Here is a 72,089-nt window from a genome sequence, read left to right on the forward strand (position 1 = left end):
CCCACATTGCCTGCATACTTTGTCCTTAACCCAGCAGTCCTTCTGATCATGGGTTGTTCTGCCGCAGCGATAGCACTTTTCTGCTCCATACGCCATTTCGTTAGCGCTGTATTCCTGTGGTTTCTGTTGTATTTCTGCAGCTCCCCGTGCTGCTGCTTCGTAGGATACTGCCACGCTGAAAGCCTGTTCTAGCGTCAGGCCCTTTTCCGAAAGTAGTCGTTTCTGGGTTCCTTCACTCTGGAGCCTACAGACAAACTTATCCCGCAAGGTGTCTGCCAGTCCTGCTCCGAACTGGCAGTGCTTCGATAACTTGCGTAGTTCCGTAAGATCATCAGCATTGCTCTCATCTTTGTGCTGGTTTCTTTTATGGAACTTGAATCTTTCTGCTATCAGCAGCGGTGTAGGGTTTAGGTGTTCCTGTAAGATATTAACAATCTGCTCAAAACTTTTCTCCATTGGTTTAGCTGGGGTAATTAAATTCCGCAATAGGCCGTACGTTCTCGCGCCCATCAAATTTAATAATACCGACGCCTTCTTTCCATCGGCCACCTCATTTGCCTCGCAGTACACTTCAATTCTTTCCACATACGTGGTCCAGTCTTCTACCTCGTTGTCGAAAGCAGTGATACTGCCACTTTTCGGCACCTTGGGTGATTTGAAATGGCGCCTCCCGCGCTTTTTCTTCTTCACCAATGAATTAAAATGGCGCCTCCCCTGCTTTTCCTTCTTCCCCAATGGAATAAAATGGCGCCTCCCGCGCTTTTCCTTCTTCCCCTTGCTGCCACGCTGCTCCTAGCATTCTACAGGGTAATTGCGGTGACCCGCGGCTTCGGCATGTCTCACTTTTCCTTCCCCACGTTCTATCCTCTCCACGCTGCCCTGTTCTTGAGCACCGACCGCGCCCTGTGCGCTCCACCCTCTTGCTCTCTCTTTTCCTCCCGACGACGCTGCACGGCCCCTTTGCAGAGCCGCTCGATCGAGCCCAAGCCCGCCGCAGTCCGGAAGGGTCAGCGCACTACCTGCTACCAGCACGACTTGCTGGAACACCTCGACTGGGGAGCCAGGCCCAGCTCTCCACAGCCTCCCCTGCAACTCTCCGATGGATCCCTGGGCGGTTGCCCGCGGTCGACGCCCGCCGTTCTGACTTCGACCTCCAAGAAGCTTCTCTTCAGGGAAAAGATCCCCGTGAGGTGATGCAGTACTGCAGGTGAGTTCAAACCTGCCCGTCGCCAGTGTAGTGTCCGAGGATCAATAATACTCAGACTGCAGGAGAACAATAAAACAGGTATTTACTGAACAGGGAGTAATTCAAGACTGAAATACAGAAGCCTGCTATGGCTTTATATACAGGGGTGGTCACTGCCGGTACTGCAGTATAAAATCAGTTCTTCTCTTAAAGGCACATACACAACAGTATCCAGGTTCTGCGGGTCATTGCTAAGGAATTGACCTCCTCTGCCACCTGTATCCACACGGCCTTGATCTGCTGGGGAGGTTTCTTCCTCCCTGTAGAAAGGAAGAGCACCTCCTTATGTGCTCTAGCTCCATCAACTAATGCCTGCAGGGCCACATCATCGAACCTGGGAGCAGACTTAGCTCTTCCGCTGCTCATGGTGCCTCCAGGTCCCTCCCACACCAAAGGCCAAAAGGTTGGCAGTCTGCCGAAGATGCAAGGCTTGTTGCAGACCTTAACTGCAGCAGCAATGATGATGTCATCGGAGGCGACTTTCAGACTGGAGAAACTCATTTGCCAAGGGTTCCCACACGTTGGAACTCAATTGGTCAATGAAGTTAAATTCGCATCAATCTCCCACCTTGATTTACATTCGTGTGGATAACACAAAATGCGGATTACACAACCCCAACCCACCCCTGAATTAAAATCCAGCCCGTGAGCTGTGATACACCAGGTGACAACACTACTCTATCTCACGAAGGTCCCACCGAGTTGTGAGCCTCTGCGCTGATGCTGGGTGCGCTGAATTCTGCTGATGCTGCGCCCTCAGAGGTTGCAGTTTCCTCTGAGGAGTCTGGAAGCTCAGGCTGTTCCTCCTGGACAGTGGGGACGTGGGCTCTCGATGGTCCTGTGGGGGAGTAAAGGAAAGAGTTAGAGGTGTGAGGTCAAGGTTGCATGCACATTGAATTGTGCAGATGATCATCAGTCAATCTGTTAGAGCATCAGAATCATTATCAGTGACTCATGCAATGTCAATGAGAGAGATGCCAAACTATTCTGTCACCAGCTTGCTGTGATGCGCCCGTCTGTCCGTCCCCCACTTGTGAATCTTCCTCGATCCCAGCGATTTCCAGGGCCGCTGTAATGATCAATAACATGTCATTCTATAGTGGACACTAGGTGGAGCCGTAGAGCTGTATATAGCGGTATGTATAAGACTACACTGCCCAGCTGTATGTATATTAAGACTACATTACCCATGAGGCACTAGGCTACCCACAAGGCAGCAGTCAAGCTGGAAGCTTCTACAGATACTGTACCTAGTCCACATGCGCTCAATAAAAGTGTCTAGCAAAAGCTAGCTGTGTTCATAATAAGAATGTCTATTTACTACTGAACATAAGAGGGGCCTCCTCCCAGGGGGTGAGCTGGGCTACTGAGGGTGGCCCTCCTCCTGTCCTCGCACTTTCCCTCTTCTTGTGGGCTCTCTTTTCCTGCAATGAGGGACACAAATGGAGTTTGAGTGAAAATGAAGGAGTGAGTGTAGAGAATCCATAGCATAGATGCTTAGAAGGAGACAAAGGGTCCTCCCTGTGTGTTGTAAGTTGTTGTCATTGCATCACAGTGATAGGGAGTGTGAGGGCTGCATGGTCAAATAGTTAAGTGAATGTGACCATAGAGAGAGAGGGAATGGGTAAGGGTGCAGGGATGTAAGTGTCAAGTGGGATGTGGTGGAAGAGGTTGGCAAAGCAGAGTGCTGGCGAGGAGAGGCGATGGGGATCAGGTTGAGGGTGATGGGACAGTCATACTCACTTTTCCTGTGCGGAGAAGATCATGAAACCTCTTCCTGCACTGCAGCCAGGTTCTGCGGCACATAGAGATTGAGTTGACCTCCTGGGACACTTGCAGCTTTAGTCTGCTGGGGTGGCTTTTTCCTCCCTGAGGAAAGGAAGAGCACCTCCTTATTTGATCTTGCTCCCTCCACCAGAGCTTGTAGGGAGGCCTCATCAAACCTTGGAGCACACTTTGGCCTACTGGTGGACATAGTTGCTGAATGACACGATCACAGCAAAGGGCATAAAGTTTAAAGTCTCCAGAAGAAGCAAGGCTGCTTGCAGGCCTTAAATCCAGCAGCATTGATGACGTCATCGGAGGTGTGAAAAGGCTCATTGGGCCAGGGGTTTCCACATGCTGGAAATCAAGTGCCCAATTAGGGCAAAATCGCACTTTTTTCCCACTTCACATCGGAGTCGGGGTCCTGACATGAAAACCACCTGACACGCCCCAGCCTGCCCCCAATGACAAAATCGAGCCCCAAAACTGTACACAATAGTCCAGGTGTGGTCTCACCAGGGCCCTATATAATTGCAGTAAGATGCAGAATTGCATGGGCATTCACTGGGATGAAGTTGGGCAAATAGCTCCACTCTCCGCCCACGGATGCCTTTTCCCGGGGATGCGGCGGAACTGTCAGGAGAAATCTTGACATCGCAAGTCGCGGGTTTTTGCGCATGTGCAGCGCATGTCTAAACCCGGAACTTGTGCGGCCTCTACGGGCGTGTGCGCATCTTGTATGCACCCGTAGGGGCCGCAAATTACGGCCCTTTGTGTCTGATAAAAACGCAAGTGCAAAACATTAATAATTAATGTATGTAAAAATCACACATCTGTTTTATCACTGCACCACTGCTAAAGTGTGTTGGTGCCACTGGCTGTGACAATATCATGTAATTCAACATCATGTAAATCACTCACTGCATTTTTTCTTAGCCCCCTCACCTCTCAGCTGCAGTGTGGTTTTTAGCTGTGTGCTACAAGGAGAAAATAGGGACAATATTTAAAGATCATTAGTCTTCCTGAAAATGTTTTGCCAAATCTTTGTAATGTTACGATTTAGTTCTCCCAGTGAAGATCTTTGCAAAATGAAGTTACACGTCTAGAATTCACCTGCAGAGCCAGTGTGCTTGTTTTGCAGTCAACACAACTTTCCAATCCGTAATTTCAACGGGCAGAAAGTTGTGCGAGGTGTGAATTGGAGAGACGTGCCTCACTCAAATTCTCAATATTGACTTCCATTGTGCAAAGCTCTACACTGGGAGTGCTAAATCATAAACTGACCATTGTCTCCCCAAACTAGGAAGGGGAGAACATTTCTTCTTAGGTGTCAGCCTTGGCTCAGTGGTAGCGCCCTTGCCTATGGGTCATAAAGTCATGAATTCGAACACCACTTTAGGACTTGAGCCCATTATCTAGGCTGACACTTTAATGCAATATTGAGGAAGTGCTTTCTTTTTGGATGAGATGTTAAACTGAGGCCCCATCTAAATGTACACAGTGAACAATCTAAATGTACACTCTCGGGAGCCGCAAGCCTACATTTCGTTGTACTGCACTTGTGCACTAACAATGATAATAAAAGTTGATTTGATTTGATTTGATCCTCTCAGGTGGGTGTGAGATCCCATGACAGTATTTGATGAAGAGCCGGGAAATTCTTTTGGTGTGCTGGCCAATATTTATCTCTCAAACAGATTATCTGATGATTCATCTCATTGTAGGACCTTTCTGTATACAAATTGACTGCCACGTTCCCCTGAATTACAACAATGGCTACACGTCAAAAGTATTCATTGACTGTAAAGCGCTTTGGGACATCCTGAGGATGTGAAAGGTGCTATATAAAATACAAGTTCATTCTTACTTTCTTTCTTATTTCTCCAAAGGCTCAGTTCTCTGTATTAAATGCCTATCCATGGCACAAGTAATTGTAAAACTTAGCAGCAGCCAATGGGACTCTGTTCTGAAAGTGTTGCCTTGCCCCTACCAGTTGCGGCAAAAAGAAATCAATGAATCAGCATATTCCTTTGCACCTTTTAAGCATCTTAATTCAATGAAAACAGCTGTTACTGGTGTAACAGAACAAAGGTTTGAATATGCAAATGCCAGGAGAGCATAGAAATAAATCATTATTGATAGGCAGAGCTTGGAAAACCTCAGCAGCTTACTGGAGGACGACCATAGCCACCTTGTACTCCTCCTGAAGGGGTTACACTCGAATGTGTTCCCCGAGTGATCCAAGCAGCAGGATCATTGTTTAAGATGTCAAAAACTACTCTTCAATCCCCAAGTTTTAGCATGGATTTCATTAAAGCACTCCTTTGTACTTTCGTTTCATCCTTTGTTTCTTAACCTGTCCCATTACCATCTCCTTTTGCCTTGAATATCTCTTAATGTCTCTTAACCTCTCCTGCCTTCCATCCTATCACAGACCTTCCCTTTTGTTCTTCATCCCCTCCCCCCTTTCCCAGCTCCTACACTTGCTTAAAAATCTGTTCCATTTCCTGCTTTTTACCAGTTCTGATGAAAGGTCATCGACCTGAAATGTTAACTCTGTTTCTCTCTTCACAGATGCTGCCTGACCTGCTGAGTATCTCCAGCATTTTCTGTTTTCACTCCTTTGTACTGTTGGAAACTGGTGTCTGTTAAGTCCGTGAATGATTGAGACACGGACCAGCAGGAGTGAAAACAAACAAGTCTTTACTGGTGGAAGTCAATAGTGAAACTAACAAACAGAGGCTCTCTAGCGCCTTTTATACAGGGGTGGTCACTGCCGGTACTGCAGTCTGAGACCAGTTATTCTCTTAAAGGTGCATACACAACAATTCCTCCCCTTTTAGATAAACAGTACATAACATTGATTTAACAACTAAATGATAACTAATTACAATCACAATTACGGTTGCTAGATACATTGGTTAAGTTTAAGCAATTATAAGTTCAGTCTTTGAGGAGGCTTCCTGATTCTGTCTGGATAACACCCCTTTGGGGTATCAGGTTCTTCTGGCAATGTTGAGTCGAGATCAATGTCGTTGTTTGGTTCCTCTGCTTCCAATATCACCGATTCTGCGGTAGCTGCAATTGGTACGTCGGTTTCATTGTCAGGTGTATCAGATCGTGGTGTGGAGTTGACGTTTTCCAGTGACTCTAGAATCTGGTCAGCATGGCATCTTACAATGCTCTCTCCAATGTCCACGGTATACAGGAGAGGTCCTTGCTGTGTACAAATCGTTCCTGGCTGCCATTTCTCAGTGCGGTAGTCCCGGGCCAAAATTGGTTGACCTATCTTAAAACTCCTGGTCGGCCTTTCATTCATATTCTGAAACTGCCTGTTCTCCACATCTCTTCGGACGTTTGGCTTAACCAAATCCAAGCGGCATCATAGTCTTCGATTGAAGAACATCATGGCTGGGGTTTGGTTGGTAACCGCATGTGTCGTATTCCGGTAGGCAAACAAGAAGTTGTCCACCTTGTGTTGTAGGGGTATATCTTCATTACACATTGCCTTGATAGCCTTCTTGAATGTTTGGACAAACCTCTCGGCCAATCCATTAGTGGCTGGATGATATGGGGCAGATGTGTAATGCTTAACGCCATTGTTTTTTAAGAACCTCCGGAACTCTTCACACACAAACTGTGGTCCATTGTCAGAGCAAATCTGTTCAGGCAGCCCATTCCTGGTGAATATGGTTCGCAAAACTGTGATAGTTTTTTCCGTGGTGGTTGAGGACATTTTTATTACCTCTGGCCACTTTGAATGTGCATCCACCGCAATTAAAAACATCGAGTCCATGAAGGGACCAGCAAAATCAATGTGTACCCTTTGCCATGGAGATGAGGGCCACTCCCATGGATGCAGAGGAGCTTATGGTGGGGCGTTTTGGACCCTCTGGCATCCTGCACAGCTCTTGGTCATCTCTTCAATTTCTCTATTGATTCCCGGCCACCACACAAACGCTCTGGCTAAGTTCTTCATTTTTACCCCACCCAGATGACCCTCATGAAGCTCATTGAGCACTCTATCCGTCAACTTAGGTGGAATTACTACTCTGGATCCACACATCAAGGTTCCTCTGCACACTGACAGCTGTTCTCTTCTCGGCGAGAATGCTGGCAGCAGTGGTTCGCTATGTGCTGGCCATCACTTCACCGTTAAATCATAGACCCGTGATAGTGTCGGGTCATTCGTGTTTCCTTTTCTATGTTTGCATTCGTCACAGGGAGACATTCGACTATGGTCGAGTGGAATAACTCCATTGGATCCACTGCAAGGTCTTCTTCTTCCACCGTCGGCAACGGTAGGCGTGACAATCCATCAGCATTTCCATGCTGTTTAGTTCCTTTGTACGCTATGTCATATTGGTGTGCCCCTAGGAAAAGGGACCATCTCTGCAGCCGTTGTGCTGTCATTATCGGTACGCCCTTCTGAGGGTTGAAAATGGAGACAAGAGGTTGATGATCGGTTAGTAGAGTAAATTTTTGACCGTGCAGATAGTGATTGAACTTCTTCACCCCCCACACTAGGCTGAGGGCCTCTCTGTCAATCTGGGCGTAGTTACGCTCGGCAGAAGTTACCGAGCGTGACGCAAAAGCTATCGGCCTCTCTAAACCATCAAGGAATTTATGTGACAGTACCGCCCCAATGCCGTAGGGAGACGCATCACACGCCAGCCTGATTGGCAGTGCTGGGTTGTAGTGAGCCAATACTTCCCTTGAAGTGATTAAGTCCTTACTCTTCTGAAAAGCACGCTTACAATCATCGTTCCATTTCCATGCTACCCCCGTTCGTAGCAGGGCGTTCAGTGGGTGCAGAATTGTCGACAAATTCGGCAAAAACTTATGATAGTAATTCACCAATCCGAGGAATGACCTCAGTTGCGACACATTTTCAGGCGCTGGGGCCTTAACAACCGCTTCAATTTTGTCAGGGGACTTATGTAACCCCTCTTCATCAATCATGTGGCCACAATACGATATCTGTTTCTTAAAAAATTCGCACTTGTGGCGGTTGGCTCGCAGCCCATATTCCCGTAGTCTAGTGAGCACCTGTTCTAGGTTGTTAAGGTGTTCACTGTCATCTTCTCCTGTTACAAGGATGTCGTCCAAGTAACACTGAGTCCCCGGAATCCCTTGCAGGACTTGTTCCATCGCTCTTTGCCATATCGCCGGAGCCGATGCTACTCCGAATACCAATCGATGATACTGGTAAAGACCTTTGTGAGTGTTTATCGTGAGATACTTCCTCGAGGACTCTTCAACCTCCATCTGCAAATATGCTTGTGCTAGGTCAATTTTTGTAAAACGCTTCCCTCCAGACAGTGAGGCGAAGATGTCTTCCATCCTTGGAAGAGGATATTGTACTGTGTGAAGGACAAGGTTCACCGTCACCTTGAAGTCCGCACAGATGCGAATCTTCCTTGGCTCTCCGGACTTATTGCTTAACGTTTTCTTCATGACAGGAACGATGGGTGTCGCCCACTCGCTCCAGTCGACCTTAGACAACACGCGCACCTTCTCCAGATTCTCCAGCTCTGCCTCGACGGCTGGGCGAATTGCATATGGTACCGGTCTTGCTTTGAAAAACTTGGGAACTGCATTCTCTTCTATTTTATCGAGGCGGTTACGCCTTTAAGCGTGCCCAGTTCTTGTTGAAATACCTCTTTGGCATTAGCTAAGATTGTTGACAATCGTCCAGGAGTGACGTCTTCATCTTTTTTACCGTCCACCGTCATTGCATGATTGGAATGCCAATCTAAGTTTATCTTCCTGATCCATTCCCGTCCCAATAATGGTGTTCCACCATTTGGCAGTATGTAGAGATACAATTTCTGTATTTTCTTGCCATTGTATTCGACAGGCACCCTTATTTTTCCTCTGGGGTATACTTTTTGCCCCGTATACATCGTCAAGACGATGGATGTCTCTCTCAAGGGTATGTGTGAAAATAGCCGCTCGTAGTCTCGTCGATTCATGATGGTTAGCGCTGATCCTGTATCCAATTCCATTTTAACTTGGGACCCTGCTATCGTGAGGGTGACCCAAATGGTTCGGTGGTTCTCTTTTGCGATTACATTGTGAAGTTTGAGACAGCTTAGTCTCCTGTTTCCGGATTCACTATCGCTCATCTGGTCTTCGGAACTACTGTCCGTCATCTTTTGTACTTTCTTGTACGGTTCCTTAGTAGCCTTTTTGTTGTCGCTGGTCTTCTTCCCAGACCTGCAAACTTGTGCAATGTGTCCAATCTTCCCGCATTGTCTGCATATTTTGTCTTTGGACCAGCAGTCCTTCTGGTAATGGTTAGTTCTGCCGCAGCGATAACATTTTGCAAATCCCCGTGTCATTTCGTGGGTGCCGTATTCCTGTGGTTTTTGTTGAATATCTGCAGCTCCCCTGGCTGCTGCTTCATACGATACTGCCACGCTGAAAGCCTTATCTAGCGTCAGCTCTTTTTCTGAGAGTAACTTCTTCTGTGTTCCTTCACTCAGGAGTCCACAGACAAATTTGTCCCGTAGGGTATCTGCCAGTCCTGCTCCGAACTGGCAGTGCTTTGATAGCTTGCGTAGTTCCGTAAGGTACTCAGCATTGCTCTCATCTTTGTGCTGAGTTCTCCTGTGGAATTTAAATCTTTCTGCTATCAACAGCGGTGCAGGGTTTAGGTGTTCCTGTAGGACAGCAACAATTTCGTTAAAACTCTTCGCCTTCGGTTTGGCTGGAGTAATCAGGTCCCGCAATAGCCCGTACGTTCTAGTGCCCATTAAGTTTAGCAATATCGATGCCTTTTTCCCCTCCGCTATTTCGTTTGCCTTGAAATATACCTCGACTCTTTCCACATACGTGGTCCAGTCCTCTAATGTATTATCAAAAGCAGTGATACAGCCAGTCTTCGGCATCTTGCAAATCTAAAATGGCGCCTCCTGCGCTTTGCCTTCTTCCCCGATTTAACAAAATGGCGCCTCCCGTGCTTTGCCTTCTTCCTCGCTGTTGTTAGCGCTGCTTTCCACGGTTTCTTGCGCGTTAAATATTGATTCTTTTTCTTTTATTATTTTCCCGTCATGGAGTGGACCCTCTGGGACACTTCCCTCCCTCTTCTTAGGTCCGAACGCTGCCCGGCTTCGAAGCACCGGCCGCGCCCTGTGTGCTCCACCCTCTCTCTCTCTCTTTGCTTCCCGACTCGCTGCCCCGCCCCGTTGAAAGCCACCCGATCGAGCTTCAGCCCGCCGCAGCCCAGGAAGGATCAGAGCACTACCTGCCACCAGCCCGATTAGCTGGGAAACCACAGACCGAGGAACCCAGCCTGGCTCTGGACAGTCTCTCCTGCAAGTTTTCAAACCGATGATTGACGGTCGACGCCCTTTTCCCGAGTTTCTTTGGACTCTATTTTTTTTTTTCTTTCTTCTGGCTCCGACCTTCAACAATGTCGTCTGAGGTGCTGCCGAGTTGCAGGTAAGTTCATTTCTTACTCGTCGCCAGTGTTAAGTCCGTGAATGATTGAGACACGGACCAGCAGGAGTGAAAACAAACAAGTCTTTACTGGTGGAAGTCAATAGTGAAACTAACAAACAGAGGCTCTCTAGCGCCTTTTATACAGGGGTGGCCACTGCCGGTATTGCAGTCTGAGACCAGTTATTCTCTTAAAGGTACATACACAACAGTGTCATCAGGGAAGGTCAGAAGGGATAGCCAGAATCCTCTAAGACCCTTGCATCCAGCCTGTCATCATTGTGGAACAGACCTTGAATTTTGGACTGTCACATAATTTAGGAGTTATGGCCAGTTTTTGTTTGTGGTGAGATCAGGCAGACAGTGGATGGGGGGTCTGTCTGTTCCACCCGGCTGATGATGTTAGCAGGAGGCCTGATCGATTTTCATGAAATGGGCCTCATTGAAATACTGGGACAAACTCCAGCACTAATCGTGCTGCTTATAAGCAACTTGCCATTTGAGTAGGTGGGGTATCTGGCAGACCAGGAGCTTTCAATGGTGGTGAGGAGACATTGCATTCCTAAGGCAACGGGGAGAATGCCGATGGTCAGGGCACCTGAGGTCCTTGAGTAGTGAGCGCTATGGTGTCAGTTCTAAACAAATTGAAATTAATTTCTGCCTCCCTCCCCCTTTCAGTTGTTATTTCGGATTTTATATTAAATTGGGAGAGCCTCTCAGACTGGATGGCCAATTTCTTATTTGGTCACTGAACTGAAAACCTAAAGACAGAAAGCTGCATAAGTCCATTAAATGTTTAACGGTTACAGCTATATTTATTTAAATTTTAATAATGGTTTAATACCACCATTGTGTGCCTTTGAGGCAGCTCCAATTGGAGCATAGCACTGAGGTCAGTTAAAGATTGCAAAGTATTACAAAGTATCTACAGTACAGAAACAGCCATTCGCCCCAATAGGTCCATGCCGATGTTTATGCTGCACATGGGCCTCCTCCCACCCTTCTTCATCTAACCCTATCAACCAAGATGATGGAGCCTGGAGTTTCTGACACAGAAAAAGGGCACAGTCATCAATGAAAATGTGCTTGGCAATACTTCTCACAATGATGACATGTACAAGTGACTCATCCATCCTTTTCTTTTTCTTTTTATTCAAAATTTCCCCACTTTTCTTTTCTCCCTTACTCTTCTGAACGTGACAATTCACTCTGGCGTCTATGGCTAAGGAATCTTAGTAACATTTCAGTTTGGTGTCAACACATACATAAATTGATGGACAACAAGTATAACCAGCATCTGCTTCCAAAGACAAATTATGCCCCCGGATAATATTGATAAATTATTGACAGGTTAGGCTGAAGCAATTTGTGTTAGGATTAAACACAACAACTTGCTTCTGCAAACCTCCCAAAGTCCCCAAACACTATACATTGCTGAGTTATTCCCCCAACACATGTTATATATTGTTTTACATTGAGTACAATGTTTTGAAAACATTGCATTCCATAAAAAATCAAGCAGGAGTTATTATGAACACCAAAGACTATTTACTCTGTAACATTAAGCCATCGATGAGCTCCAGATTTTCCCCTATGCTAAACAAAGGGAACAAGACACTGAAGAAATGCAGTCACTTACTGCTCTTTCACCCTTTCATTCTTTTCAATAGGAGATCCATTGTAGAGATAACACACGGACTAGCACGGAGGGACCAGGTGCAATAGGCTTACAGTAGAGTTGGTAATTCTGATCTCTTTCTGACTTAGATATGAGAATTATAAATTTATGAAGCTAAAGCTTATCCTTGATTGTATGAGCATCCTCAGATCACCAGACATCATAGACCGACCCACGACCATTACCAGGAATCAATGTATATTGTATTTGGGTAGCTCACAACTCCAATACGGCTACAACTGCCCACTGGACTAGCAGGGATGAGATGATTGTGAGCCCACTCCCCACACACACAGCACCAGCAGCACCTATTCACAGGAGCCTAGAAGAAACATATGCACGGAGCCTGATAAATCAGACCATTATTTCTACAGGACTCATTGCCATTCTTTCCAGGTCACACCAAAATCTGTGCTATGATCATCTATTCCAATCACACATATTGCTTCCAAATTCATAGCATTTTAACTACAGTCTCCTTATATAATAGATATTATGTGACCACTCAATTTCCGTGGTGTCTCAGTATTCTGACTTAGCTGCTGAATTTCCCAGTGTGTAATTATTTAGTACGGTGGTGTAGTGTTTATGTTACTGGACAAGTAAGCTCAGAGGCCTGGTCAAACAAACCAGAGTAATTGGGGTTCAAATCCCACCTGAGCAATTTAAGAATTTGAATTTCAATATGAACAAATACTGGAAATAAAAAACAGGTATCAGTAAAATTCACCATGATAGTAGTTGGGTTGTTGTTAAAAGAACAACTAGTTCACTAATGTCCTTCAGGGACAGATGCCTGCTGTCTTTATATCTGTCCTATGTGTGAATCCAGTCCCACACCAATCTGCTTTCACACAGTTGTATCAAACTGCAGTGGCTCAAGAAAAAGGCCCACCATCACTTTCTCAGGGTAATAAATGCTGGCTACATCCTGAGAAAGAATAGAAATACATTTAAACATTGAAACATAGAAGATAGGAGCAGGAGTAGGCCATTCGGCCCCTCGAGCCTGCTCCGCCACTCAACGCGTTCATGGCTGATCATCCAAATTCAGTACCCTGTCCCTGCTTTCTCCCCATACCCCTTGATCCCTTTACCCTTAAGAAATATATCCAACTCCTTCTTGAATTGATTTAATGTATTGGCCTCTATTGCCTTCTGTGGTAGAGAATTCCACAGGTTCACCACTCTCTGGGTGAAGAAATTCCTCCTCATTTCTGTCCTAAATGGCCTACCCCTTATCCTTAGACTGTGACCCCTGGTTCTGGACTCCCTGACCATTGGGAACATCCTTCCTGCATCTAGTCTGTCCAGTCCTGTCAGAATTTTATAAGTTTCAATGAGATCCCCTCTCATTCTTCTAAACTCCAGCGAGTACAAACCCAATCGACCCAATCTCTCTTCATACGTCATTCCTGCCATCCCAGGTATCAGCCTGGTGAATCTTCGCTGAACTCCTTCCATGGCAAGAACATCCTTCCTCAGATAAGGCGACCAAAACTGCACACAATACTCAAGATGTGGTCTCACCAAGGCCCTGTAAAACTGTAGCAAGACATCCTTGTTCCTGTACTCAAACCCTCTCGCTACGAAGGCCAACATGCCATTTGCCTTCTTAACCGTCTGCTGCACCTGCATGCTTACCTTCAGTGACTGGTGCACAAGGACACCTAGGTCTCGTTGCACTTCCCCTTCTCCCAATCTATTGCCATTCAGATAATAATCTGCCTTCCTGTTTTTGCCACCAAAGTGGATAACCTCGCATTTATCCACGTTATATTGCATCTGCCATGCTTTTGCCCAATCACCCAATCTGTCCAAATCATCCTGGAGTTTCTCGGCATCCTCCTCACAGCACACACGCCCACCCAGCTTTGTGTCGTCTGCAAATTTGGAGATATTACATCTAGTTCCCTTGTTTAGATCATTAATATATATTGTTAATTGACTCCCAATACTTATTTGTACTTTTCACATTTATTTTTACTGCTCTCTTGTGCTCTGAATATCTTTTTTCTCCACAATAATTACATTCAACTTCAGATTTTTCCATCCACGGTACATTAAAACTACCAGCTACAACAACAACTTGAATTTATAAAGCACCTTAAATATAGTAAAACGTGTCAGATGAAAACAGATACCAAGAAGTAGTGGAAGGGTTAGGAGAAGTGACTGAAGGTATGGCCAAAGAGGTTAGTTTTATAGGAATGGAGAAAGGTAACAAGCTGGAGAGGGTTTGGGAGACCATTCCAGTATGTGGGAACAAGACAGCTGAAAGCTTCCTCACTGTAAACGGAACACAGGTAAAGGGGATGCAAAAGAGGCTAGAGTTTGGGGACCAGAAGGCACGAGCTGGCATGTAGACCGGAAGGAGGTTGCACAGGTAGTGAGAGATGAGGTCACTGTGGATCTTGTAAATGAGGATAAGGATTTTAAATTTAATGCTTTGGGAGATAACGAGCCAATAGAAGTTGGCAAAGATATGGGTGATAGGGATGTGAGAGTTAATGTGGGATAGGAGTTTTGTCCAATTTGGAATCTTTATAGGATGGAATTCAGGAAGCCAGCAAAGTGAGCATTAGAAAAGTCAAGCCTGTAAGAGACAAATCCGCGGATGACAATTTCAGCAGTGGTGTGGCTGAGTTAAGGGTGGGGCTGGGCGATGTTTTAGAGGTGGAAATCGATTGTCTTGGTAATAGATAAGATATGGGATTCAAAACTCAGCTCATGGTCAGACAGGACACTGAGCCTGCGCACTGTCAGTTGTGGAGTTGACCAGTTGTGTTAAAGGCTTCTTAGCTGTCAAACTGAACTCCCCAATAGTATAGAGACAAGGAATAGGTTCACATGCTGCAGCAAATCCATGGATGTGTGTAACAGAGATTGAAATTTGACTTCAGTGTCAGACGAGCCTTATGTTTACATTTCCACAACACCAGTACGATATAGATCTGAGGAGTGAATGTCCATGCCAGTACAATACCAATAAAATAGCTTTACACTGCCAATATTACCCTGGAATTGGGCCCATATTCAATTTACTATAGGCTATATACTAGTGTGATCATTCTACCCTAAGTTATCTCTGGAGCAATCTTGGAAATGTTGAAAGGATGGATGAGAAGTTGATCCTAAAACATTAATCATTCTATCCTTAGTACTCTCTCGTCCAACAATGGCAGTGTATACAGAGTATAGGCCCTAGTACTACATTCAGTATAGGGACATCAGTATATAATGCCATTTTTCAAACCATTGGCTATAAGTGAGTGGAAAAATCCACCCAGAAATGTTTCCAGTTCTACAGAAAGGTGCACAGTGAATGAAAGCTGAGACTCAATTTGTAACATCGTCAGTGAAAATCATGTCTATCTTGTAGGGTGGAACTAATTAATGGGAGTTCTCAAATCCTGATCGTGCAGGATGTCCCCACTGTAAACACACAAAGCAACCCTCGTGGCTGGAATCACCAGATGGAAGTGATTAGTTATGCAAACAGAAGAGATGTTTCAGCTGTGTCTCTTATCAGACTGTAATACTGGAAACAAAGCTTTTACCTTTTGTAAGAATTTTGAAGACTTTGCAAAATATTTTGGTTGCCTAGCACAGCAAGTTTATGCCACACCAGTGGGTTAGGGAGCCTATTGGAAATTCCTGCATACACTGCTGGGGGCCAAAGGTCTCTGCCAATAGCGCAAAGTCAGAAAATTATCCCACAAATGTTATTGCCCCAATATTTATGGGGACGCAAGGAGGGTACGGGGGAGCACGGTAATGCAGAGAAAATCCGACAAAGCTGGGGAGGCGGAGGTCCTGCTGAATTTAGCGGGATCATTATAATTTTTCTCTTCCATTTCCTGCCATTGATTGCCTGGCTGAGCTGCCAGGCGGGAAAAACAACAGCAGGAGGCCACAGCTGGGGATCCTTGAGGATGGTCCCTGGCAATTGGGAGTGGGGAGGGAGCAAGCGATTGGAGCTTGGGAGTGTGGGAGGGGGGGAGGCCAGCCACGATTGGGATTTGGAGTGACTGCATTTGGGGCTTGGCGGGGGGGGGGGGGCGTCGGGAGGTCTGCAATTGCGGCAGGGGAGAGAGAGAGATTGAGGCCACAATTGGCAGAAGAAGGCCAAAGGCTTCCTTGAGGGGCCGGGAGAGCACTCCTGTTCCTCCTGGCCCACAAGGAGTGCTGGGAAAGGTACTTACTTTCTTGAACTGGCAGCTCCCACATCTCTTTCACTGCCAGATTTCCCAAGCCCTGGGAAACATGTATGGCAACTGTTAAATTTAAATCAGGCTCCTAATTGTACTGTAGCACCTGATTTAAATATGCTAATGAAGTGTCTCCAAGGTGGGACACTCGCACGACACAAAGCCTACTGCCATGAAGGATATACTTGCATTGGAGGCAGTTCAGAGACGATTCACACAGTTGATTCCAGAGATGAGGGGTTGACTTATGAAGAAAGGTTGAGCAGGTTGGGCCTATACTCATTGGAATTTAGAAGAATGAGAGTGATCTTATTGAAACATATAAGATACTGAGGGGGCTCGACAAGGTAGATGCAGAGAGGATGTTTCCCCTCGTGGGGGAATCTAGAACTCGAGGGCATAGTTTCAGAATAAAGAGTCGCCCTTTTAGAACTGAGATGAGGAGGAATTTCTTCTCTCAGAGGGTCGTAAATCTGTGGAATTCTCTGCCCCAGAGGGCTGTGGAGGCTGGGTCATTAAATACATTTAAGGTGGAGATAGACAGATTTTTACAAGATAAGGGAGTGAAGGATTATGGGGAGCGGGCAGGGAAGTGGCTTTGAGCCCAAGATCAGCCATGATCTTATTCAATGGCGAAGCAGGCTCGAGGGGCCAAGTGGCCTATTCCTGCTCCTATGTCTTATGTTCTTATGTAAAACGGCAACAGTCACGGCGGATTGGGGACGCGTTCCCTGTTTTAAAATTTTTACATTTTTACATTTTTAACTCCTCCCTCTCGCAACCCTCTTCCGAGGTCATATATCTCTGCAGTGAAACACAGGAACAGGAGTAGGCCATTCAGCCCCTCAAGTTGATCATGGCTGTTGCAAATGCAGATTTCTTTTATTGTAATAATATAGATCAGCTATGTAAATTGTTTTCCAAGATACTTTATTAGATGTGAATGCCACTTTAGAGTAGAGAATTATTTCAAACATTTAAATAGTTTTAGTGAAAGTAGTAAAGCTTAAAAAACTATGTTTGTCTCACGACCGTTCCTTTTATCAGTGTGAATGGGATGGTAGTGAGATGACAATTTGAACATTTTCCCTTGCTGCCCGAGGCACGCCCGATGCAATTTCTGAGTGGGCCTCAATTTAGGTGACCAGCGCTCCTGCCTAAAACAGGTGGGAACCTCATTAAAATATTTAAACTGAGCTCCTAAGATGCATTTAAGACCCCAATGCAATTTTGGTCTTCCACGGGGCGGAACACGTGCAGCGTAAGATCCACCCAGTGGAACTGAGTGTTCAGCGGCCTAATCGGCAGGCCTTAAAGGGACCCCTAAGCCTGCTCCAGAAACATTGCAGGTACATTTTTTTTAAAGATTTTTATGAGGTTAGGAAGAACAAGAAAAGTTTACTTGGTGCTCCCATGCTATAATAATTGAATAATTGTTTTATGTTTTTCCTCCTTAATTTAAAGTGCAATGAGATGTCTTCCTGTATTTGAGAACCACTGTAGAATTACAATTTGTTGTTATGTTCTTTACATCAATGCTTCTTGCATTAAAAATGTTCTATTATCTCTATCTGTTTCAATAATTTTATGATGTAGTAAGTAAGCCTACGGACCATTACTATCTATACAGGTCCACAATCCCTTATCCGCAATTCCGAAATTCGAAAAGCTCTGAAAACCGAAAGTTTTTCGTGGAGCATCACTCGTGTGCACGACATGACCCGAGTGGCGCCAAACATGACCCAACGCGGCCGATGCTTAACCCACGCAGGTGTGAGGCGTCAGTTGTGTCTCAGCGCTGCTACCAGTCACATGTGCATCTGCTGCTCTCTGATATTTTTTGTTATTTTGTGATTTTGAGTTTAATTTCACTGTGAAAATGTCAAAAAGAGCTGCAGATACCCCTGCTGTTCTTAAATCCGAAAAATTCCGAATTCCGAAACACATCTGGCCCCAAGGGTTTCGGATAAGGGATTAATAAGCTGTAATATATTAACTTTTTGTCACACACTCCTTTGGCCATCATCACTTCGATGCACAGCCATTCCTGCAGATACACACTAAATGGAGTTTCATAAAGCTCCAGACCTCCATATCTATACCTACAACAAACACTGAGAGATATTAGTTTTGGATCGATTTTCTGTGGGCAACGCCATGGGAGAGTTACCAGTTTACATTACAATCTTATTCAGCTAAAGCGTCTGCATATGTGTTATACTGTATGCCTGCCGTGTTATACTCACCATATAATGGTGCAAAAATCAAGGGCTGGATTTTCCCAGCTGAGGCGGGTTAGCGTTGGGAGAGGTAGTTGACGGGTTCCGGTCCCGCTCCCGGCTGCAGCCGCTCTGCTGATAGAATTTTGCGATAATTGGGCTTGTTAAGCCCTTGGTGCGCGTCGCCTGGCCCAATCATTAGGTGTGGGTCTGTTCAGCTTCTCTGATGACGCGTTTGCTGCTGTTGTATTTAAGGGGGCCATGTCCCCATTTGCTCTCACTTCTACTTCCACACTCCTGAGTGCTGCTTGATTAAAAAATGACTGCACAGAGACAGAGGGCTGCGCCACGATTCAACGATGACTCCCTCCATGTTCATTCAGGAAAAGTGAGTATAAAAGCACACTTACCTTCATTCTGCTGTGCCTGTCATCACATCCCCATCACTCTGCATTGCTAACCCTACTCCTGCACATCCTAACTCACCTGTACATCCCTTGCACCATCACCCATCCCTGTCTCCCGATCTACAGAATCACATCCCCATCTTACTATGCAACATTATGCAATGACAACAACTAGAACTCAAAAAGGAGGTAACTTGGTATTGGCACCGCACTCCATCATAGTCTCCCTCTAAACATCTATCCTATCCATTCTTTACACTCATTCCATCACTCTCATTAAAACTGCACTTCTTTCCCTCATTGCAGGAAAAAAGAGCCCACAATAAGAAGGAGAGGGAGAAAACAGGAGGAGGACCACCATCACTCGCTGATCTCACCAGCGCTGAGGAGGCAGCTCTGGAGATCGCTGGAGAAGTTGAGCAACCTGAAGTGGGGGACAGAGAGAGGGGATCATTAGAACAACAGGGTGACAGAGTGATTTTCCAGACATCTTATTTTGCAATCATGAATGACTCGATTGGGATCTGATGTCAATAGAAATTGAATGATAATCATGTGCACAATGGGATGTGTCTGCAATCTACATTTCACATGTCTAACTCATGTCTTTACTCTCCCGCAGGACCATCAAGAGCCCGGCCCCCCATTGTCCAGGAGGAAGAGCAGGAGCACTCCTCAGAGAATGCTGCATCTATGCTTTATTAGAGTTCGGGTGGAAATGTAGCACTCCTCAGACTCATTTGATGGCCTCCTCAATGGTGTCATTAGCCATGGCTTCAGGGGATAGACCTTGTCTCCAAGGAGCAAGCCGGAAAGTTCATTTGGCGGAGCGAAGAGCTGAGGGACAGTGGACTGGCACAGGATGTATGAGTCATGGCAACTGCCAGGGAACTTGGTGCACACATGCATGATGCTCTTCCTGTGGTTGCACACCAGCTGCAGGTTAAGGGAGTGGAAGCCCTTGCGGTTGACAAATACAGTTGGGTACTGATGAAGTGCCCTGATGGCCACATGTGTGCAGTTGATGACGCCCCGCACCCGTGGGAAGCCAGCCAGATTGACAAAGCCCAGCGCCCGCACGGTAACACTTGCTTCATCAGTTGAAAAGTGGATGTAATTGGCAGACTTGTCAAAGAGGGCATCGATAACCTGCATCTGTGGGCGGCTGACTGGGAGATGCCGCTAATGTCCGCTGCTGATCCCTGGAAGGAGCCTGATGCAAAGAAGTTGAGGGAGGTGGTGACTTTGACAGCCACTGGTCAGGCGTGTCCACCCGTTCCTCTGGGCTGCAGGACCTGATCGAGTATTGTGCAAATGTCTGTGACTACCTCTTGCGAAAGTCTCAGCCTCCTTTGGCACTGCTGCTCAGTCATGTTGAGGAAGCTCATCCTCTGCCTGTAAACCCTGTGCTGGGGGTCTCTCCTGCAGCGGTGCAGCCCTACACTGATGGCCTCCGCCCTGTGCAGCATCAGCTGGTTGAGAAGGTTGGCGCTCTTGTTGTTGGTAATGCTGGTGTGCCTGGTTCTGTTGCTGCTGCGGCTGATCTTCTTCCGATTCTGAGGACCAGGATGATAGAGTTTAAATCACTCCCTTTCTGCTGTTATCTATGGCAGTTGAGGGTGAGATGTTATAAGCAGTCAGTCAATGGGGAGAGAGGTAATTCCAAGGAGGTGACAGTGCAAATAGAGTTTACAACACACACTTACAGCCTCAATACAGAGCAAATGTGTCTTCCAAATCCTGAAATCAGCAACTTCTGCCATTTGAAACTGAACAGATGTGAGAGTTTAGCTTTTATACTGCAGATGCAGCTGTGAACTATTCAGCTCGTTGGAACTCCTGTCATACTTACCTGATGTGATCTCCGAATGACATGAAAATCATTGAAAATGTGGGGAAATAGAAAAAGGCTGGCAAAAGAGCAGTTAACAAGCACTTAACAAGCAGTTAAGTATTTTAAATTCCTCCCCCGCCGCTTGGTGTTGGGTCTGTTCTGAAATCGCAGACTCAACACTTTGGAAACTCACATGGAGGCAGTTTTGCAACCCGCCATCAATCATTTCAATTTAACAGCTGACCCGCCTCCGAACCTGCCCTCTGAGCATCGGCAAAATCGCGGCCCAAGTGTCAATTATGACTCAAGAATATATATATATAAAAATATATTCCAGAGTCAATTATTTTCCGCTTCAAATGCTGAATCACAGTCCACTTCAAAATGTTGTAAACTCCACCAAAAAATTGTCAAAAATCTAAAATTCTAAAGGGAGCAGGCATGCAAGGGGAGGACCAGATGCAGGAAGCACATCAGGGGCACCCATCTAGCAAAGCAGACAGGGAGTCAAACTCATTCCCTGCAGATCCACCACAGCAACGGGTGACACAGGAGAAGGAAGATGATGATGATGTTGAAGAGGATGATGAGGACCACCCAGGAGTCCCAGCTGCCTGTTACTTCCTGATATCTCAGGACTGCAGCACATGCCAGGGCTCCAGCTGTCCCCCCTCAGCACTACACCAGAAAAGTGTGGGAGACGACACCAAGCTCCCCAGGATCAAGCTGGCACAAGACACGAGCTACCTCAGTCCCATGAGCCTTTTGTAGAGCAGACAACCACCTCCTGTGATCCTGGCCCTCAGGTGGCACCTGGAAGAAACACGAGAATAGGTGTCCATAGGGAATGGCATACCTGCTCCTGAGAAACCCTAACTGTAGGGAAGGGTTGAGGGTCCAAAAATTTGCCAGTGGACTGATCCTGTGAGAAGCAGGCAGAAGCAAGTGCAGTTATCTGTAGGCTGAATGACAAAGGAAGCTTTAAAAATTGTTGTTTACCTGCAGAAATCTGAATTTAAAGATCTCCAGCTTGTTGTGTTTCAGAAACTCCTCATTTCCACCTTGAACAGCTGGTCCTGGCAATTGCTGCACCTCATGGAATTGAGTGTAACTTACCCCGTGCGCAGCTGCAGTTCAAATCCAGGCTACTCGGAGGCTCGACACCACTGCCTCTCGCTTTGACATATTCAAATGAGGCCAATGACAACTCAGTGGGCAAATTGCAGGAGAACTGCAGACGTGCAAGGAACTCGGGGAAACCATTTAAAGGTGTAGAAATGGCTTCCACTCAAATTTCCTCGCAAAAAAAGATTCCTTTGCAGTTACTGCACGGGAAGTATGCTGGAAACAGTGAGGAAATTCACCCGTGTGTGTGTGTGTATATATTTGTCATAGAATCATACAGCACAGAAGGAGGCCATTTGAGCCATTGTGCCTGTGCTGGACCTTTGAAAGAGCTATCCAATTCGTCCCACTTCCCCATAGGCCTCTAATGTTTCCTTTTCAAATATTTATCCAATTCCCTTTAAAAAGTTATATTGAATCTGCTCCCACCACCTTTTCGGGTAGTGCATTCAGATCATAATATTTCGTTACATAAAAAAATATTCTCCTCATATTCCCACTGGTTCTTTTGCCAATTACCTTAAATCTGTGTCCTCTGCTTACCCACCCTTCTGCCACTGGAAACAGTTTCTCCTTATTTACTCTCTCAAAACCGTTTGTGTGTGTGTATATATATGTGTGTGTATATATGTGTGTGTGTGTGCGTGCATGCGCGTGTATGTGATTGTCTGCGTCTTTTGTTTCCCCCCACATTGTTTGGTGACAGTGTGCAAAATATAACCTCTTAACCCTAATCTTGTGATTCGTTTAGGCGCCATCTCAGTGGCAGGAGTGTGGGTCGTGGCCACTGCCGCGTCAATAGTAGGTTCTTGGGATTGAAGTGGCCCTCACGTCACAGTAGCTGAAACCTGAGATGGACGTGCTGCAGACTGTGACACATTCTGTTCCTGTGTGGGCAGCCTGGGCATGCATGCTTTCTGGCACCTGGGCACAGATGGAAGGGAGATTGCAGGAATGTTTAGATGTGTCGGCATCCTGAGTGACAGCATCATCATCTGTACCTATACCAGCTATGCTCCTCCTACTGGGCACTGCCTCACTATGGACAATGATCGCCATGACAACAGATCTAATGGCACCAATCAGCATGGTTCACATTAAGAAATCCTCAAGGCCGATAAGGTTAAAAAGATAGATCATTCTACACTGGCACTTCGGCAGCAGTCTGAACAACTTTGGGAGATGCTCTGGCTGCCCCCAAGGGCCTCTGGCATGGTTGGCAAAGCTGTGGACGTCCCTGGAGCCAGACTTTCCAGGAAGGTCCACAGTGTTGCAAAGCCATCCATCGTGGTACTGCCCATATGGTAGTGGACTCTTCCACGCCAGCCACCAGCTGCAGCACACTGTTTGGCATGACCTCCATTGCCTCTATTCTTCTTTTAAATGCAGAATCCATGAGATCTAGGTCACCTGGCTGTTCAGCTGAGGCATGACACAGGCTAGCCCTATGGATGTGGCTCCTCCTCCTCCTGTGTCACCAGTAGCTGCTCCTGATCACTCGTGCTTTGTGTCTTACCCAGTGCATACCCTTCTAGCTCATTCTCCAATCCCCCTGGATGAATCTATCTGGTGTGGTGCTTGGCAGGGAGAGAGTGAGTGATGCTATGTGCTGGATACAATGGACACTAGCTTACCATTGTCTGGCACATCTAGAGAAACAGAAGAGGAAGACAGGTTATAACAGTGCCCTGATGAGTTAGCCTAAACATACATCTTTCAAAAGAAAAAGAGGCACGATAGATTGCTTCATTTTATAATTTGCTAGGAGTTAGTGAATGAGAGATAGGAAGAGCTACAGAAGTTGGTTCTGAACCCTGAATTGTGGCTCCCCGCCTACTCTCCATCTCTAGATGCTTCAATGACCTTCCTATGATTTTGAGGGCTTGTTTCTTCATGAGATAAGAGGTCTGAATTTATGAGGTCCTCCTTCTCCTATAAGTGATATGTCGAAGTTGTTGTGGCTGTCTTCTCCTGCAAGAACAGTAAAAGAAGTTGCAGTTGCCAAGATGGCATGCAGCAAGACCCAAGTGGCAGCATTCAGGCCATAGTAGGTGTGCTGGTGTCCATGCTACATTCAGCTATTTGAGATGAGAGGGTTCTTTTAGCTGACTGCATGTAAAAAGATGAGTGAAGAAACACATTGAAGTGAAAGTCGGAAGTGCAAAGGGCAGCCCACTGTCTCATGGGCATTGATAGTAAGGTTTGTAAGTATTTTAAGGCTGTGTCAGGGTAGGTAATTGTATGTGCCAAATCTGCTTAATATACTACATTAATGTAAGGTGTTGGTGGGTTCTCATCCATTGGCTGGCAAGGCAATTTAATTTTATCCAGCACTGATTCCATATGTGTGGTTGGGAGCCCCTTCCCATTCCCCTGGGATTAGCTTCTTGGGGGCCTGCGGCAAGATGCCCCCCCTCTTCTGGGTTCAAATTAGTGAACCAGCTGGGTTTTAATGATAATCCTCTTCAAGGTCATCAGCTTTTTAGTTTTAAATCTCCCCAACTTTTGGAGCAAAGGACACCTCCTTAGCTGGAACCTTCGCAGTGGGGTCTATTTCCACCATTCAGCAGGCCAATAAACCTCATCTGACTTGGCATACTAGCTTCCAGTCTTACACTGGGTCTCCTATGGTTCAGAGAAGCAGAAACTTCCAACATAGGGAGTCCTCACCCCTGCCCCACCTCCCGCTGACATGGTTGGCCTTGCCACGGGTGGACAGAGGCTGCACCTCTTATAAAGCCAAGTGAGATTTCCCAGCCTTTTTTTATAATTCATTCACGGGATGTGAGCATCGCTGGCAAGGCCAGCATTTATTGCCCATCCCAAGTGGCCGCTTGAGAAGATGGTGGTGACAACCAAGTGGGTTGCTAGGCCATTTCAGAGGGGCAGTTAAGAGTCACATTGCTGTGGGTCTGGAGTCATATATAGACCCAGATTGGGGTAAGGATGGCACGTTTCCTTCATTAACGGGACATTAGTGAACCAGTTGAGTTTTTATGGCAATCTGATAGCTTCGCAGTCACCAGCTTCTTTTCCAGATTTAATTAATTAACTGACTTCAAATTCACAAACAGCCCTGGATGGGATTTGAACTCATTGGATTATTAGTCCAGGCCTCTGGATTACTAGTCCAGTAGCATAACCACTATGCTACCATACCCCAGCTCAGGTCAGCACCCAGTATATCCGAGTCCCAGTGTTTTTCAAGCCAATCCATTGGACTCTCACTGGAGTTAACCTGCTAGTCCAATGGAATGGCCAAGGAAAATTGGCTCCGGTATATTTACTAACTCCGATCATGAGCGTACAGGAGAAACAGTTTTCAGCATTAGACATTTTAAAATTGTTTATAGAAGTGACATGATAAGCAGCGAAGCTACAAGGACAGTCAGTGCTCAAAGGGTAAGACTTCATGTGGAGCGACTCTGACATGTAAAGGACCTTTATCTCAGGCAACGTAGACAGCAGCATCCCCAGCTCAGTTTTCAACTAACCCGAGCTGTTTACACAGTCGTAAGGCCAGGCCCTTCCATGACTCTGACTTCTTCATTCCTTTGATCCAGGCTAATTATGCCACCAAAGTAGACTGGCAGCAGCAGTTATACACTGAAGCTCATATTCCACATTTAGTGCCTTTGTGCAGCCTGTCATGGAAGCAAACAGTTTAATGTGACCTTTTCCCTTTTATGGAAAACATCAACTTTAAGTCAGATTTCAACATTTGTATGATTGATAAAATGAAGTGCAAATAACTTGTACATAATGATCAGAGGGAAATAATTGGAGGAATTCACACCGTTACATTTCATGGCTTTTATAGTTTCAATTATAGATGTATAGAAGATCCCAAGGAAGATGAATCTTCAGATCCATTAATTCTATGAATCTGTATGCTTTCTAACAAGACATATGATGGTGATAAATGTAGGATCTTTGGTTTAGTATTTAACATATTTTGTTGCTCTTGGAGTAATACATCGAGTCTGTGAGTAAATTACTGACTACTGAGATTATGTTGATTACACAGCAACACATAATAACAGTACAATAAATATATAATCTAAAATGCAAATGAACAAAAGACTAATTAAGCATTGAATAAGCATTGCATAGCAGCATTTTACCAAGCCAGTAATTGCTTCAGCCAGAGATATATCTTAAAGTTCATTTCTACGATTAGAACACATGGGATTTTCATTGCAGTACAATACAGGAAAGTCAGTCAGGCAGGAGTGCACGCCCATGGCAGAGCTGGCCAATTTCTCTTCCATTAATTCTATTACATCCGTGAATGATTGAGGCACGGACAGCAGGAGTTGAACAAAACACATCTTTACTGATGGAAGTCAATAGTGAAACTGAAAACAACAGAGGCTCACTAGCGCCTTTTATACAGGGGTGGTCACTGCCGGTACTGCAGTCTGAGACCAGTTATTCTCTTAAAGGTACATACACAACAATTCCTCCCCTTTTAGATGAACAGTACATAACATTCATTTAACAACTAAATGATAACTAATTACAATCACAATTACGGTTGCTAGATACATTGGTTAAGTTTAAGCAATTATAAGTTCAGTCTTTGAGGAGGCTTCCTGATTCTGTCTGGATAACGCCTCTTTCGGGTATCAGGTTCTTCTGGCAATGTTGAGTCGGGATCAATGTCGTCGTTTGGTTCATCTGCTGCCAATATTACCGGTTCTGCGGTAGCTGCATTTGGAACGTCGATTTCATTACCAGGTGTATCAGATCGTGGTGTGGAGTTGACGTTTTCCAGTGACTCTAGAATCTGGTCAGCATGGCGTCTTACAATGCTCTCCCCAACGTCCATGGTGTACATAAGAGGTCCTTCTCGTGTACAAATCGTTCCTGGCTGCCATTTCTCAGTGCGGTAGTCCCGGGCCAAAACTGGTTGACCTATCTTAAAACTCCTGGTCGGCCTTTCATTCATATTCTGAAACTGCCTGTTCTCCACATCTCTTCGGACGTTTGGCTTAACCAAATCCAAGCGGCATCGTAGTCTTCGATTGAAGAACATCATGGCTGGAGTTTGGTTGGTAACCGCATGTGTCGCATTCCGGTAGGCAAACAAGAAGTTGTCCACCTTGTGTTGTAGGGGTATATCTTCATTACACATTGCCTTGATAGCCTTCTTGAATGTTTGGACAAACCTCTCGGCCAATCCATTAGTGGCTGGATGATATGGGGCAGAGGTGTAATGCTTAACACCATTGTTCTTTAAGAACCTCCGGAACTCTTCAGATACAAACTGTGGTCCATTGTCAGAGCAAATCTGTGCAGGCAGCCCATTCCTGGCGAATATGGTTCGTAAAACTGTGATAGTTTTTTCCGTGGTGGTTGAGGACATTTTTATTACCTCTGGCCACCGCAATTAAAAACATCGAGTCCATGAAGGGACCAGCAAAATCAATGCGCACCCTTTGCCATGGAGATGAGGGCCACTCCCATGGATGCAGAGGAGTTTGTGGTGGGGCGTTTTGGACCTTCTGGCATCCTGCACAGCTCTTGGTCACCTCTTCAATTTCTCTATCGTTTCCCGGCCACCACACAAACGCTCTGGCTAAGTTCTTCATTTTCACCCTACCCAGATGACCCTCATGAAGCTCATTGAGCACTCTATCCGTCAACTTAGGTGGAATTACTACTCTGGATCCACACATCAAGGTTCCTCTGCACACTGACAGCTGTTCTCTTCTCGGCGAGAATGCTGGCAGCAGTGGTTCGCCATGTGCTGGCCATCACTTCACCGTTAAATCATAGACCCGTGATAGTGTCGGGTCATTCCGTGTTTCCTTTTCTATGTTTGCATTCGTCACAGGGAGACATTCGACTATGGTCGAGTGGAATAACTCCATTGGATCCACTGCAAGGTCTTCTTCTTCCACCGTCGGCAACGGTAGGCGTGACAATCCATCAGCATTTCCATGCTGTTTAGTTCCTTTGTACTTGATGTCATATTGGTGTGCCCCTAGGAAAAGGGACCACCTCTGCAGCCGTTGTGCTGTCATTATCGGTACGCCCTTCTGAGGGTTGAAAATGGAGACAAGAGGTTGATGATCGGTTAGTAGAGTAAATTTTTGACCGTGCAGGTACTGATTGAACTTCGTCACCCCCCACACTAGGCTGAGGGCCTCTCTGTCAATCTGGGCGTAGTTACGCTCGGCAGAAGTTAACGAGCGTGACGCAAAAGCTATCGGCCTCTCTAAACCATCAAGGAATTTATGTGACAGTACCGCCCCAATGCCGTAGGGAGACGCATCACACGCCAGTCTGATCGGCAGTGCTGGGTTGTAGTGAGCCAATACTTCCCTTGAAGTAATTAAGTCCTTACTCTTCTGAAAGGCACGCTTACAATCATCGCTCCATTTCCATGCTACCCCCGTTCGTAGCAGGGCGTTCAGTGGGTGCAGAATTGTCGACAAATTCGGCAAAAACTTATGATAGTAATTCACCAATCCGAGGAATGACCTCAGTTGCGACACATTTTCAGGTGCTGGGGCCTTAACAACCGCTTCAATTTTGTCAGGGGACTTATGTAACCCCTCTTCATCAATCACGTGGCCACAATACGATATCTGTTTCTTTAAAAATTCACACTTGGGCGGTTGGCTCGCAGCCCATGTTCCCGTAGTCTAGTGAGCACCTGTTCTAGGTTGTTAAGGTGTTCACTGTCATCTTCACCTGTCACAAGGATGTCGTCCAAGTAACACTGAGTCCCCGGAATCCCTTGCAGAACTTGTTCCATCACTCTTTGCCATATCGCCGGAGCCGATGCTACTCCGAATACCAATCGATGATACTGGTAAAGACCTTTGAGAGTATTTATCGTGAGATACTTCCTAGAGGACTCTTCAACCTCCATCTGCAAATATGCTTGTGCTAGGTCCATTTTTGTAAAACGCTTCCCTCCAGACAGTGAGGCGAAGATGTCTTCTATCCTTGGAAGAGGATATTGTACTGTGTGAAGGACTGGGTTCACCGTCACCTTGAAATCCCCACAGATGCGAATCTTCCTTGGCTCTCCGGACTTATTGCTTAACGTTTTCTTCATGACAGGAACGATGGGTGTCGCCCACTCGCTCCAGTCGACCTTAGACAACACGCCTGCCTTCTCCAGATTCTCCAGCTCTGCCTCGACGGCTGGGCGAATTGCATATGGTACCGGTCTTGCTTTGAAAAACTTGGGAACTGCATTCTCTTCTATTTTTATCGAGGCGGTTACGCCTTTAAGCGTGCCCAGTTCTTGTTGAAATACCTCTTTGGCATTAGCTAAGATTGTTGACAATCGTCCAGGAGTGACGTCTTCATCTTTTTTACCGTCCACCGTCATTGCATGAATGGAGTGCCAATCTAAGTTTATCTTCCTGATCCATTCCCATCCCAATAATGGTGGTCCACCATTTGGCAGTATGTAGAGATACAATTTCCGTATTTTCTTGCCGTTGTATTCGACAGGCACCCTTATTTTTCCTCTGGGGTATACTTTTTGCCCCGTATACATCGTCAATACAATGGATGTCTCTCTCAAGGGTATGTGTGAAAATAGCCGCTCGTAGTCTCGTCGATTCATGATGGTTAGCGCTGATCCTGTATCCAATTCCATTTTAACTTGGGACCCTGCTATCGTGAGGGTGACCCAAATGATTCGGTGATCCTCTTTTGCGATTACATTGTGAAGTTTGAGACAGCTTAGTCTCCTGTTCCCGGATTCACTATCGCTCATCTGGTCTTCGGAACTACTGTCCGTCATCTTTTGTACTTTCTTGTACGGTTCCTTAGTAGCCTTTTTGTTGTCGCTGGTCTTCTTCCCAGACCTGCAAACTCGTGCAATGTGTCCCATCTTCCCGCATTGCCTGCATATTTTGTCCTTGGACCAGCAGTCCTTCTGGTCATGGTTAGTTCTGTCGCAGCGATAACATTTTGCAAATCCCCGTGTCATTTCGTGGGTGCCGTATTCCTGTGGTTTTTGTTGAATTTCTGCAGCTCCCCTGGCTGCTGCTTCATACGATACTGCCACGCTGAAAGCCTTATCTAGTGTCAGCTCTTTCTCTGAGAGTAACTTCTTCTGTGTTCCTTCACTCAGGAGTCCACAGACAAATTTGTCCCGTAGGGTATCTGCCAGTCCTGCTCCGAACTGGCAGTGCTTTGATAGCTTGCGTAGTTCCATAAGGTACTCAGCATTGCTCTCATCTTTATGCTGAGTTCTCCTGTGGAATTTAAATCTTTCTGCTATCAACAGTGGTGCAGGGTTTAGGTGTTCCTGTAGGACAGCAACAATTTCGTTAAAACTCTTCGCCTTCGGTTTGGCTGGAGTAATCAGGTCCCGCAATAGGCCGTACGTTCTAGCGCCCTTTAAGTTTAGCAATATCGATGCCTTTTTCTCCGCCGCTATTTTGTTTGCCTCAAAATATACCTCGACTCTTTCCACATACGTGGTCCAGTCCTCTATTGTATTATCAAAAGCAGTGATACAGCCAGTCTTCGGCATCTTGCAAATCTAAAATGGCACCTCCCGCGCTCTGCCTTCTTCCCCGATATAACAAAATGGCGCCTCCCGTGCTTTGCCTTCTTCCCCGCTGATTAAGATGGTGCCTCCCGCGCTTTGCCTTCTTCCCCGCTGTTGTTAGCGCTGCTTTCCGCGGTTTCATGCGCGTTTAATATTTCTTTTTTTTATTATCTTCCCGTCGTGGAACAACCCTGTGGGACTCTTGCCTCCCTCTTCGCGGGTCTATACGCAGCCCGGCTTCGTAGCACCGGCCGCACCCTGCGTGCTCCACCCTCTCTCTCTCTTCTTCCCGACAACGCTGCTCGGCCCCGTTGCAAACCACCCGCTCGAGTTCGCGACCACCGCAGCCCAGGAAGGATCAGTGCACTACCTGCCACCAGCCCGATTAGCTAAAGCACCGTCGACAGGAACCAGGCCCCGCTTCCGACAGCTTCTCCAGCAATCTTCAACTCCGCAACACAGGGCGGATGCCCACGGTCGACGCCCCTTTCTACTGCCTCTTACTTTCTTTTCTTTCCGGCCTCGACCTCTGCTCACTTCGCTGTAGGAATGGATCCCAGGAGGTGGTGCAGACTGTAGGTAGGTTCGTATCAGCTCGTCGCCAGTATTACGTCCGTGAATGATTGAGACACGGACAGCAGGAGTTGAACAAAACACGTCTTTACTGATGGAAGTCAATAGTGAAACTGAAAACAACAGAGGCTCACTAGCACCTTTTATACAGGGGTGGTCACTGCCGGTACTGCAGTCTGAGACCAGTTATTATCTTAAAGGTACATACACAACAAATTCAAATGAACAGTAAATCGGACGGGCTCCCTGAGAGGAGTGAGCTCCTCTGCAACTGCATTCACTGTGCCCGGGTGATCTTATAGCCACAGACACAAGAACAGGAAATTTTGCCCTACTCTTGTTCAAGTGACATAAGGACATCAGTGTTAGGGTTAGGGTTCGGGTTAGGACAAATGTTTAAAATCTGTGCTTTACAACTAGATGGGAAAGTTAATGCGCAACAGCAGAATTTCCCAAACTTGAGGGGGCACAGAGGTTAGCCAGGGTGGCGCAAGGAGGACAGGCTGGCCAAGAACGAGAACCACTGTTACAGCCTTGAACAGCAGCCAATGTGCATTATGGAACAATCTCTGCACTGTGCTGGATGTTTGAATCCCTGCCGATTTCTAGAAGTAGACATTGGACCTATCAGAGCTACTTCTGGTGCAATAGTAATCAGTTACTATGCACCAGAAGCAGCTATGATAGGTCCAGTGTCGGCTTCCAGAAATCGGCAGGGATTCAAATATCCCAGCAGTGCTGAGATCGCTCCATAATGTACCTCCTCTGGCTTTTTGAGGCTGCAGCTGTTAAAGTGAAAGACATTTCTGTGGCATCGCTTTCAGTTTAAAATTCTCATACTGGTGTTTAAATCCCTTCATGGCGTTGCCCCTCCAAACCTCTAGCCTCCTCCAGCCCTACAACCATTCCCCTTAGAACTCACCGTTCTTCCGACTCACTATAATTCTCTGGCCCAGAAAGTGACTGCAGAGCACAGAGGCTGCAGCTAAAGCCTAGAGAGAGCAGAAGAACAATGAGAGGAAAACTGCAGCAGTGCAGTAGAGCCACTGTTCAATTTTGTACCATTGCTGGAGCTGAGCTGTAGCATACCGAGAGTGGTCACCGTGCTAGACTTTGTAAATTATTGTGTCCTTTCTGGCCAATGAAGAGTGACAACATTTTGTAAGTGACACAGGTCTAAAATTGTTGGGATTTGTGTAAAATGATTAGGTGCAAAGCCAACTTAAGTTTGTCCACACATCTGCAAATATATCCATTATTCTACATATAGTCAGAATTATGTGCAGTGGGGTTTCAAATCAGCCTACTTCAATGATCCTTAGTCAAGCCAATGTGCTTTGATTTACCATCAAATACCAGGCAGTGGATGCTTTTACTCCAAAATAACATTGGAGTAAACAAATCTATTTTCCTTACAGGGCACATTTTAACTCAGAGCAGCTGTAAGTTTGGAACAAAGGCGAATATAGAGCTTCAGGTTCCTATTTGCGAAGTGTCCAAGAGGAAGGTGAGCGTAAGCAAACATCTGAAGTAGAAGAAACACATAACCATGAGGGTGGCATTCCAACCCCTGCTGAGGAAGTGATGATACTTGACTTGGTGACAGTACTAAAGCAGACACTGTTTTTTGTTTATTCACAGTTAAGTACTCGTTAGAGAATCAAGAGGTCGAGAAGGGGAGAAGCAGTCATTATGTTATTATTTTTCATCCAATCTAACAACATTTGTCTTAAAGCAACACAAAAATGTCTTGCTGATTATTGATTACTATCAAATGATAAACTGCAGAATTATTTTGCGTAGAAGGTCATCTTATTTAACCCAGAAATGTATTTAATAATTGTCCAGTTTTTGCACAAAATGGCAACATTAAAAATAAGTGCTCACATTTGCGTGCTGTCATATAATACTCAGTTATTGCCAGGAGAGGTGCATCAGAGTCTCATCAGTCATGTGTAGCGACGGGTATACAAGTATAAGTAGACCAACTAATGTAAAGAGCAAGAGAAAGGCCCCTTACACATGCATAGTGCCTTTGTGAAACTAGTTTCCTTCAGTGCAGAAAAAAAGGCAACTAGTCATATAATGAAGTGATTTGCATCACTGTGATTGAATGGTCTTTGGTATGAGCAGGAACAAATACATTTATTTTTGTGTTTATTCAGTGGATTCATCTGACATACACATGGAGGGGGAAAATATATCCCATTAAATTAAAAAGTTCAACCGGCAGACAGGGCAAGAGCTCATATCTAAGTCTTGTCTAAATTCACACTTAGGCTTCCCGTATACCAGTTCAACTGGACAAGGAAGGAAAACCACCCAGAGAAGAATGCCTTCCTGTGTCACAGAAATAGAGCTTCTGACTGGGTGACCAAGAGCATCTTTGACAGTTCATGGAGGTGACCATGAATTGCACCATCCTGCTTTTGTGACTGAGGACAATAGCATCGATATGGCAGTAGGGGTATTCATTTGAAGCAGTTATAAAATGAGGGAACACATTACACAATGTCAGGGGGGGGACAAAATCACTTCTATAGTTTAGCCTGCGTGCTCAGGAATTAAGTCAAAAGTTGAAGCTTGTCTAAGGGTAAACATAATTAACGTGCCTTTGTGTGAGTTGGAATATTGTGTTTCACAGAAAATCTTTGGAACAAGGTCAGAATAAAGTTTGAGGTACTGTTGGTTCCAAATTGGAAAAGTGTTCTGTTTCCCAGCATTGATATCCCTCACCTTAATAATAACAAAAATTCTCCAAAGTATATAATTTGAAAATAAATATTGGTTTTCTCATACTGGAAGTTTTTGATCACAGAAGATTCTGGAAAGCAAGGTTTCTCCCCATTGAAGGGAATTAAAATCAGAAAGAACATCTTGCTCACACACCTCTTACCAGCTGGTTGCTAAGCAACACTGGTAAGGCCTGACAGCATGCCGTGTCCTGCCCTCTCAGTTAATGGTTGATACAAGGCACTGGGAAACTTTCACAAGGAAGAAAATATTTTAAAACAGGACACAATGCATGAGTGAATAATTAAGTTCTATAATAATTACTTATTGATTCCTAATTGGCCGTATTCTATCCTGCACCAAGTTCCACTCACCCATTACCACTGTCCTTGCTGACTTACATTAGCACCCCAATGCTTCCAATTTAAAATGTTCATCCTCTTGTTTAAATTTATTAATGGCCTGGCCCTCCCCCCATAACTTCCTTCAGCCCTACAACCCTCCCAGAAGTCGCTGTTCTTCCGACTCTGACCTCTTATGGTTCTCCCCCGCCCTCCCTTTGCCACACCATTAACAGCCGTGCCTTCAGCGCCTATGCCCCATGCTCTGGATTTCTTTCCCTGAACCTCTTCACCTCACCACCTCCCTCTCTTCTGTTAACACCCTATTTAAAACTTACCTCTTTAACTCCTAATATCCCCTTCTTTGGCTCAGCAACCAATTTTGTCTGTGAAGTGCGTTGGGGCATTTTTCTACATTAAAGACGCTACATAAATGCAAGTTGTTGTTGTTCTTATTATTGTTGGAATTAAGGTTACATTATCTAGATTCATCCAGAGAGTAAATGCCAGTTAAAGTGCTACGGATAAGTAATGGTGTGATTTCTTTTTCCATTCAAAATGAATACACATAAGCAAAGACAACAAACTATTTAATGGAAACTTGATGATAACTATAACATCTGGAGAGTGACCCTAACAGGTTATTTCCTGTCACTCTACTCTATCTCCAAAAAAATACGGCCTTGTGAGAAGTGAACTAATCATGTAGCTTTGTTATGTGATCCAAAATAAGGGGATGTTAAATTCAAAATGAAGGAAAATATGAAGTATTACAGCCAGGATATCTATTCATCAGACAGAGTTTTTTCCACTTAATTAATCAATTATTATCAGGACAACACCATTTTTTGATAAGCCAGAAATTGGGTTGAAGTGTGTTTCCAGACAAGCATCTATATATTTTGCGAGGACAGTATTATCTTCTAAAATTCAGGAGGCATTTTTTCTATGAAAGAGTTATCCAGTGTATCTACCTGTCTATGTCTGTAATGAACATTGGGACTGTATTGTCTGTCATGGCTGAAATCTATTGTTACTGTTGTATCTGTTGTGATTGCAGTGTCTTTTGCAACTGCAAAGTCTGTTGCTATAGTGTCTGTTGTGGTTGCAGTGTCTATCGTAATTATAGTGTCTGTTGTGACTAGTGTCTGCTGTGACTGTAGTGTCTGCTGTGGTTGTAGTCTCTGTTGTGACTGTATTGTCTGCTGTGACTGTAGTGTCTGTTGTGACTGTAGTGTCTATCATAATTATAGTGTCTGTTGTGACTAGTGTCTGCTGTGACTGTAGTGTCATGTCTGCTGTGACTGTTGTCTGCTGTGGCTGTATTGTCTGTTGTGACTGTTGTCTGTTGTGACTGTATTGTCTGCTGTGGCTGTAGTGTCTATCGTAATTATAGTGTCTGTTGTGACTAGTGTCTGCTGTGACTGTAGTGTCATGTCTGCTGTGACTGTATTGTCTGTTGTGACTGTATTTTCTGTTGTGACTGTATTGTCTGTTATGACTGTATTGTCTGCTGTGACTGTAGTGTCTGTTGTGACTGTAGTGTCTGCTGTGACTGTATTGTCTGTTGTGACTGTGTTGTCTGCTGTGACTGTATTGTCTGCTATGACTGTAGTGTCTGTTGTGACTGTAGACTGTAGTGTCTGCTGTGACTGTAGTGTCTGCTGTGACTGTATTGTCTGTTGTGACTGTATTGCATGTTGTGACTGTATTGTCTGTTGTGACTGTAGTGTCTGTTTTGACTGTATTGCATGTGGTGACTTTATTGTCTGTTGTGACTGTAGTGTCTGCTGTGACTGTATTGTCTACTGTGACTGTAGTGTTAGTTGTGACTGTAGTGTCTGCTGTGACTGTAGTGTCTGTTGTGACTGTAGTGTCTGCTGTGACTGTATTGTCTGTTGTGACTGTAGTCTCTGCTGTGACTGTAGTGTCTGTTGTGACTGTAGTGTCTGCTGTGACTCTCGTCTCTGTTGTGACTGTATTGTCTGTTGTGACTGTAGTGTCTGCTGTGACTGTATTGTCTGTTGTGACTGCGTTGCCTGTCAGTCCTCTTTCCCTCCTTACTCCTCACCAAGCCATGGTAGCTTTCAAATTTATTTTCTCATTTATTTTATCCCAATTATTACCTAACCCAACCCATTACTACTCCTTGGACTTTCTTTTCTCCTGCTGCCATTCCAGGCTTTGAATCACACTTGAACAAACCCATGGCTATTCTGAGCCTTTCTTGGCATTCTTTGGCAGGCCAATTATTGATGCCCATTGCTACTTAAGAGTACTAATTGCAACTGTCCCATCCACCACTGTTGTTAGATTTGCAACCTAGCACCCATTGCAGTTAACATCACCAACCTATTTCCTGACCAACTCACCCCACTCTCCACTGGCCCTTGGACTCTGCGGATGGTTCACAGTCATTGGGCAGGATTTTCATTGGGCCATGGAGGCGGGATTGGAGGCGTGTGGGTGGTTAAAATCTCAAAATCGGGGGGCACAAACCCAACACGCCCCCAACCCGCCTCCATGCCAGTTTCAAAGGAGGCGGATACCCGACCTGCACTGGGACCCGCCTCCCCGAGGCGGGAAGGGGATTAGTGCCAATTAAGTGCCTGTTAACAGGTAGTTAACAGGCAGTTTTTAGCCTAATCCCTATTTTTATTCCTGATGTGTGGGATTCCCGACGGCTCCAAACCACGCCAAGATAGCAAGGCGGACCGTCGGGCTGCAGGGCTTGGAGGGTTCGAGATGTCCGGTGTTCAGGTGAGTGATGGGTGCATGAGTGCAGAGGTAAGTGTGTTTGGTGTCTGTAAAGTGTTTAAAGAAGTTTTACTTACCTTTTCTTACCTTTACAGCCTTCCTTCCTTCAGGTCTCAGGAGCCCCTCATCTCACCGGCACAGAAAGCAGAATGGCCACGAGCTGTCAAAAGTTGCAGCATTCAGCTTTCTGCTCTGGAGAGATCTCTAAATCATCCTGAGAGGAAGGAATTAACTTGGAGTACAGATTGTCAGTGTTTGACAGCTTCAAAGAGCTGTCAAACGCTGATGCTTCATCTGTCAAAAGCTCTTGACAGATGAAATGTCAATCTGTGACATCACCTGTTGCCGGGTGGCCCTTAATTGGCCTGCTGAGCCTGCTGGGTGGGCTCAACAAGGCCAATCAAGTGAAAATCGCATGGGTTGGCCACAACTAGATTGACGCGGGACTACAACGCCAAAAGTTGTAGTCCCGCCTCCTACATGCCTCCAGTATCAAAATCCAGCCCTATATCTCTGTCTGCATTTCACTTGTGAAGAAGACCTTACCATCCATGTACTTACTTTAGATGTTCATATTGATATCTTGGCTTTCACTGAAACTTGACTCACAGGTGGTGAGATCTTGCCGCTTATCAAACCCTCCCCACCTGGCTGTACCTTCTATCAGTTGCTTCACCCAAACCTCCACAGTAGCTGTGTGATCTTCATCACCAAGTCACACCTTGGCTTCCCCTGCGCCGCACCCTCCCCCCACTCCTCTAGGTTTGAGCATCTCAATCTCATTTGATGCAGGAAGGATGTTCCCGATGGCCGGGGAGTCCAGAACCAGGGGTCACAGTCTAAGGATAAGGGGTAAGCCATTTAGGACAGAGATGAGGAGGAATTTCTTCACCCAGAGAGTGGTGAACCTGTGGAATTCTCTACCACAGAAGGCAGTAGAGGCCAATTCATTAAATATATTCAAGACGGAGTTAGATATATTTCTTAAGGCTAAAGGGATCAAGGGATATGGGGAGAAAGCAGGGACAGGGTACTGAATTTGGATGATCAGCCATGATCTCATTGAATGGCGGAGCAGGCTCGAGGGGCCGAATGGCCTACTGCTGCTACTATCTTCTATGTATCTATGTATCTCAACCTATGCCACCTCTCTTTTTTTATTTGTTTATGGGATCTGGGCATCGCTGACAAAGCCAGCATTTATTGCCCATTTCTAGTTGCCCTTGAGAAGGTGGTGGTGAGCCGCCTTCTTGAACCTCTGCAGTCCATGTGGTGAAGGTACTCCCACAGTGCTGTTAGGTAGGGAGTTCCAGGATTTTGACCCAGCGACGATGAAGGATCGGCGATATACTTCTATGCCAGGATGGTATGTGACTTGGAGGGGAACTTGGAGGTGGTGGTGTTCCCATGCGCCTGCTGCCCTTGTCCTTCTAGGTGGAAGGGGTCGCGGGTTTTGGAGGTGCTGCCGAAGAAGCCTTGGTGAGTTGCTGCAATGCATCTTGTAGATGGTACACACTGCAGCTACGGTACGCCGGTGGTGGAGGGAGTGAATGTTTAAGGTGATGGATGGGGTGCCAATCAAGCGGGCTGCTTTGTCCTGGATGGTGTCGAGCTTCTTGAGTGTTGTTGGAGCTGCACTCATCCAGGCAAGTGGAGAGTATTCCATCACACTCCTTACTTGTGCCTTGTAGATGGTGGAAAGGCTTTGGAGAGTCAGGAGGTGAGACACTTGCCGCAGAATACCCAGCCTCTGACCCGCTCTTGTTGCCACAGCATTTATGTGGCTGGTCCAGTTAAGTTGTTTCCCTTTAAAATCATCATCATCTACTGACCCTTCCACCCCCAACCAGAATTTCTCATCAAGATATCTTCCTTTCTTCTTCATCATCATCTGCACTAAGTAGCTCCTCACCCTTGGTGATTTCAACCTGTAATTCAGCTATCCTTGCTTTCTCTCATCTCACCGCCTTCCTGTCCTCTCTAAAGCTATCCCTTCATATAAATTTTCCTACCCATATTCATGATCGCCCCTCAACCCCACCATCTGCTCCTGCTGTGATGTTGACCAGCCACATCTCACTACCCTCCCGCACCCCCACTTTTTTCTGTATCTGCCCCTGGGAAAAACACTCCACCCAAGTTACTTACAAACACATTCTCTAACTGCCAATTGTCTCCTATCCTGTTGATCCCTCGTACAGTTGCCATCTTCACTCTATCAATGCTAAGGGGCACCAACTCAAGTGTACCTGGAAGATATCGCCAGATCTGGCTTGACCACACCAAGTTGTAATACAAAAGCAAAATACTGTGGATGCAGCCTTCCACCCTACCACGGACCTTCCCTTTTGTTCTTTCCTCCCCTCCCCCCTTTCCCTGCTTCTGTACTTGCTGAAAACCTGTTACACCTCTAACCTTTTCCAGTTCTGTCGAAAGGTCATCGACCTGAAACGTTAACTCTGTTTCTCTCTCCACAGATGCTGCCTGACCTGCTGAGTATTTCCAGCATTCTCTGTTTTCATTCCACACCAAGCTGTACTGGGCTTTGACTCCCTCTCTCAAAATCATTCACTATTCTAGGATAATTCTGGAGAGCAAGGTAACCCCAGGCTTTTTTTTAACCAAGCACCTCCTTACACCTCTTTAACTTTCCCCTCACCTCTAACAATAAGTGCACGGAGTTTAGATTTCTTCATCACCAAGATAAAGACCATCTTCTCAGCTGCCTTTCCTGCTTCCCCTTTCCCTCTAAACCAAACATCTGTTTAGTTCTCCCTCCCACTCTAGCTTTGAAACCCTTTCTTTCTAGGTTCTCCCTCATCTCCCACCATCTCCCACCTGCTCTAAGCTCACATTGTCCATAAAATCTACCTCCTGCTCCCTCAACCCCATTTCCCACTAAACTTCTGACCACCCAGCTTTCCTGTCTGGCCCCATGCCAGCTGATATTCTAAATGGTTCTCTCTTACTCGGGCACTGTCTTCCTCCCTTTCAAAATCACCACTATCAACCCCATCCTCAAAAAAACACCCTCGACCCCCTTATTATTTTGCTAACTACTGCCCATCTCCAACATCCCAGTGGTGAATGGTTGTTTTTCAGACTGGAGGGAAGTATACAGTGGTTTGCCATGGGGTTGGTATTAGGGTCAACGCTCTTTTTGATATATATTTATGACCTGGACTTGGGTATACAAAGTTTGCAGATGACACAAAACTCGGAAGTGTAGTAAACAATGAGGAGGATGATAACAGACTTCAGGAAAACATAGACAGACTGGTGAAATGGGCAGACGCATGGTGGATGAAATTTAACACAGAGAAGTGATACATTTTGGTAGAGATTTACTAGAATGGTACCAGGGATGAGGACTTCAATTATGTGAAGAGACTGGAGAAGATGGGTTGTTCTCCTTAGAGCAGAGAAGGTTAAGAGGAGATTTGATAGAGGTGTTCAAAATCATGAACAGTTATGATAGAGTAAATTAGGAGAAATTGTTTCCAGTGGCACAAGGATTAGTAGCCAGAGGACACAGATTTAAGGTGATTGGCAAAAGAACCAGAGGTAACATGAGAAAACATCTTTTTACACAGCAAGTTGTTCTGGAATGCACTGCCTGAAAGAGGGGATGGAAGCAGATTCAATAGTAACTTTCAAAAGGGAACTGAATAAGGAAATCAAATTGCAGGACTACGGGGATAACTCTACCAAATTGGGACTAGTTGGATAACTCTACCAAAGAGCCAATACAGGCACGATGGGCTGAATGGCCTCCTTCTGTGCTGTATCATTCTATGATTCTATGAAGCCGTTGTTTCGGACCCCCTGTCAAACTCTGTACTCTCACCACTGTCTCCATCCCTCTCCCTGGGCATTGTCTCAGGCTGAACCAAACTGTTCACAATCACAGTTTGATCCAGTGTTGAGCTTTAAACCTCATATCCACTCCATTAAAAAGTGTGATTACTTTCCCCTCCATTAGATCACCCACCTCTGCCCCACCACAGCCAATCTGCTGCTGAAACCCTCATTTGTGTCTTTATCGCCTCCAGACACCATTACTCCAATGCTCTCGTGGCTGGTCTCCCACAGCCTCCACCTTCCATAAACTTCAGCTCATTCAAACTCTACTGACTTTATCCTGTCCGGCACCAAGTCCTGCTTGTCCATCACCCCTCTCCTCACTGACCCACATTGACTCCTGGTCTCCCAATGCCTCCAATTTAAGATTCTTATTCTTGGATTTAAATCCCTCCATGGGCTCACCCCTTCCTCTCTCTGCAACCTTCTCTAATCCCAGACTCCTTCCTGTTCCTCTGACTCTGATCTCTTGTGCATCCCTTCTTTCACCCCACCATTGGTAGCCATGCCTCCAGTTGCCTAGGTCCCACTCTCTGGAATTCCCTCCCTAAACCTCTCCACCTCTCCAACTCCCTCTTCTCCTCTAAGACCCTTCTTAAAATGTACCTCTTTGACTAAGCCTTTGGTCACCCCTCTTAATCTCTCCTTTGAAGTGGTGCCCATTTTCCTCACACATCTGTGAAGCACCTTGGCACATTTTTCTACATTAAAGGCACTATATCAGGGATTGATGTTGTTGTGGGGGCCTCCTCATGACACACTCTCTACAACTGTTTTGATTTTCTGTCATATAGTTATACAACAAGGACAAGTAGAAATACCAGAATATTGAAATATTTTGAGATAAAATAATATCCATAAATAAAGCATAGTCAAAGTGAATTCTAAAAAAAACTGTGAACGATTAACAAGTTTAAATTATACAAAATGACCAAAGCTTAGTGTTCAATTATTCCTTTGGGAAACAGCTATATGTGTCCTTAGGCAAGGTTCTAAGCTGTAATGAAAGTGATACAAGATCTGGCAAGCTCACACAATCTAGTAAAATATTTCATGGAATTATATCCTGGTTCAAAAGGGCATCTAAAGAAAACAATAGGATCAGTACAACCAGGCAGCCCAAAGCCTTTGTTTGTGCGAGTGTTAGTTTTAGGATACCTGATCCATTGCTTTTGGATATGTTTGCTTGCTGCTCTTGGTCTCGCTGCCCCAGCCTATCCAGTCTTCTATCAATATTTTGCTAGTCACATATGTCCCAGAGTGCTGAAATGAGCCCCAGATAGAAGTCTAACAGGAAAGATTTGCACTTAGATTAGGTTTCATCTTTTTCCACATTAGGAATCACCCTGAGTTTAAACTGCATATGGATTTAGTTGACAATGTGGGAAAGAATCTTTGACGAGTAAGATTAAACAATAACTCTGACATCAGCCAATTAATCGCGATTGCTGTTCATACAGTATGCTTTAACAAAGCTCCGAATAAAACTAAGCCAATCTGAAGCCAGTGATTTTCAGAGTTTACATTTTTTTTTCAGAACTGAATCAATCCTGAATTTGTTCTGGTAAACAAGTGCCCAAGGTGATGGGACCACCACCAATGGATTGTGTGGCCTATCAGTAATCTCACTTCATCCAGCTGTGCCTCACCATAAATAAAACTCTTTAAATCACCAGACCTGAAAGATACAGGCCATGTACAAAACAGTAGTCTGCCACTCTCCTCTGATGTCTTGAGAAGATAATTTGGATACTTGAGAGATTGCCTAACGCCAGCAAGCGCAATGACTGAGAGATCTTAGGGTTTATCAGAACGGATTCATTCTCCACTGAACAGTAATATGTCAAGACTCTTTGTTATCAGGTGCTGGAGGGCTCTTTCCTGCCTTACTCATTGTAATGACAGCCATCCAGGCTAGTGCGTCTCCTCTTCAATTGCTAGATTAACATTAGGTAAATTAAGTATAATAAAAATGTACTGCTTGATGCAGTGGGGAGTTGCTCCTATGTTGGCCAGGATTAGTCCTGATCATTGTCCTCCCCCCCCCCCCCCACTCCCATGATGAAGAAGTCCAGTTTTATACAGTTCAACACCTTGTCAAAAATTGGCAGTCATGTCATTTGTGAAGTTAGCAAATGCGAATGACAGGCAAGTACTGCAATGTAAACTAAAACATTATGACCTAGAAATTCAGTATAGCCACGTTCGGGGCGCTAAAGTCGGGCGGCCGCTAAAGTTTGCGCCCGGCGCAAGTTCGCGCCACCTTCGCCGATATTCAGTCGCATCGCCCCAAGAGGTTGCTGCTGCGCTAAAACAGGCGATGCACGACTATCATTAGGCGCTAAGCCGGTGGTCCGTGGCGATACCCCCGAGGGCGGGCGCAGCGCAGGTGCGGCGAGTTGCTGATTGACGGCAGACACTCTGGCGCCGGTCAGCTCTTAAAGGGGGAGGGTGGACTTGTCTGGCTGCCATGCCCTGCGCGCTGCAGCCCTGAAGCAAGGCCTGACCAATGCTGGTTCATCAGTTCTACGCCCTGGACCATGGGGAAGCCCGCTATTTTTCCAAATCCCATTGTACGCTCTTGCTGCTTGTCCAGGGTCATGGGGAAAGAGATGTACTGACGTCTCCTTCTGAAAAGGGCATTGTTCACCTGTCGGATGCAGCAATGTACCGTGAACTGGGAGATGTTAGCAATGTCCCCAGTAGCGGATTGGAAGGAGCCGGTGGCATAGAAGTTGAGAGCCACCGTCACCTTCACTGCCACCGACAGAGACGCCCTGCTCCTCAGCTGTGGCTGCAGATCTCTGCGAAGCAGGTGGCAGATCTCAGTGACCACCTCCCTTCTGAATCGCAGCCTCCGAACACACTGCTCCTCAGACATGTTCAGATATGAGAACTGCTGGCGGTATACCCTGGGTGGGTAAGGCCTCCTGTGCCGACACCTGTTGGCCCTTCTCCGTCTGGCCATGACTGGCACTCTCTCACGGCGTCTCTGATCCCTTTGAATGCAATGCAGAAAGCCAACGTTTCCACCCATTGTAGCCCCCATTACAGTATATGTGGCGACTCAAGGCTATGGCACTGAAAGTGAAATCCAAGTGCAAAGCTCTGGCCTGAAGCCAGAAGTACCTGTGCGAACGCTGAGTCAAAGCAGAAAGCTCTCTGCCTTTGTCTCTCACACAGAAGGATTGGCACAAAATGGCTGTCACTTATAATGCAGGAGGAGTCCCCTTTAAATAGCGCCCCCCGCACCCTGCAGCGGCTGGGAACCGTTCCCCTCTACCAGTCGCTGGGGGCGCCAGGCGCAAAGAAGGGCGGCGCCACTGAAGTTCCGGTTTGGGGCGCACAAAGGGCGTTGCACGATGAAATGACGTCAGGATCTGCGCGCACAGCTGAGCGTGCGCAAAGACTTTGCGCCGACGCTAAATCTCTAGTGAAGTTGGGGAGAGGCGCAGATCGCGCTGCGCCCGGCCGCTAGCCGCCTAGCGCCCAACATCTCCTCTTCCTAAGGCGCTACCGGCTGGCGCAAGCAACTGAATTTCTAGGCCTATATGCGTGCAAACTCAATACTGTAACTGGGCTATAACAGAAAAATCTTGAAACACACAGCAGGTCACTCAGCATCCATGAAGACAAGTTAATGCTACGGGTGTAGCCACTTATAAAAAAATATGTTGGCACTCAAAATGTTGAATTGTCTGTTCTTTCCACAAATGCTGGCTAAACTGTTGTGTGTTTTCCAGAATTTTCTATTTTTGTTTCAATTTCCAGCATCTGCATAATGTTTCTTTTTACTGAGCTGCCCTTAATTCTTGCATAAAATGAAGAACATGATGCACTGTGATATGCTTATCATTGCTTCTGATTAGTTCATACCTATATCTAAAGCTTAAATTCCTGGTGTTGCTTTCAAGTTTCTGATGACAAACAAATGGAACATAAATTCAGATTAAGCCTAAGATCTTTCAATCACTGCACTTGCTGGTATCTAAATTATCTCCTTAAAACACATGGGGGGACTGATAGACATCAGGTCAGCACATGGTTTATATCTTTCTGCTCTGTTGAGCAAAGAGTTGTATTTGGGGCAAAGCACAGCTGGATAAATTGTGGCTTCAATAGAAGTCAATCTAAAATCAGATTATTGATGATCCTCAATAACTTTGTATGACCATAAACCAAGTTGCTTTGACACTTTTCTTTCCACATGGGGATTTTAATTTGCCTCATTTTGTGCAATAAAAGGCTGTCATTTAATACTTCTGAAACACTAAAATACTTTGAAATCACGTAGGGTATGAACGCATATTGTGCTCAGCCTCAAAGGCTAGACTGTATCTGAAAAGTCAGAGGAACCTCTGCATACTGAGGACCATGTCCTACTCAAGAGGTGCATGCAGTAAGCAGTCTGAAAGTTTTCCCTCCCCGCCTGTGGAAATGAACATCTATTCACCATCTTCCCTATGGTACAAACAATATTGGGAAATCATCACACGTAGAACCATAGGTACAAACCCATATCCCACAGCATATTGGAACATCAATACCACTTTCACACCCACTCAATTCTTTTCTTAATATTCTTTCTCTGTGTCCTTCTGTTCTATCTGTCAACATTTCTCCCATGTATGTTTTCCCATTTCTCCCTTATTTCTCTTGTTCTCTTCCTTGTCTGCACCTTGTCTCTCTTTCCTCTCCTACCTTTCTCATAGCCTTTTCATATCTCTTCTTTCTCTCACCTGGCTCATGTTCATCCCTTATCTCTAACTACCTTTATCAAATTTTGCTTTTCTCTCTTTAACAACAACTTGCAGTTACACACTTCCTTTCAAGCAACAACATTTTCCCAAAGTGCCTTACAAGGGATTGGAGGAAACTGACCATGAAGTGATGAGAAATTAGGAGAGGTGACTGAAATTATGGTCAAAGAGGTAGGTTTTAAGGAAGCTTTTGAAGGTGGAGAGAGGTGGAAAAGTGAAGGGATTCAGGAAGGCAATTCCAAGGTGCATAGTGCAATGGCTGAAGGCTTTGCCACTAATGGTGAAACAGAAGGGTGGGGACGCCTAGTAATGCGGTGTTGGAAGGGTGTGCACTGGGACGTAGTGGTAGAGAAGATTGCAGAGTAGGGTAAAGCAAGGCTGTGAAGGGATTTGGAAAATGAAGATGAAGATCTTCAAGATGGCCTGCAGGGGGATAGGAAACCAATGGAGTTTGGCAAGGTGTGATAGGAGTGCAGGATTTTGGAATGAGATAGGGCACAAGCAGCATAAGTTGGAGTTTATGTAAGGTGGTGCATTTGTCTTTCATTGTTTTCTGCTTCCTCTCTCATTGTCTCCTTTCTTTCTACTTGCTTTTTCATAATTCCTTTTTCTCTTCTTGTCTCCCCCTTCTCTTCTATTGTACTAGACTTCACATGGCAATTCTGGAGCACAGGAACTGTCTCTTCCATCTTCAAGGCACTGAATGTTGGCTAACTAACATGCTGCTGTACCAGGCACCTGAACATAAAATTCTTATTAAAATATTCAACTTTTCACTAAAGTGAAATTGACTGTACAGTACTTTATTCTGTGTCAAAAACAGAGTTATGTCTTCCCAGCTGTAAAGATTCCTCGAGATTAGTCAGCAGAATGTCAGAACTGTAACTGAGCAGATTATAGATCTTAACTTCACCTGAAGAAGGAGCAGCGCTCCGAAAGCTTGTGATTTCAAATAAAGCTGTTGGACTATAACCTGGTGTTGTGTGACTTCTAACAATTTTACACCTATGAAGGAAGGGAAACCCAGAGAAATACAAACAAATTCAGGTAGAATTAATAAATCAATTATTAGGTTAATTGTCATCAAAAGGTTTTTTGCCTTCACGCAAATACTTGATCCAGTTACTGTAGTGTATGTAACCTGTACCACCTTAAGAGGATACCTTAAGGTGATGGACTACTTTTTGATGGCTCCTGTACATTGTAGTACCGGTGGTGACCACACCGGTATATAAACCCTGCGGAGCAAAGTGTATCCCAGTTCAGCCCTGACCCTCAATCACTAAAGACCTGTTTAATTACTTCTGTAGTCTGTGTTCTGTTATTCAGCATAACTACATTTGAAAACACAGACTCAACACTTACCATGTAAGAAAGCTGAAAAATGGTCAGTCGTCCCATCAACCTCACTGTTTGCACAGACCACGTACAGTCATGGACACTACACAACTTGTTTAATCTGCTGAGATCATGGAATTTTTCACAAGGTAATCAAGTGAAAGTCCAGACTATCCAGACATCTCAATTATTCAACTCTGGTCAGTTGCTTTCCATAGATGATATTTTCTTGGTCTCAGCCTGATGAGAATCAGTTATCGGCCTTGGCTCAATGATAGAACTACACATTACTGAGTCAGAAGCTCCACTCCGAGACTTGAGCACATAATCCAGGTTAACTCTTCAGCACGGTACTGAGGGAGTGCTGTACTGTCTGAGGTGCCGTCTTTCGGATGAGATGTTAAACTGAGATCCTGTCTGTCCTCTCAGATGTAAGTAAAATATGCTATGGCACAATTCACAGAAGTGCAAGGAATTCTCCTGGTGTCCTAGCCAACATTTATCCCACCACTAATACCATTAAGGGTACAGTAGCATAGTGGTTATGTTACTGGACTAGTAATCCAGAGGCCTGGACTAATGATACAGCGACTAATGAGACAGCGATGTGAGTTCAAATCCAACCACGGCAGCTAGGGAATTTAATTTCAATTAAATAAATCTGGAATAAAAAGCTAGTATCAGTAATGATGACCATGAAATTATCAGATTGTCGTAAAAACCCATCTGGTTCACTAATATCCTATAGGGAAGGAAATCTGCCGTCCTTACCTGGTCTGGCCTACATGTGACTCCAGACCAACAGCAATGTGGTTGACTCTCAACTGCCCTCTGAAATGCCTAGCAAGCCACTCAGTTGTACCAAACCGCTACTGAAAACAATAATAAGAATAAAACCGAACGGACCACCTGGCATCAAACTAGGCACACTCAACCCAGTCGACACTGCAAAGTCCTCCTCACTAACAAGATTGGGAGACTGGTCCCACAAACTAGTCAAGCAACAGCCTGACATAGTTATACTCACAAAATCATACCTTTCAGTCACTGTCCCAGATTCTTCCATCCCTGGGTATGTCCTGTCCCACCAACAGAGGTGGCAGCACAGTTGTATATGGGAGGGAGTCCACAACACTGACACCGGACCCCATGAAGTCTCATGGTTTCAGGTCAAGCATGGGCAAAGAAATCTCCTGCTGATTACCACGTACGGCCCTCCCTCAGCTGATGAACCACTATTCCTTCATGTTGAATAAAACTTGGAATAAGCACTGAGGGAAGCAAGGACACAGAATGCACTCTGGATGGCGGACATCACCAAGAGTGGCTTGGTAGCATCACCGAGCTGGCCGAGTTCTGAAGGATATAGCTGCCAGATTGGGCCTGTGGCGGGTGGTGAGAGAACCAACACGAGGAGAAAAACCTAATTAACCTCGTCCTCACGAATCTATCGGTTGCAGTTAATGACAGTATTGGTAGCAGTGGCCACTGCTCAGCACTTGTGGAGAGGAAGGGGGGAATTTTTCGGGGGGTCAGCGGGTGCGTTTGGTGGCAGGTCAGGTGGGAAAAAAAATTTTGGACAGTGGGTAGGGAACCCGCTGTCAACCTGCCGCCACGCTAGTTTCCTAGATGTTGGGTCTGTCATCGCTGAACAGACCCACCACCAAGTGGCAGGGGAGGCAATTTAGAAGATTAAGAGCTTGTTAATAGACACTTAAAAACTATTTTAAGCTCACCTGTAGATTTTAAGAGTTTGCCCATGGCTTCCCCATTGCTCAGGTATCATGTCAGGTAAGCAGGTCGGGAGTTGTGCCAGCATGGGATGATTTCCTAACTTGACAGCTGCAAATGTTCTATAAAAGCTCCCACTTCATAGTTGTTCACTTTCCAAGGTCAGAAGCTGTTGCTTACTGCATTTGGAAGACAGATTGAGCTTTAGGCAGCCTGCAAGTGTTTTGAGCAAGCTCTCTATCCAGTGTCACCTCATTGGAACAACCTCTCTCACCATTGCCAGATCACTTCTGTCATCTCTACTTCACCTGCCATCTATTCCAACAGCATCGGTGCCCTTGAAACTAACTCACCTTGGTCCTCAGAATCCCATCATGATCAGCCCCAACACCAGCAGCACCAGGCACACCAGCAGCACCAACAATAACACCAACCTTCTCCGCAATCAACTGATACTGCACAGGACACAGGGCATCAGCACCCGACCACATTGCTGCCCGGGACGCTAGGGATGGCCTCACCATAGCCAGATTTACTTCACTTGACACTGTACACTCTGGCTGCCATATGAGGTGCCAGGTTGGCACCACACCAGCACCATAAAGCATTCCTACAATGCCTAAGCCATTCCTTTCACACTCATCACCATTGTGGGGGGTACTGTTATGTCTCACCATTCACTGCAACTCACTAAGCCACTTCCAAAGGTGCACACAAATCTGTCCAAGAATGTAAAGTGTTGGAAATAAAGATTTCAATGTTTGACAGCACATTAACAGAAACTTCACATGAACATTGGCTAAAACATCCAAGTGCCTACCCTTGTGTGTTGTTACTTGGTATGATTGTACTAGGATGAGGATGAAGGTTCACTCGGTTAATCCCGGGGATGAGGGGATGGACATATGAGGAGAGGTTGAGTAGATTGGGACTCTACTCATTGGAGTTCAGAAGAATGAGAGGCGGTCTTATTGAAGCATATAAGATTGTGAAGGGGTTGGATCGGGTGGATGCGGGGAAGATGTTCCCGATGATGGGTGAAACTAGAACTAGGGGGCATAGTCTTAGAATAAGGGGCTGCTCTTTCAAAACTGAGATGAGGAGGAACTACTTCACTCAGAGGGTGGTAGGTCCATGGAATATGCTGCCCCAAAAAGCTGTAGAAGCTACATCATTGCATAAATTTAAAACAGAAATAGACAGTTTCCTAGAAGTAAAGGGAATTAAGGGTTACGGGGAGCGGGCAGGAATTTGGACATGAGTCTAGGTTCGGATCGGTCATGGCCCTGTGGGTAGTGGAGCGGGCCCAGGGGCCGTGTAGCCTGATCCTGCTCCTATTTCGTGTGTCTAATTCTGTTAGATTCAGGAGATGGTTCTGTGATAGTGGATTGGCGGTTAGGATCAGATCAGCCATGATCTTATTGAATGGCGGAGCAGGCTCGAGGGGCTGATTGGCCTACTCCTGCTCCTATTTCTTATGTTCTTATGTTCTTATGAATGTGAGGGGTGGCTAGTGAGATGGGGAAGTGATAATATAGATAGAGAGGGATGGGTGGAGGTGCAAGGGAAGTTGGTGTGAGTAAGGATGTGCAGGAGTATGGTAGGGAAGGCAGAGGGATGTGATGAGTGGCACAGCAGGATGAGTTTGAATGTGGCTTTGCAATAACATTTCGTGATCTATTGTGATCATTGAAAGGTTTGCGCCACTGCAGCCTGGACCTCCTAATGACATTGTTGCTTGTGTCCTCCTGTATAATGTGCAACCAGGCTGCGTTGATCTCCTGGGGAGGTCTCTTTGACCCATTGGAAGGGAAGAGGGCCTCCCTGCGTGCTGTGACTCCCTCCATAGGCATATGGAGGGAGTCATGGGAGAGCCAGGGTGCAGCCGTGCACCTCTGTGCAGTGCTTGTCAGTGTTCGCAACACCTCAATGCTGTACTGTCAAAATCAATTTGCGCATGGTCCCTTTAAGGAAACCGGCTGATGATGCGTCATCAAGTGATGTCATCAGAACCGCTTCTTTCAATTGGCCGGCAAATGCGTTGGGCGGGCTTAACAAGCCCAATCAGCGTATGATCACTTTGGACAGCATGCTGGAGCCAGCAGCGGGGTCGCAACCCACCACCGACCCTGGCCGCACTAGGCCCACTGAGGTAGGGGAAATCGCAGCCGCAGTCCCATCTTCACACTGTGGACACCCTCCACCCTGTTGTGTGGCACTACCACCGTGTTAAATGGGATAGATTCAGAAAAGATCTAGCAGCTCAAAACAAAGCATCCATGAGGTGCTGTGGGCCATCAACAGCAGCAAAATTGTATTCCACCACAATCTGTAACATCATGGCCCGGCATATCCCTCACTCTACCATTACCATCAAGCCAGGGGACCAACCCTGATTCAATGAGGAATGTAGAACAGCATGCCAGGAGCAGCACCAGGTTCACCTAAAAATAAGGTGCCAACCTGGGGAAGCTGCGATACATGCATTCTAAGCAGCGGAAGCAGCATGCTATAGACAGAGCTAAGTGATCCCACAACCAACAGATCAGATCAAAGTACTGCAGTCCTGCCACATCCAGTCGTGAATGGTAGTGGGCAATTAAACAACTAGCAGGAAGAGGAGGCTCCATGAATATTTCCATCCTCAATGATAGTGGAGCCCAGCACATGAGTGCAAGTATCTTCAGCCTGAAGTGCCAAGTGGATGATCCATCTCGGCCTTCTCCTGAGGTCACCACCATCACAGAAGCCAGTCTTCAGCCAATTCGATTCACTCCACGTGATATCAAGAAACGGCTGTGCGCTTTGGACACAGCAAAGGCTGTGGGCCCCAAAAACATCCCGGCTGTCGTGCTGAAGACTTGTGCTCCAGAACTAGCCGCGCCTCTAGCCAAGGTGTTCCAGTACAGCTACAACACTGGCATCTACTCGACAATATGGAAAACTGCCCAGGTATGTCCTGTCCACAAAACGCAGGACAAATCCAATCTAGCCAATTACCACCCCATCAGCCTACTCTCAATCATCAGCAAAGTGATGGGAGGTGTCATCGAAAATGCTTTCAAGCGGCACTTACTCACCAATAATCTGCTCACTGATGCCCAGTTTGGATTCTGCCAGCACCACTCAGCTCCAGACCTCATTACAGTCTTGGTCCAAACATTGACAAAAGAGCTGAATTCGAGAGGTGAGGTGAGTGTGACTGCTCTTGGCATTATGGCAGCATTTGACCCAGTGTGGTATCAAGGAGCCCTAATAAAACTGAAATCAATGGGAAACAGGTGGAAAACTCTCCACTGGCTGGAGTCATACCTAGCACAAAGGAAGATGGTTGTGGCTGTTGGAGGCCAATCATCTCAGTCCCAGGACATTACTGCAGGAGTTCCTCAGGGCAGTGTCCTAGGCCCAACCATCTTCAGCTGCTTCATCAAAGACCTTCTCTCCATCATAAGGCCAGATGTTGGGATGTTCACTGATGATTGCACAGTGTTCAGTTCCATTTGCAACTCCTTAGATAATGAAGTAGTCCATGCCTGCATGCAGCAACACCTAGACGACATTCAGGTTTGGGCTGATAAGTGGCAGGTAACATTCATGCCACATAATTGCCAGGCAATGACTATCTCCAACAAACAAGAATCTAAGCACTGCCCCTTGACATTCAACGGCATTACCATCGTCGAATCCCCCACCATCAAAATCCTGGGGGACCAGAAACTTAACTGGACCAGCCACATAAATACTGTGGCTACAAGAGCAGGTCAGAGGATGGGTAATCTGTGGTGAGTGTTTCACCTCCTGATTTCCCAAAGCCTTTCCACCATCTACAAGGCACAAATCATGTATGTGATGAAATACTCTCCACTTGCCTGGATGAGAGCAGCTCCAACAACACTCAAAAGGCTCGACACCATCCAGGACAAAGCAGCCTGCTTGATTGGTACCCCATCCACCACCTTAAACATTCACTACAAGATGCACTGCAGCAACACGCCAAGGCTTCTTCGACAGCACCTCCTAAACACGCAACCTCTACCACCTAGAAGGACAAGGGCAGCAGGCACATGGGAACACCATCACCTGCAAGTTCCTCTCCAAGTCACACACCATCCTGACTTGGAAATATATTGCCGTTTCTTCATTGTTGCTGTGTCAAAATCCTGGAACTCCCTCTCTAACAGCTCTGTGGGAGTACCTTCACCACACGGACTGCAGCGGTTCAAGAAGGCAGCTCACCACCACATTTTCAAGGGTAATTAAGGATGGGAAATAAAATACTGGCCTTGCCAGCAATGCCCACATTGCAGGAACGAATAAAAAAAAATTAACAGACAGATTATCTGGTTAACTATCTCATTGCTGTTTGTAGAACCTTGTTGTGTAGCTTTCATGTTTATCGACATTACAACAGTGACTGCACTTTCAAAGTACTTCATTGGTTGTAAAGCGCTTTGGGATGTCCTGAGAACATCAAAAGCATTACATAAATGCAAGTTTTTTCTTTCTTTCATTCCATAGAGTATTTGATCATTACTGTCCATATTTAGCCCTATAGCCTTCAATCCCACACCTAACATTTACCCAATTCTTTTTAAGGAAGCTAAATGTAATAGCATCAATGACTTTTTCTGGAGGCTGTCTCACATGTCTGCGCTCAATGGAAATAAAAAGGTCTTCAAAGCTCTGGTCTTGCTTAAGGGTGGTAATTCTGAACCTGTGGGGGTAATTTTCACCTTCACTGTTTGGGTGGTAACTGGTGGAGAGATTAACCCGCCCATTATAGAACCCGACCGATTCTCATGGTCATTCATTTCAGAGGAAATTAAAATTGGGCGGGTACTATAACATTCCTCCCATTTACTCCCCAAGCAGTGAAGGTGAAATTTACCCCTATGTCTTCTAGTTCGACGCTCACAATCCATATTAAATTGATTTTTTACAGTATATGCCTCGCAGCATTTTTAAAATGTGGATCGATAGGGTAATCGAATGTTGCATTCTTTGAACATCATTTTACTTTAAATAAATATACAATAGGAAGCACCAGCCTGTTATTAAACATAGAAAACATTAGAGAAGCCACCAGTCATGGGGTTAGTAACTGTCCATCACTCAGTCCTCTCCATGCTATCAGACAGCAGGAGAAGTGAGTTGCCCTGAGTACTCATGGTAACAAAAATATTTTTGAAGCTTTGCATACTGCACCAGTAGTATAGTGACATTTCATTCTTGCTTCACAATTTGCAAATTGGATAAGCATAGTTAACCATGCAGCTACACTGGTTCATTACCTACCACCTCCTCCACACTGCTTTAATTATTCAAACATTCAGCCTGGTGGGATAACCAGTAAAATGCAATGTAATCTGTAATGTAAACATCAATCATTTCTAACAGTTTTTTACTTGTTCTTGGGATGTGGACAATGCTGGCAAGACAGCAGTTATTATCCATCCCTACTTGCCCTAAGGATTTTAGAAGACAAGCTACTAGGTGATTTAGCTGTCCTTCCCTAATGAACCAGTTGGGGTTTTAAAACAATCTAGCAGAAGCTTTCATGGTCATTTACTGATGCGAGCCACTAATTATCACTTCTACTGAATTCAATGTCACAATTTGCTATGGTGCAATTATGAACTCATGGCCTATGGGTTACTAGACCAGTACCATAACCATTAGGCTACCTTACCCAGTAACACAAGAAGCCTGAAACTCTTCTATAATTGTATCATGGATAATAATATTTAACTGCATGGGTTTTAACTAATTTGGCATGGGAGAGGAACCAGGATGAAGCATTAGAGAGGACAACCAAGATGCATAGAGGACTGGGAGAGACAAACAGCATTAGAATAGAATGTAGTTCAGAAATAAGAGGGACCAGACAGGGGAGCATTGCAAAGCAGACCATGATGGGTTTGGAATGCATGGGCTAGATTTTGTCAATGGGGACATGATGGAGGCGGGACTCCCACTTTTTGGGTTGTAGTCCCGTCTCCATCGATTTGTGGCCAACCCACGCTATTTTCCCTTGATTGACTTTGTTAAGCCCACCCAGCGGGCTCAGCAGGCCAATTAAGGGACACCCAGTTACAGGTGACGTCAGGGATTGACATTTCGGGGGAGAAATTGGGTGAGTAGCGCCACCTGTTAGCGCCTAAAGAGGCAGTCAGTGGCTGTAGCGCCACTGGCTGCGTCTCCGGCGATATTCAGTAGGGACGCTAATGGTGGCGTTAGGCATTTGCGCTGCGCCGCCACCGATGATGTCATCGGTTTGCGCAGCGCCCCATTCGTGCCCCGTTCGCGATATTTGGTAGCGAACGCCGCAGTTGCGCCGCTCGCTACCCGCGCCCGGTTCACGGGGCCTTACTGTGCCGGCAGCGGCGCCAGTTAAGGTGGAGGTGCGGGGCGGCCGCTTTTTCAGCAGCCGCCTGCCAGCACCTCCGTCCCCGGCCTCCTAACCCCCACCCCGCGGCATTGCCGGCTGTTTCCCGAGAGCCCGGCACTTCTCCTTGGTGCCGGGCTCATTTGCCGGCACTCGCGATCGGGGATCGCGCTGTTGCAGGCACCTCCCCCTTAACAGTGGGAGGAAGGCCTGCAGTACCGCAGCATGCCGTGCCGCAGCGTGTGGCGCTGCGGCACGTTGCGCTGCGATAATCAGTTTCAGCGCCCTAAGAGGGACGCGGAGCGCCTCGAGCCATGCCCCGTCTCCCTCGAGGGGCAATGAAACTGAGTTTCTGGCGATCGGTATCACACCAGTCGCTGCGCTAAATCCTGCGCTCAGCCGACTTTTGTGCCACTTTGGTGCCCCAACCCAATTTCTAGGCCGAACATCTGTCAAGAGCTTTTGACAGATGAAATATCAGCGTTTGACAGCTCTGTGAAGCTGTCAAACACTTACAATCTGACTTCTAACTTGAGTCCTTCTCCACAGACTCAGTTAGAAATCTTTCCAGAACAGAAAGCAGGGGCTGCAGCTTTTGACAGCTCGCGGCCATTTTGCTTTCTCTGCCGGTGAGATGAGGGACTCCCGAGACCTGAAGGAAGGAAGCCTACATTAGTAAGTAAAGGTAAGTAAAACTTATTTAAACACTTTACACACACCAAACACACTTACCTCTGCACTCATGCACCCATCACTCACCTGAACACCGGACATCTCGACCCCTCCAAGCCCTTCAGCCCGATGATCCACCTCGCTAACTTGGCGTTGTTTGGAGCCATCGGGCAGCCCACACTTCAGGCTAAAAATAGGGATTAGGCCAAAAACTGCCTTTTAACTACCTGTTAACAGGCAGTTAATTGGCACTAATCCCCTTCCCGCCTCAGGGAGGTGACTCCCAGCACAGGTCGGGTACCCGCCTCCTGGGAAACAGGCATGGAGGCGGGTTGGGGGCGGGAAGGGATCATGCCCCCCGTATCTGCAACTTTCCCCCCAGTCCCGCCTGCAAACCTGCCTCCACGGGGCTTGGAAATTCGATTCCCATGTGCGTAAATGCACGGAGTGTGATAAATAAGGTTGGTGAGCTGCAGGCACAAGTTACCACCTAGGGTTATGATGTGAAGGAATAAGCCATATAACCCATTCAGACAAAGACACCATTCTGTGAAAGAGTTCTGGCCTTATTAAAACAGGACACACTGGGTCTGGAAATCTAGAAACCGAACGATGAAAAAGCTGTGAAAGTATTCTGGCTATTGAGATAAGATAAGCTGTTGACACATAGAAACATAGAAGATAGGAGCAGGAGTAGGCCATTCGGCCCCTCGAGCCTGCTCCACTATTCAATGAGATCATGACTGATCATTCAAATTCAGTACCGTGTCCCTGCCTTTTCCCCATATCCCTTGATCCCTTTAGCCTTAAGAAATATATCCAACTCCTTCTTGAATATATTTAATGAATTGGCCTCCACTACCTTCTTTGGCAGAGAATTCCACAGGTTCACCACTCTCTAGGTGAAGAAATTCCTCCTCATCTCTGTCCTAAATGGCTTACCCCTTATCCTTAGACTGTGACCCCTGGTTCTGGACTCCCCCGCTATCGGGAACATCCTTCCTGCATCTAGTCTGTCTAGTCCTGTTACAATTTTATAAGTTTCGATGAGATCCCCTCTCATTCTACTAAACTCCAGCGGGTACAAGCCTAATCGACCCAATCTCTCCTCATACGTCATTCCTGCCATCCCAGGTATCAGCCTGGTGAATCTTCGCTGCACTCCTTCCATGGCAAGAACATCCTTCCTCAGATAAGGCGACCAAAACTGCACACAATACTCAAGATGTGGTCTCACCAAGGCCCTGTACAACTGCAGCAAGACATCCTTGCTCCTGTACTCGAACCCTCTCGCTACGAAGGCCAACATTCCATTGGCCTTCTTAACCGCCTGCTGCACCTGCATGCTTACTTTCAGTGACTGGTGCACAAGGACGCCCAGGTCTCATTGCACTTCCCCTTCTTCCAATCTATTGCTGTTCAGATAATAATCTGCCTTCCTGTTTTTGCCACCAAAGTGGATAACCTCGCATTTATCCACGTTATGTTGCATCTGCCATACTTCTGCCCAATCACCCAACCTGTCCAAATCGTCCTGGAGATTCTCGGCATCCTCCTCACCGCACACACGCCCGCCCAGCTTTGTGTCGTCTGCAAACTTGGAGATATCACATCTAGTTCCCTCGTCCAGATCATTAATATATATTGTGAATAGCTGGGGTCCAAGGACCGATTCCTGCGGTACCCCACACTGAATCAGTAACCTTATTGAAACAGAAGGTTAAAGGCTCCGGTGGTCTGAACCTTTCGGATCAAGACAATGCTTCACCCTGGTTAAGATGTTCTAATTTACAGTTCGTAAAGAAGCACAAACATCTGCCTTCGTAAAAATGACATCAAGTGAAACGCACCTGCCGTTACACCGTTTTTTATGGTAAACTTAGAACATCTAGAGAAGAGACATAGGGGGAGAAATTCAGTAGGTTGCGCCACCCGTTAGCGCCTTAAGAGGGCGCTAAGTGGGTCACAAGGCAACTGGCGCCCGGGCGCGGCACTGCCCATGCCTCCCGCTAAATTCCGCGGAACGTTAGTGGTGGCGCTAACCGTTAGCGCTGCGCCACTGCTGATGACATCATCGGAGTGCGCAGTGCCCCGCTGACACCCCGGCCACGATATTTGGCAGTGCCCTCTGATTTACCGCCGGAAGCTATGTCCGACCGGTTCAGTGGGGGGCCTACCTGCGGCCGGGGAGGCGCAAATTAAAGGCGAGGTGTGGGGCGGCCATTTTTGTTGTTGGCCGGCTGCCAGCACCTGCCTGCGATCCCGTCCCCGGCCTCCTGAACCTCCCCGCCCCCGCGGAGTGCCTGCTGCGCTCCAAGAGCCCGGCACTTCTCCTCGGTGCCGGGCTCTTTTGCCTGCACTCCCGATCCTCGGGGGCCCAGCTGGGCCCCAGATCGCGCTGCACAAGACCCCTCCCCTTTAAGAAGGGGAGGAAAGCCTGCAATACCGCAGTGCGACGTTGCACCATGATATTCACTCGCTGCACCACAAGAGGGAGGCGGGGCGCCTCCAGTAGCGCCACGCTTCCCTTTGGGGCGCAACAACTCAATTCCCGGTGCGTAGGCGCAAATGTTTCCGGGGCGCTACTTTTAGTGCCCTGGCGAGGCTGGCGCCCCAAAAGGGGCTATACTCAATTTCTCCCCCATAATTCTGTAATGCTAATAGCTGAGGTGACTGTAAGAATTGTAGGGGTCAGCAGAAAAATGACTAGAGATAATTAGCTTACATCAGTAGAAAACCTTAAAGGAAATACCACTGGAAAAGGGTATACATATTGAACTCTCAAATGGGATAGTAGACTCGCTTTAAAGGGGCAAAGCAATTCTCGGCTTCAGAGGCGGCTCTGTAAGTCTCCAACTCTTTGTACCTCGGAGATCAAAGGTATTTGATTTTGGTGGATATCCTGTAGAAAACTAAGAACTGTAAAACTGTAGCAAAGTTAAGTTTTGAGAGTAGGTTCTCTGATAATAGAATTGGAAGCTTTCTCTTTTTGGAACTGTTAATGTTGCGATTGACTCACCAACTGTAAATTACATGTCGGTTCTTTAATAAATCTATATATTTTTAGAATTGTCTCACATAATACTTCTGTATCAAACTCGCAAACTCAATCTCTGTATGCTCTTTGGTGAGGAGTTGCAGAATTCTGGGCGAGTTTTCCAGACCCTCATAATATCCGGAAAGTTACAGTCTAGCTAAACTTATTAAAAGTGCTATCTGGAGGACGGTAACATTTTCAGGTTGTTCCTTTCCTTTAGGGAGAGATGGTCCAGACCTTTAGACCCAATTAAGCGTCTTTAGGATTCGGCTACCTCAAACTTTAGTTGAAAGTGAACGTCTGAAGAATACGCCTGATCTGGGGTAGCCCTAAAGGGGCTAGGACTAGTAATTATCCCTTCAATTATATAGTGTCAATAACAGGAACCTGGCTCAAACAAGGGCAGGAATGGAAATGTAACATTCCTGGCTACAATGTATTCAGGAGAAATAGGGAAGTAAAAACAGAGAGGGGTTGGCAGTATTGATCAAAGATACAGGGCTGAATTTTTACTTTGATGAGCGTGCAGTTTTGTGAGTAGGTAGGCAATTAAAAGCACTGAAATTGACAGTGTGTCGGGAAGCCAGCTTCAACCCGCCGGCTTCTGCCTTTAATTTGGGCACGTTAGTCAGCGTGCCAGAAACCCCCTTGGAAGAGGCGGGTTACCTAATTAAAGCAGTTCAGAGCTCATTAAGAGGCTATTAACAGCCTTTTTTACCTGATGTTGCAGCTTACAGGCTGTCCACGGGATTCCTGGGCTTGCTGACCCTCGCCAGTGAAAGCAAGGCGAGAGCCATTGTGGGAACGGAACCAATGACATTTAAAAAAATCATATAAATACTCACACCTCACATCTACTTCCTTGTCTAAGGGAAAGGCTTTTGATGACACCACTTAATCTGAGAGTTTGCTTTCAGGAGTTTGCAGGTGAATTCTACAACTTCGGAAGTCACTCTCACTACATTCGAGAATTGTGCCTCTGATCTCCACTTTACCTGACATCTATCAGATCAGCATGGGTGCCGCTTATGCTGTTTCATTTTGGACCTCAGATGGCAGCAGAAGGCTTCTGCTCACCAACCTGCCACTTCACAGGAGAGAGGGGATGTGCTCAGGGATGCACCTCGCAGGAGGCAATATCCTCAACACAGGGTATACAGGCAGAGGATCAGCTTCCTGGACATGAATGAACACCAGTGACTCAGGAGACTCAGGCTATCACATCAGGTTGTGGCATTTGTAGCCTGCTAAAAGAAGACTTGCTGCCAAGTGGACCTGGTGGACACTCGTTACCAGTGGTTGTCAAAGTCACCACCGCCCTCAACTTCTTCACCTCAGGCTCCTTCCAGGGATCTGCAGGAGACATTTGCAGGATCTCACAACGCCCAGGTGACCAATGCCATGTTTGACAAGTCAGACACTTATGTACACTTTGCCACTGATGAAGTCAGTCAGACTGAGCTGGCGCTCGACTTTGCAGCTCTGGCTGGCTTCTCACAGGTGCAGGGTGTCATCGACTGCACACATGTGGCCATCAAGACACCCCCTCATCACCCAGGAGTGTTCGTGAACCAGAAGGGCTTCCACTCCCACAAAATGCAGCTTGCCTGCAACCATAAAAAGATCATCCTGCATGTGAGTGCCAGATTCCCAGGGAGCTGTCATGATTCATTGATCTTGTGCCAGTCCATCCTCCCTCAGCCCTTCGCACCTCCAACCAGACTTACCGGCTGGCTGCTTGGAGACAAGGGGTATCCACTGAAGCCGTGGCTGATGACACCCTTGAGGAGGCCAAGCAATGAGGCCGAAGAGTTCTACAATCAAAGCTAGATGACGGTGAGATGCGTCATAGAGCAAGCAATTGGGATACCGAGGATGCGCTTCAGATGCCTGGACAGATCTGGAGGATTCCTTCAATACGTACCAGCCAGGGTCTCCAGAATGATCGTGGTATGCTGTGCTCTGCACAACACAGCGCAGCAGCGAGGATTGGAGCTGCAGGAGGAGCAACACGCAGAGCCTTTTCGCAGGAGGAGGAGGATGAGGAACATGAGGAGGAGGGGGAAGAGGAGGAACCTGAAGTGTACATGGCAGCAGCAGTGGCATACATTGCTGCCCGGGAGAGTCTCATAATGGCAAGATTTCGTTAGGTTGCACGAGATGGTGTAAACGATATGGAACCCAGATTCTGAATCAACTTGCCCCCACCCCCACCACCACAAAGCAGCCCTAAAGTGACCAAACCATTCCTGTCACACGCACCCATTGCTCGAGGTGTCTTATCATTCACTCCAACTGACAAGGCCACTTGCCAAGCAGCAGGCAAAAATGTACAAGACGGGAAAGTGGTGAAAATAAATAATTTTATGTGGCTCAAAAATTCAACAGAATCTTAATTTTATAACGCACCCATGTACACACCCTGGTGCATCTACAATTGTGTCTTCTTTCTCTTCCTACAACTCCTACGCCATGCAACCCCTGTGGCTCCAGCAGAGCGAGAGGAAGGCTGCTCACTTCCCTGCTCTGACTGTTTAGACACTTTGGGGACGATTTTAACTCAGGTGCGGGGAATTAGCGGGTTCCCCGAATTCAGTGATTCCCACATGATTCTAAATGGGTCTGTGAGATTGATGCCATTTTAGCTCAATTGGCCAATTGATTTCCAACGTGTGGGAAGCCTTGGCAATTGAGTATTTCCAGTCAGAAAGTCGCAGAATATGATGCCATCATTGCTGCTGCTTTTAGGGCCCACAGCAAGCCTTGCTTCCTCTGCAGGCTTCCAACCTTCAACATTAAGATGGCACAGGAGCCTGCAGGAGCAATGGCCAGTGGGAGGGCCAGATCTGCCCCCAAATTTGACGAGGCTTCACTCCAGGCATTACTGGATGGTGCTAGGGCCCACAGGGAGGTCCTGTTCGCTTCTTCAGGGAGGAGAGGACTCCCAGTCAGACCAAGGCTGTGTGGCTAGAGGTGGCTGGGGAAGTCAATTCCTTGGGGCTCACACAAAGAACGTGGTTGCAGTGCAGGAAAAGATTCCATGACCTTCTTCACACTGGAAAAGTAAGTACTGTATGATGTTTCCATCACCCTCAATCTGATCCCCATTGCCTTTCCTCACCAGCACTCAGCTTTAGCAATCTCTTCCTGCACATCCCACTAGACACTCACATCCATGCACCCTTACCCATTCCCTCTCTCTCTATGCTCACATTCACAGAACTATTCCACCATGCAGCCCTCACACTCCCTCTCACTCTGATGCTTTGAACACAACTGACTACACACAGGGAGGGCCCTGGGTCTTGCAACCTCACTCCATCTTTGTCTCCTTCTAAGTATCTATGCTATGCAATCTCTACACTCACTCCTTCATTCTCACTCAACCTCCACTTGTCTCCCTCATTGCAGGAAAAGAGAGCTCACAACAGGAGAGAGCGAGCCAGGACAGGAGGAGACCCGCCCTCAGTAGCCCAGCACACCCCCTGGGAGGAAGGCGTCCTGGAGATTGCCAGGGCTGACCGAGATGCGGAAGTTGGGGAAGGACAGACAGGAGCATCCCCGCAAGCTGGTGGCAGAATAATTTTCCCTCTCTCTCATTGGCATTGCATGAGTCGCTGATAATGATTCTGAAGCTATATCATATGGACTTATGATCATCTGCAAAATGCAATGTGCATGTAACCTTGGCATCACATCCCTCACTTTTTCCTTGAGTCCCCCACAGGACCATCGAGAGCCCCCGTCCCCAGTGTGCAGGAGGAAGAGCCTGAGAAGCCAGACTCCTCAGAGGAATCTGCAACCTCTGAGGGCGCAGCGTCAGCAGAAATAAGCGCACCCAGCACCAGCGCAGACACTCACACCTCGGTGGGACCTTCGGGACATAGAGCAGAGTTGTCACCTGGTGTATCACAGCTCACAAGTGAGCATCAGCAGATTGTGGAGACAGGGACAGCAGCGGAGAGTCCTCATTGGAGGGCGCAGGACTCTGCCAGCTCGGCCCAGCTGCATGTCGACCCTCTGCCTCTGGTCCATCCGTAAGATCAGAGGTGATGGAACTCCATGCACAGATGCAGGAGTCTCTGGCAGGTTTTGTCTCCAGGGTCGCTGTGAGTGTGGAGCGAATGGAGGAGTCCATAGCGAACATGAGCAGAGCCTTTGTGGAGTCAGTGGCGCATGAACGCTTCAACACGGAAAGGATGGCTACCTACGTAGAAATGATTGCTGCCTCCGTGGTAAGGCTGGCTACGGTGGAGGAGAGGAGGGCTACGGCCATGGAGGAGGTTAGTCGCCAGGGTATGGAAAACATGGTGAGTGTTCAGAATATACTGACATCGCTTGAGGAGCGATGGGCATCTATTGAACAGAGAAACCAGACCTTCAAGGAAGTCCTTCTGAGTAGGACTGCCATTGCAGATACGGGTCCCCATGGCACCGCTGATGTGCAGCAAGCTGCTCTCAAGCCACTTGCAGGCACTGAGGGGGACCTGACCCATGAGAGGGAGGTTGGTGGCAGACCTCAAGGAAGTGGGGGCTCCTCTCCAAGCATTCACACTTCCATGCCACTGCAGAGCCCTCGGTCAGAGCCCCGCCGGAGTCCACACCCAACGGAGATAGACGTCTCAACTCCTGCACAGCCGCAGGAGCAGGAGACTGCTGGTGAGCCCTCACATGCTCGCCACCCCAGAGGACACCCAGCAAAGGTGTCAAGACAGGAGCAGCAGGAAAGTGAGCAAGGGGCCTCCACATCTGCTGAAGCCACAGGGGAACCACTACGTAGGAGCACACGCAAGAGGAAAATAAAGCACAAATAGTCACAAGGGTAGTCACTTGGGTGAAATGCTGTTTATTTTGTACAAATGCCATCAGTTGTTTGTTTTTCATAAAAATTCTGATGGCAACTGCTGCAGTTCTGGCATGTGTCATTACGCGAATGGGGCTTTCACATTGAGGGCTTAGGATTACTTGCAGTTGTCAGGATGCTGGTCATATGGCTCGGAATCTGCAGGGTTTGGCCATTGTCGATGCTCAGGTTAGAAGCTGCGAGGCAAAAGAGTTTGATTTACTAGGCTAAGCAAATCTGGCCAGGATGAGTGCGTTCCTTGCATCCTGGGCAGCAATGTTCTCGCATAATGCTGCCGCCGGTTGATGGGCCTCTGCAGGATGCTCGTTCTCGCCCTCCTCCTCCTCCTCCTCCTCCTCCTCACCATCATCATCATCTGAGGAGGGTATGTGAGGAGCCACTTGGTCCTCAGGAATCTGCAAGCCACGACGCTGTGCCATGTTGTGGAGTGCACAGAAAACCACGACGATTCTGGAGACCCTGGCTGCTGAGTACTGCAGGGCTCCATCTGATCTATCCAGGCATCTGAAGCGTATCTTCAGCAAGCTGATGGTTTGCTCAATTACGGATCTAGTGGAAATGTGGCTGGAGTTGTAGCGCTCCTCAGCTTCATTGGCTGGCCTCCTCAATGGCATCATTAGCCAAGTCCTCAGGGGATAGCCCTTGTCTCCAAGCAGCCATCCGTGAAGTTGGTCTGGTGGACTGAATAGTGGAGGCACACTAGACTGGCGCAGTATGAAGGAGTCATGGCAACTGCCAGGGTACTTGGCACAAACATGCAAAATCTCCTTCTTGTGGTCACACACCAGCTGAACGTTAAGGGAGTGGAAGCCCTTGCGGTTGACAAAAATACCTGGATTGCGATGGGGTGCCCTAAGGGCCACATGTGGGCAGTCAATGATGCCCTGACTCTTGGAAAGTCTGCCACATGACCTAATCCAACCGCTCGCACCGTCACATTTGCGCGATCCCTGGTGAAATGGATGTGATTGTGCACGAGGGCAAAGAGGGCATCGGTTACCTGCATGATGCAAGTGTGTGCGGCCACCTGGGAGATGCCGCTGATGTCTGCTGCTGATCCCTGGAATGAGCCTGAGGCAAAAAAGTTGAGTGCGGTGGTGACTTTGATGGCCACTGGCAAGGAGTGTCCACCTGGTCCTCTGGGCAGCAGGTCTTGCTGTATCATTGCGCAGATGTCAGTCACTACCTGTCGCGAAAGTCGGAGCCGCCTTTGACACTGCTGCTCAGTCATGTTGAGGTAGCTGACCCTGTGTCTGTAGACCCTGTTTGGGGGGTATCTCCTGCGCCGACGGGCTTCTATGTGCTGGCCCCTTCTGGCCTGTGCTGCCTCAGGTGGGTGAGCAGCAGCCTGTCGCTCCTGCTGCTGCTGCTGTTGCTGGTGCTGCTGTTGTTCCGGGTTCTGCTGCTGCCGCGCCTGGTGCTGGAGGTCCTCTAATGCCAAGAAGGGAAGGAAAAAAAGGCCTCCCATGCTTCTGGTAGGTGCCTCAGTTGAGGAAGTGCTGAATGAGGGTGGCAAGAGGGGTTTTGCAGGAGGTCACACTGGAGAAGTGTGTGAGGCTCCAACCTTCCACAGGTGTGGTTAGGCCTGCTAAAAGTTGCCCCAGGCCTGAGACAACAAAGTCCTGCCGCCTGCAAATGATGACTGATCAAATATCCTCTTTAATGTTGGACCTGCAGCTGATAGTCAGCAAGCCAATAGTGTTCATGCCAGGTTTCACAGGCGTGATCCCCACCAGGCGTGTTTTAACTGGGAAAAGAGTTAAACAGGCAAGGGCCTGTTAAAATGGGATTATAAAGGCCAAGTAGTGCTGTTTAAGGGCCCTAAAGACCAGTCCCGCCTGATTTGGGTCCATCAGACACACCTAGGTTAAAATGGCGTGGCGGCGGGAACCAGGCGGGGGGGTCCCGACCTCCAGGTTTTGCGATTTTAACCCCCGCACACCTAAAAGCCCACCTGTCGGCTGCGTTAAAATCGAGCCCCTTGGGTGAATGTCTTTTGGGCTCTGGAGCCTGTAATAATAATAATAATAATAATCAACTTTATTGTCATTGTTAGTGCACAAGTGCAGTACAACGAAATGTAGGCTTGCGGCTCCCGAGAGTGTACATTTAGATTAAGACATTTAAACATTCAACATTCATTTGGCTTGTAATACATTAACATAAACATAATAAAGTGCATTGGCAGATGTGCAGGCTTTAGAGTTTATTTGTCGAGTTCAATAGGATGACAGCCCTGGGAAAGAAGCTGTTCCTAAATCTGGTCGTTCGGGTGCGAATGCATCTGTAGCGTCTCCCAGATGGCAGGGGGGCGAACAGACTGTGGCTGGGGTGGGTAGGGTCTTTGATGATGGTCAGTGACCTCCGTAAACAGCGTTTCTGGTAGATGTTCTCTATGGTCGGTAGCCGCCAAAGGCTGCTCCTCCTGCACGTGTGCAGGGGCAGACTCGGCCATCGGGATACGAGGCAGCATGTGGGTCTCTGACTGAGGGGGAGCAACAGGGGAGAAGTGGGAGCGCTTTGAGTTTCCACTTCCATGTCCTCTCTCACCATTATCCCTCTCATGGCCAACACGGACTTCCCTGCTGGCAAAGAGCTGGAGAGCACTTTGTTGCACATCAGTGGGGTAATGAATGGCCAACTCTAGGTATCTATCCATCCTAGATATGGCTGCAATCAGAATCTGAAAGCTGTTGTTCACAGCAAGCATGCACTCGTTCGACTGGCGCATTTGATGCTCCGTGCAGGTGCCCACCCTTTCCATGGACGAACACTTCGTAGCCATGGCCTGCGACATCATGCTGCTCATGTTGGAGATGAACTCGTCCATTCTCCCTACAATTGAGCACATCGCGGCTGGAAAAGCTGCCAGAGCCTCCTGCATTTTTTGCTGCTCCTCAAGAATCATCCTCTTTATCGACGGCCCCCCGAGGTTCAGCATCTGCATCCAGCTGAGCAGAGCTTGGAGTGTCCTGCGTCCTCCAACGAGGACTCTCCACTGCTATCCCTGTCTCCACCATCTGCTCTTGCTCACATATGATCTGTGAGACACCAGGTGACACACTACTCTCTCTCTCACTGGACCCACCGACGTGTGAGTATCTGCACTGGTGCTGGGGGTGCATGGGTCGTGTGATGGTGCACCCTCAGAGACCACAGCCTCCTCTGAGGAGTCATCTTCCTCCTCTGGCTGGACAGAGAGGGGGACACTGGATGGGCCTGTGGGAGAGTAAAGACATGAATTAGAACTATTATGATAAGAATGTTTTAAGTTACCATTAAGCACATGATCATATTTCACTGGCTGCTGACATCAAGTCACCATGAGTGACTGTTGTATGCCATGTGACTATATGATATTTAATACTATCACCAGGTTGCTGGGAGGTCCCCCTCTCTCCATCTCCCACCATTAGCTGCTCCGCAACACAGCTCAGCTCCAGCGCCTCCTCCTCTGCTGAAGTCAGTGGTGTGGTTACTGGTGGGCCACCTCCGGTTCTCTGCCTCTCCCGGGTGTTCTGCGCTTTCTTCTCTTGCAAGGAGGGAAACAAAAGACCCTTGAGTGAGAGTGATGGAATGAGTGTAAGGGATGGATGGACAACATCTGTTGAGAGTGACTATGAGGGAGAGGTGTAACGGATGGTATCAAATTGAAAACGAAGGCATACAATGTTGCCACGATAGGTGGGAGACCAGAGGATTGGGAAATTTTTAAAAACCAGCAAAGGATGACTAAAAAAATAATAAAGAGAAAGAAAATGAATTATGAGAGTAAGTTGGCAAGAAACATTAAAACAGAGAGTAAGAGCTTCTACAGGTATATAAAAAGGAAGAGGCTAGCTAAAGTAAACATTGGTCCCTTAGAGGATGAGACTGGGGAATTAATAATGGGGAACGGGGAAATGGCAGAGACTCTGAACAAATATTTTGCCTCTGTCTTCACTGTAGAAGACACTAACAACATCCCAATAATGGATAATCAAGGGGCCACAGGGAGTGGGGAACTAAAGTCAATCACTATCACTAAGGAAATAGTACTCTGTAAAATAATGGGACAAAAAGACGACAAGTCCCTGTCGTGTATTGATTGCGAGTTTGACACCAGTCAATACGGTAATGTAATGTGCGAGTTTAACACCAGTTAATACGGTAGTGTAATGTGCAATGCATTATGGGAATTGCCCGGGAAAGCAACAGTCGGCCATTTTAGGAATAAAGTAAAGATCACAGTTAGAAGCCTGTCTGCCTGACTCTGATTTAATTCGACGTATCTACTGTAGTGTATGTAACCTGTACTACCTTAAGAGGATACCTTAAGGTGAAGGACTACTTTTTAACAGCTCCTGTACATTGTAGTACCGGTAGTGACCACACCGGTATATAAACCCTGTGGAGTAATATGTATCTCAGTTCCCGCTCTGACCCTCAATCACTAAAGACCTGTTTAGTTACTCTCTGTTGTCTGTGTCGTGTTATTCATAATAATTGCACTTGTAAACACAGACTCAACAGTGGCGACGAGTCTGATCAAACCTAGCAGCAGTTTTGCATCACCTCCCCCAGTACTGAATCTGGGGTACATTGGAAGGAGGCTGCGTCCTGGAACACGGGCGTTGACCAAGGGCATCCGGCCTCAGCATCCTGCAGAGCGGTGCATCGCAAGGGAGGCCATCGAGAACCGGGCTTGGGTTTCTGGCCACGAAGTCCAGCACAAGGGCTGGCTACAGGTAGTGCGCAACCCTTCTAAGGCAGCGGCATGTAAGCCCGATCGAGCGGCGCGGGGGAAGACGGCCGAGCTTGTCGGAGGGAGAAGGGGAGGAAAGCATAGAGGGCGGAGAACAAGACCGCAGCCGGTGTCAGGGGCCGGACTGCAATAGCGGGGCAGAGACGCGCAGCAGCCAGAAAGGTGCTCCATTGCCACGAGGACCGCAGAAAGCGGCGTGGCAACAACAACAACAACAACAGCAGCTCAAGGAAACGCAGGAAAAGACGCCATCTTGAGCCAGCGGAGAAGAAGACGAGCGCGGGAGCCGCCATCTTAAATTTAAAAAATAATAATAATATCCGAAGGGAAAGAAGAAACTCAGCTAGGATGCCGAAAACAGGCAACATTACTGCATTCGACAACGATGTGGAAGATTGGTCCACTTATGTGGAACGCATCGAAGTTTATTGCAGAGCGAATGAAGTGCCGGATGATAAGAAAGCACTAACCCTATTAAACTTGATGGGTGCGAAGACGTACGGGTTATTGAGGAACCTGGTACCCCCAGATAAACCGGTAGAAACAAGTTTCACGGATATTGTTGCTATCCTGCAGGAGCACCTAAACCCTACACCACTGCTGATAGCAGAACGATTTAAATTCTACAAGAGGAATCAGCATAAAGATGAGAGTAACGCTGATTACCTTACGGAATTACGCAAGCTATCAAAGCACTGTCAGTTCGGAGCAGGACTGGCAGATTCCCTACGGGACAAATTCGTCTGCGGTCTCCTGAGCGAAGGAACCCAGAAAAGGCTACTCTCAGAGAAAGAGTTGACACTGGACAAGGCTTTCAGCGTGGCCGTATCGTACGAAGCAGCAGCACGGGGAGCTGCGGAAATACAGCAAAAGCCACCTGAATGCAGCACCAATGAAATGGCATTGGGTGCAGTAAAGTGCTATCGTTGCGGTAGGACAACGCATGACCAGAACCAGTGCTGGTTCAAAAACAAAGAATGCAGGCAATGTGGCAAACTTGGTCACATAGCAAGAGTCTGCCGGTCAGGAAAGAAGACCAACAGCAAAAGGTCACCGCAGGAGAAGTACAAAAAAGTACATAAAGTGACAGAGAACAGTTCGGATGAACAGAAGACTGATTCAGACTCCAGCAGCAAGGAACTGGGTTGTCTGAAGATACATAATGTGGGCAACACAGCAGACCACCAAACTATCTGGGTCATGCTCAAGATAGCAGGAGTCCAAGTGAAGATGGAATTGGACACAGGATCGGCCTTAACGGTCATAAATAAGTGAGACTACAAAAGGTTATTCTCGCACATTCCCCTGAGGGATACGAAGATTGTATTGAAAACATACACGGGGCAAAAAGTATACCCCAAAGGAAAAATAAAAGTAAACGTGGCCTACAATGGTAAAGAAAGTCAGGAAATGGACTTATATGTGTTACCTGATGGAGGTCCGCCACTACTAGGACGTGAATGGATCCAGAAAATACAATTGGATTGGCATTCCATACGAGCACTGACTGTGGATGCCAGTAAGGAGGACGACGTCAAACCTGGACGACTGTCCAAAATCTTAGACGATGCTAAGGAGGTGTTCCAACAGGGACTTGGGACACTGAAAGGAATTACTGCAACCATCAAGGTTGAAGAAAATGCAAGCCCAAAATTTTTCAAAGCCAGACCGGTGCCTTATGCGATACGACCTGCTGTGGAAGCAGAGCTGGGAGGGTTAGAACGTTCAGGAGTACTGTCCAAAGTGGACTGGAGCGAGTGGGCTATACCCATTGTTCCTGTCATGAAGCGATCGTTGAGCAACACGCCTGGTGAACCTAGAAAGGTTCACATCTGTGGTGATTTCAAAGTCACTGTTAATCCAGTTCTTCACACAGTGCAATATCCGCTTCCGTGGATTGAAGATATTTTCGCTTCGCTATCTGGCGGCAAGCACTTCACCAAGATAGACCTGGCGTAGGCATACCTGCAGATGGAAGTTGATGAAGTGTCGAGACAGTATCTCACGGTCAACATGCATAAGGGCTTATATCAGTATAATAGGCTGGTTTTTGGAGTGGCGTCGGCTCCGGCTATTTGGCAACGGGCCATGAAACAGGTCTTGCAGGGAATTCCAGGGACACAGTGTTACTTGGATGACATCCTGGTTACAGGAGATAACGATAGTGATCACCTCGCGAATTTGGAACAGGTGCTCATCAGATTGAAAGAATATGGGCTAAGAGCTAATCGCCAGAAATGCGAGTTTTTTCAGAAGCAAATTTCGTACTGCGGCCACGTTATTGACAAGGAGGGGTTACATAAGTCCCCTGACAAGATTGAGGCAGTAGTCAAGGCTCCAGCACCGGAAAATGTGTCACAGTTGAGGTCGTTCCTCGGGCTGGTTAACTACTACCACAAGTTTTTACCAAATTTATCTATGGTGTTACACCCACTAAACACCCTCTTGCAAACGGGAATACCATGGAAGTGGAGCGATGACTGTAAGCAGGCTTTTCAGAAGAGCAAGGCGTTGATCACGTCTAAGGAAGTGTTGGCTCACTTTAACCCAACGCTACCTATTCGGTTGGCTTGTGATGCATCTCCCTATGGTATTGGGGCGGTGCTCTCACATAGGTTTCCAGATGGCTCGGAAAGGCCAGTTGCTTTTGCATCCAGATCATTGACCTCCGCTGAGCGCAACTATGCTCAGATAGATAGGGAGGCCCTCAGCCTCGTGTGGGGAGTGAAGAAATTTAACCACTACCTGCACGGACAACAGTTTACACTGCTGACAGATCATCAACCATTGGTTTCCATATTCAATCCTAAGAAGGGTGTTCCGGTAATGACGGCGCAGAGGCTTCAGAGATGGTCCCTTTTCCTAGGGGCACATCAATACGATATTGAGTTCAAAGGTACAAAGCAACATGGTAATGCTGATGGGCTGTCGCGCCTGCCACTACCTACAGCGGAAGAGGCACCGGCAGTTGATCCTGTCGAGATATTCCACTCGACCATCATCGAATGCTTGCCAGTCACCAATGCGGGTATTGAGAGAGAGACCCGAAATGACCCGACACTGTCTCGGGTCTACGATTTGACGGTGAAAGGATGGCCAGCACATGGCGAACCACTGTTACCAACATTCTCAGCCAGACGAGAACAGCTGTCCGTATGTCAAGGAACACTGATGTATGGAACAAGGGTGGTTATTCCTCCTAAATTACGGGAGAGAGTCTTAAAAGAATTGCATGAAGGTCATCTGGGGGGAGTCAAGATGAAAAGCCTTGCTAGGGCTTATGTGTGGTGGGCAGGTATAGACAAACAAATAGAGGACCTGACAAAAAGCTGCTCAGGGTGTCAAAAAGTTCAGAATGCACCTCCAATTGCACCGCTGCATCCGTGGGAATGGCCTTCAGCTCCATGGCAACGCGTGCATATTGACTTTGCAGGTCCATTCATGGATTCCATGTTTTTGATAGCAGTAGATGCACACTCTAAATGGCCAGAAGTGATCAAGATGTCGACCACTACCACTGAGAAGACGATTGCAGTCTTGAGAACTATATTTGCGAGGAATGGATTGCCCGAGCAAATTTGTTCAGACAACGGACCACAGTTCGTGCCAGAAGAATTCCAGAAATTCATGAAAAAGAATGGGGTGAAACACTATACATCTGCCCCATACCATCCGGCTACAAATGGGTTGGCCGAGAGATTTGTACAAACATTCAAAAAGGCAATAAAGGCCATGTGTGAAGATCATATTCCACTACAACACAAGGTGGACAATTTCCTAATGGCATATCGAAACGCCACGCATGTAGTGACAAATCAAAGCCCTGCCATCATGTTCTA

The sequence above is a fragment of the Somniosus microcephalus genome, chromosome 2, assembly GCF_052327205.1.
Source record: "Somniosus microcephalus isolate GS21.2 chromosome 2, FLI_Smic_1.0, whole genome shotgun sequence".
NCBI classification, from domain to species: domain Eukaryota; kingdom Metazoa; phylum Chordata; class Chondrichthyes; order Squaliformes; family Somniosidae; genus Somniosus; species Somniosus microcephalus.